Below are 71311 nucleotides of genomic sequence, written 5' to 3'. Positions count from 1 at the left end.
GAAGAATGAGACCAAAATAGTCAGTGACTCAGTGGCTAACAGCTGAGTCCGAGGAAGAACTGGATGTTTATGGTCATTAAAAGTTGACAGCTCCTGTTTTTGCTGAATCACATGACAGTTTAGAAGTTCTCATTATGGTTTTGCGTTCATCTGGTATGGGTGGCGTGATTATAGTTTTATATCTTCCAAATGTAGTTCATTCAACTTGAAGCCATCCATGTCTCTTGCACGAACTTTCTGAAAATAATTCAAAGGATTTTGGGCTTTATCATCAGTTTTGAATGTTACCGAGAACAATGATGAGTGGTTATATGCCTATTACGAGTCTCAAAATAACTACATGTTCGGTTCAGTTTATTTTTTGAGAAAAAAGTTATTTATTTTTGTTAGCTTGAGTGTTTTGAAAGAATAATAATTATGTTTAAATATACCCTTAATGATAGTTTGAAAAAACAATCTTGTATACTATATAATGATATATGTATTTTTTTTTTTACTTAAGTCCCGTGATTGTTCTTTCTCACATGTTGAAATTCTGATGCATTATCTGTTGCTTTGTTGTTCATCTCCATTTAGTATCCGTTTTAAGTTATATAAAAGATGGAACTTTTCTTAGTTCTGGTGTGTTATTGTCTGAGATTGTATGATGATCCGAGACATTCCTGCGTTTTCCATAAAAAACTTGGGTGTGATGATGTTGTCAGAGTCAGGTTTGATCTCCCGTCAAGCCATCTTATCCTCTTCCACAACTCAGGTAGATGCACCTCCATTTTTTAACGATAGTATCTTCCTGGTGGTAATTAAACCAGTCTTTAGTCAGTTGCATAGCGTGTTTGGTTTCACAATTTGAATGTTATATATATATATATATATATATATATATATATATATATATATATATAAGGAAAAAGTTATAACTTTCAGGTCCAAAACATGAATTTTTCCTTCTTAACGAATTTTCAAACATACTAGCATATGATTTGACCATTTGAGTAATTTCCTATAAGTTAAAGAGTAAGAAATAAGAATTCTTTAAAACAGATTAACTGTGATGGAGAAATCGTTTAGCCACAAAAACCAAGCATGGATGACAGTATCAACAACTGGTAAATGTAAACCACCCAAATGATCAGGAATCCCGAGTACATATACCGATATTACATCTAAACCAGTAATAAGTGGTTTTTTCTATGATTGTGTTAAAAGTTTTATTCAATCTACAAAGTACGCCAGGATATTTCACTGTTAAACTGAGAGTTCATGATACAGGTTAAGACATTGCAGTTCAAATTTTGTCTGAGTATCAGACATGTATTCATTCTCACTCAGCCATTGACCTGAGAAGAAGCAGTGGAGGTGCCAAAAGATTTCGTTCTCACCAAGAGGCAAGTGATTCTTGAAGGATTGGAGTGAGTGCTATGAAGACAACAGACTAAGAAGTCAGGCCTGTGAAGACCAAGATGTAGCCTGTCCTTTCCCAGCACCAATGCAGAAGCATCAAGCAGAACATGCCAGTAGTTCCTATGAGCCTCTGAGACCCAATGATTTGTCCCGTTCACGTCTGCTTCATAAGCAAATAAACCTTTCAGGCTGACCTTACACTTTCTCCTAAAATTTTGGCTAAGCTGAGACCCTCTTATCCTCAAATCCAGCCAAGTCTTGGGTGCCAGAATCACCTTGGACTCCTTAAAAGAAGCAAATTCCCTGATATAGTCTTTCTCTTCACCAAGAATTGTCATGTAGTAGTTTCCCTTAACGAAAGGGTAGCTTTCCCCCACCAACATCATTGCATCCTTGTAGCTTGGAGTGAAGAGAACCAGATATTCATCATCAGGCAACCCACAATGCTTCAAAACCTTGTTTTGGGCTTGGATTTCAGGGATTGAGATGAAACTTCCTGGAAAGGAGGACTTTTTGTTGAGAATATCTAGTAGTCTTGATGGCTCCAATTGAGTCTTATCCATTTCAGGGAGATTACTGCCAAACAAAGGTTCTCTAAAGGTCCCTCTTGGCGATTTCTTCCTGTCATCTGATAAGGGTTCTGAAGGCTCCTCATTGATAATAAAGCTAGACATGTCTATACCATTCCCATCCCCTTCAATTAGGCCGGCATATTCAGGGTACTTTGCCAAGACATACTGTTCAACATATTCCATTTCTTTCTGTGTTATTGGACCTGACCATCTAATGTCAATATCACGGATCGTTGATATGGCTTCTGCTATGATATGAGGAGGAATCACCACATGTGGTTTCTGTTTTGGTACCAATTAAGTCCATTGGTTAAGTTTCAATGGAACAGAAAAAAATCATGTGTCTATACAAGAAACAAGGAAACTGAGTTTGCTAGTTACCTTTATAACCAAACTGTTTGACTTGGTGTTCTCTGCTATTAGTTTGTGTATAGGTCCTAAAGGAACATTCTTAATGTCCTTGGCTTCATCTTCCACCATTTCTTGATATGTTACCTGATATAGGTATAGAATTATTCAAGCTTTGTCAGTAGAAATAAAACCAACAAGTAGCAAGAAGCATAAAATGAATAATATAGCCTTGAATTTTGATCACTTTACCCCAGATCCTCCCTCCTTGCCGTTTGTTCCCATAGCAATATTTGTCTTTAGTCTTCACTACTTCGATTTCTTCCCCTAGCAAAATTGGACCAACAAATACCCATAAACAGCCAGAATCCAATCTAATTGAAAACCTGCTTAAGGTAGGGAATCATGCTAATTAGAATGGGGGTACCATGGACAAAAAAGAAGAATTAGGGGGGAAAATATGAAGAAAACAAGCATATGTGAAAAGAGGACCTGGTCCAGCCAAACTTACTAAAATGACATTTCTTGTTGAAGAAGTGAATCCAATGATCAAATATTAAACAAATTAAAAGAAAATGATTAAGCCGACAAAGACAATAGCAACCCTCTAGGATAGTAGGTGATGATGAACTGGTGGCATCTTCTATTGCTATAAGCATGTTTGCTAAGTATTCTCCCGTATTGTAAATTTGTACCTATTATTGGTTTTCACACTAGGCCTTAAAATTTCAACCTTGCTTTGATTCCCAACTCCATTAATTGAGGTAAATGTTATGAGTGAGAGTTTTTAGGTGAGGCTTTCCAATGGCAACGGCATCACCATTTTTGTTTATTGGTTTTGGTACACTAACGTCACTCTGGGAATTTTATATTTTGGATGGAAAATGACCATTTGACAATAATGGGGGAATGTCAACAAAGCCATGGCCTCATCTCATGTGTGATTCCAAGGAAACTGTGTGACGGAATCTTTTTGCTAAGCGTTATATCAGAGTTACTGTTATAATTTTCCTTAATTACTGGGAAAGTTGGTTGATTAACTACTTGAAAGAGACTCTTTAGTAATTTTCAGCGACTGCTAAAGATGAAATCCCGGCAAAAAAACCTGAACGGAATTGACTGGGAAAGAAATTTGGTCTAAAACTCCATGCATGATGCAATGAACTTCAACATAAAACTAAGGGTCTTCCTAAATAGTTAGTTAAGAAATTAAAAGAAGAAAATATTTAGTGAGAAAATCACGAGAGAGAGTAAAAAAAAGTCATGACAGTGTAATTTTATATATTCTAATAATTCTTTTTTTTCTTTTCTTTTTAGTTCCTTAACCAATGTGCTGGTTACATTCTTGTCCAAATCTAATTCAGATTCCATAAATTTAATTCAACCGTAAATCCATTGTTACTATTTAAAGAGTTGTCTAAAACTGATACTTACACTGAAATTAGTATACCGTAAAAAATGTGTCACTTTGGTTCTTGTAAAAAATATTCACTTGTAGCATACCATATTTTAGTGGATTGGGGTAATTTTTCTACGGCATGTACATTCCCATAATGGTGATGTTGCATGCTTGCTATGAATGAAAAAACCATTTAACTTATAAGAAATATATAAAATCATATGAAAAAGTGTTGTTTTGGGCGATAAGACCACATTTTGGTAATAATCTATCTTGTATAATAAATTAGTCTTAAAAGTGAATTAATTTATAGCGCACTCTTTCACCAAAGCAAGGATTCTTAGTTGGAATATTTTCCTACTTTAAATTTTTATTTACATTTGTTCATGTCTGGGTCCAAAAGGCCCTTAAGCCGAGGTTCTAGAGTCGTCACAAAATCTTAGAATGTGTGTACTTAGGATGAGAAGAGAGAGATCATCCTTATTTATGGAATCTAACTGAGATCTAATATTAGATATCCAACTGTTCCACTATTTTGATTGGTTAGAGTAAACTTTGGTGATACAATCTTAGTTAGATAGTTCACATCTCACCAAGCATTGAGTATTTAAGTGAGTGCTTAAACGTATATGTATGAATTAACCTTGATGGGACTATGTCGGTTGCACAATCCAACATTTAATATACACAATTCACTGTTGGTTTTTCTCTTTATTAATTATGAATAAATTTACTAAGACAATTCTTGAGTTTTACAACATTTGGTGGCAAAATAACTTCTCGACGTGATATGGGTTACATACTATAACAAGTCAGCTTAAAAAACAGATTCAATTTGAGTTTCTAGAATGTGATTCAAATCCAATAAAAACCTCAAATTTTCAGATGCTTTTGTGAATTAAGAAAATATTAATTTGTTCCATTACAAAAAAATAATAATTTATTACTCCTCACAAAACAATATTTAGAACTTGAATCTTCTAAAAAAGAATGTTTATTCAAATATCCTATAGGATGTTTTAGTACTTGTAACTAAAATAACATGTTTCAAAATATAATTTTGTGAGAAGTAACGTATTGTTACTTTTACTTGAACCTTCCTTGGATAGATTGCGTATAAAATAGTAAACACATTCTACCTCCTGTCTTCTCTTCTTTTTTTTTTTTTTTTAAGAAACAAATGACTTGTTTCTTATAAAAATAATCAAAGGTGGTAGTAGTATTATATAAGACTACAATCTCATAGAAATGATTTTAGACTCTTCTCCAAAGGAAAGTCAACAATGTTATGATTTTTTTTTCTATACAAGTGTTATGATTTTCTGATATGAAAAACCAACGCTTCTATAATAGAGGTGCATAATAATCAATTGAAAATTGGAAGGAGAGATTATTAAAATATTCCCCGGTCTCGCGCTAAATGTTGCGCACACAATCCACAAATAAGGCTTTTTTTTTTCCGGCAAAGTAATATGTTATTGTTAGGGGTATGTTCGTCCTCCTCAGTAGTGTTTCTCACTCCATAATAGACCACTGACAATCTTTCTAAATTATTAAAAAACAGAAAAACTTCCACACCAATATATATATATATCGATTTTTACTAAGTCAGACAGAGGGGATTTGGCCGTTTATAATGCCAACTTCTATATTTAATAAAACTAAACAAACAAGCATAAACATAAAACAAATGAGTGAATGACTATGTGCAATTGCATAATTCAATGAATGGGAAATTTGAGATTCCAGATTGGAAATGACTTACCCGCTGCTGTAGGTAAACTGCTCAAATGTTTATTCCATGTTGGACTTTTTAGTTCTTTTCTTTTTTGAAGAAAATTTACCAATAAATTGTTTAGGATGTAGTATAGTTACTAATAATAAGAAATTTAAATAGTTTGCTGTCGGTTACTAGGCTCAAACGTTGGTGCTGTACCCAAAAAGAATTTAGAAAATGCCATAATTCTTGTTGGAGGACACAAATTACAAAATGTTCGGGCTATATTATATTAGTCTACAGTACTATATTTTAGGATTTTCCACGAAGCTTACCTTGAAAAGGACTATAAAGAGAATTTTGGCCATCATTTCTTTAGAAATTTTATTATATTAGCACCCTTTGTTTTCTACAAGATGCTATATATTTATTCCGTGTGTACCACCTTGAATTTGAGAATTAACATGATTTCTCACATCTTGGATTGATAACAACACAGACTTCAACTACTCGTTGTATTAAGTGCTCATATTAAGTATTTGTTCCCTAGACATAACAAGCTGTTTTATGATATGAAACTTTGTTATTCTCTTTTCTTCTTCTGCCTTCTTTTTAAGCAGAAGTCCAAAAGAGGTACGATGTACTACTCGGCTTATTGAAGCAAGTTTGCCACTTCATATTGACTAGTTGAGTTAGTTGAAACAAGATGTTCTTCATTTGATATGAACCCCTAGCCCATTTTCCCATGGAAACCTTAGCTAGTTGAGCATTCAGTTTGCAAGTGAAAAATCTAACACCAGAAAGGGGAAATGTAAAATAATAACCAATCATTGCTCACTATCACAAATCTCAAATCATAACATATGAAAGGACAAAGACTCTTGAGTCATATGGGGTGAAATTTAAAAGAGACCCACCAACAACCCGCCAGCCATATTAAAGCTTACTCAAGATCACCAAACAAGCATCCAAAAAGAAAATTTGACCACAAACCAAACTTAAGGACGCATGTCAGCGCCCAGACAAATGATTCAATTGAAAACATTTTTCCTAAATGCGACTCATGGAGCTAAATTTCTTGAGCTTAACCTTCAACCGCAACAATAAGGTAGCTGCCAGCAGCTGGATGAAAAGAAAGGTGACACACTGACACTTATAATAGAAGCAAAGGCATCCCTTCCTCCCTACTCAACAAGATGCAAAGCACCACATAAGATCAGTTATTTTCACCAAAAAATATCACAACACTATGAGAGGGATGTAATGTAATAGCAGTTTGCTCAAAGGAGAGAGTAAAGGAGCATTAAAAAAAAAAGATTAAGATGCCCCCAGATGTGCTTCATTTTCGTCCTCTCCTATCACCTCTTGTTCAATTTTCTCCTTCACTCAATCTCGGGCGCTAGAAAATCAACCTTGTGTTAAAAAATATTGGCAAGGAATGAAAGGGATGAATCTCACCAAAAAGAAACTCATCCCTATCCTTGTTTTGATCCTTTCAGTCATATCAATCCTCAGACTTCTGAGCCTCAATGTCAAGACTTTGCCTTTTTCGGCTAGGATATCTGTTTTGTCCCCAGCTCCTCAACACAATTGTTCTCAACCTTTGTCCACCTGCAACAAAACTGCATCACATGCACCTGAATCCTCAGATCAGCCTATAAATACTCCCAACATCACCACCACCCTGACTGAGAAAGAATTCAAAGTTCTTTCTGATCTCATTGCTCTTAAATCCCCATGCAACCTCCTCATATTTGGCTTTCAACCCCAGTACCTTATCCTCTCTTCCATGAATGCAGCTGGTAGCACCATCTTTCTCGACGAAGACCCTGATAAAATAAGCAAGGTAAGAAAAATCTCCAACAACACTCAAATATACAAACTTGAGTATAACATGCCAGCAAAAGCAGGTTACAAACTTCTCAAGAACGCAAGGCTGAACCCAGCGACATGTGTACCAAATCCTAGATTCCTTCAAAAATCAAAATGCAAGCTTGCATTGAAAAACTTGCCATCGCAAGTGTATGAGAAGAAATGGGATGTCATGGTGGTAGATGGTCCCAATGGGGATTCACCAGAGTCACCAGGAAGGATGGGGTCCATTTACACTGCTAGTGTACTAGCTAGATCTGGAAATACTTCAGATGTAGTAGTACATGATGTAGATCGTATGATAGAAAAATGGTTTTCATGGGAGTTCTTGTGTGATGGGAATTTGTTGTATTCTAAAGGGAAGTTATGGCATTTCAGAATCAAAGTTCACTCAAATTCCACAAGATTCTGCCCTGCTGAGGAAGGTAGTACTATAGGGAAATAGTATTAATTTTTTTTGTTATAAAGATGATATACAAACAGAAACAGAAACCACTAATCAATTAGCATTTTTCACCCTAAACGTGCCACTGGATAAACTATATTTCAGTTTCAATGCCCTGACTATCTAGAAGAGGCGAGCCTATACAATTACAGTGGCTCACATGATACAAAGTGTGAGGCAAAATTCTTTTCAGATGAAAAGAGATCACTTCCTCCAAGGTGACTGATAAGTGTTGGTAACTTGGCATATCTATTGCTTTTACAAAATAAGAATTATTATGAAAAAATACATGAATCATTTATCAACAAAACAGTGAAATTAGATTTAAGTAACTTGTTGGGAATATTGCAGTATTTTATATACTACTATAGACAGTGTTGCGCCCAGTGGAAAATATAAACGTGTTGCAAAGCAATGTCTATGTAAGATTGTCAATAGAACCCCAGACTGAAAATCACGCTGAAACACTCAGTTATTGCACAAAATTTTGTGCTGATCAGCCATAATAAAAGTTGCAGCAGCCACAATATGTCGCTTTAAGTAATGACATTTTGCACTAACATTTTCAGTAAGAATATAAGAGGTTCAGGTGGGACTCTGCATACTAATATGCAACACAGAGTCAAGGACCATAAGATAGAAAATGCATCATGTTCACCACCACACTCAACCTTCTTTGAGCTACCTATCCATGAGCGATTCAGAAAAAAGTTAAAAGTATTTTGCATATAAGCACAAATGCCATGTTGCCACTTAATACATAATTACGTATTCACTTAGCACCTTCAAAGCTTTATATTATAGGAATATATGGAAGCAAAAACAATAACCAAAAGAGAGGGGGGGAGGAGTAATGTTGGAAAATAGAGTGCGAGTAATGAAGTTCCATATTGGTCTAAACTCCAAAATGGGTTGAGAGGACCACAGGTAAAAGATTCACAGACTCCTTGTGTTAAAGTTTTGGCTGTGGTGTCAAACCCTCAATTAGATCTGTTGTTTAACCCATTAATAGATGTCTCCTATACTTTTGAGCTCCTTTTGACCTCCAAACAAGACCGTGTAAGATTTAGTCTGAAAAGGCGTATAGGATTATAAAACACTACAGATCATGCATCATGTATAAGCCACACCAAAAAAAATACATCATGTATAAGTAACTTTATCATCTATGACTGTGTTGATCTAGATTGGCTTGAGGAATTAAGCTTTCTCTCCTATTCTCAAAGTAGTAATGTGATTCTCAATAGATAAAACTCGTGGTTAGAAATGGAGGACATAGCCTCTATGCTCTCTATATATTATATAGACATCCAACTCTAACAAACTTCCCTCCTTACAATCTGATCTACACTAATAGCTACTACACCAGCCAAACAACGATGGAGTAGACTTACCATCATCACTGACCTGGTAAATTCATACAAACGCAACACTAAATCATATAATGTTGGAATAACACATTTGATAGATACAATACAAGAAAAGAGAAAAAAACCAGAAAATATCAAAGAAAGTAAAAACAGAGATATAAAAGTACAAGAATACATTTTTAAGATGAAAAGTATGATCATCAAGACATGCAATTATATAACTAAAAATTAGGCAAACCTTCAGATCCAATGATCTTGCAACCAAACCAATCATAAAGGTAACAAAATATCAAAATTTAACAAAAAGACCCACAGGAAAAGGACCATATGGAATTGCCCACAAATGACTGCAGAGACTTACATTCAGATTTTGATGATTAACAGTTAGTGTTATACCCACTATCACAAACACAAACAGAAAAAGACAAGCTAGGAACTTACCCCTTTATTAGTGGAGTAAAGGGTAAACATTACTTTATTGCCTTCAGTACAACGGAGAGAATGGCTTCTCATGGCAACTGAAAGCACACGGAAGATAAGTCCCAGTTTTAAGAAATCCCATTTGGAGGATAACTTTAAAGAATAAATGGAATTTACAATAGACAGGATATGCATGCATACATATCAGAAAATTCTTGTTATTACATCAAAGCATGCTTCCAAAGTGATGGACATTGATATCCAGTTATCTGTATAGTTTTGTATAAGGCTATTATAATAGGCAATGATACCAATGAAGGACAGGATTTTGCAGAATGGGAATAAACATTTAGGAATCCATGAATATTGCCATGGTTGAGAGTAAGTTGCAGAATTTTACTTGAAAAAAAGACTATAAACAGAATAGTATAACAAATTAATTAAGTCAATCTAAATGAAACTAGAATTAATTAAGTCAAATTTAAGATAAAATTCTGACATCATTTAGATAAAAAAAATCAAATAAAATAAATATTAGTTAAATAAAAAATTAAAATTATTCAAATTAAAATACTCAAATTTTTCGCAAGATCAAAATCTAGTGAATATATTAAGATAGATAATGAGTTTTTTTTTCACTGTCAAGAGTAATGTGATTAAGGATGAGAGTTTGTAACATTTCATTCCATTTTTCGTAAACTAATTTAAAAATGATTGTTATTTTAAAAAATGATAATTTTTTTTATAATCAAATAAGTAAGGAGAAATAACTTTATTAATTAAAATAATGGTTTGAGAGAAAATAAAAAAGAGTATTTTATTTAGGTCAGGATGCTTCTCTTTCTCTGAATTTCGTTTTCCCCTCTCCTCCTCCCAAAACTCTTTCTTTTTCTCGCATACTACCAAACTTATCTTAAAAAAATGATAATCTCGGATTCATTTACCGTTGGATCGTCATTAAATTTGAGTACCATGGTCGGAACTCATTTCCAAACATTCTCACCATTGGGAATTACGAAAAGATGTCGAAACTGAGAGAAAAATTCTTTTTATCGCAACTTTTTATTTTCCCGCAAAAATCCAAAATTGTCTCAGTAAAACTACAATCTTGGACTCGTTAACCGTTGGATTGTCGTGAAATTTTGATGTGTGGTTCGCGATTCAATTCCTCACACCTTCAACGTTGAGATTTGTGAAATAATATTCATGGAGAAAGAAAACTGAATCGCACGAAGACAATATAAAATGGAGACTTCAATCGCTTCTCCTTTTCTCTTACGTTTGGAAACCCTATCAGAGCAGTCGAAGGAAAAAATGGAGGAATCTCAGGAAACCGCTAGAGATGCCGCTATTGCTGTCACAATGCACACGTGAGCCCTAGAGATAAGGATGAGTTATTCACAATTGGGAATTAGTGAGAACATGTGTAGTGATCCTTAGAGTATCAATTGAAATGAGTTTTTGGGTGTTTCTCCAATTTTTTATTTTATCCTTATAACTATAACAGTGAATTATATATGTTTGATGAACCAATGATGTCCTAACGAGAAATTACTGTGAAATTAATGTGTTCTTGTGTTGAGTGTGAACCCTTAAAAAAATTGAGTTCTTTTTATTAGCGTGAATTATATTCTAAATAATATTATCCAATGACTTATTTTATACAAATTATTATCTTGTTCTAATTTTTCCACGACGATTAATAAATTAAAGGAAGTTTTAAGGTTAATGCCTAGTGATAATTTCTTTTGATGTAATATTAAATTAATTGTTATAAAAGCTCTTTTGATTAAAAACAATGTAGCTTGATTTACTATATATGTGTGTGTGTGTGTTTTGTGTCATGCAAATATGATTACTGTGTGATGTGTATATGAATTATGAGGTGTAATAAATTATTATAATAACATTATAATATTATTATGAAGATTGAGTAGTACAAAGTGGAATGTGTCAATTTGCTAGATACATGTAAACATGAGATAATTGATTATGACATTATGAGATATTAAATTGTGGGCATGATATTTGGTTGTGAATAAGTGTGTGTTTAACACTTATATGACAATAATTATGTTGTGAGTTGCGAATTATACAATAATCTGACCAGTGTTTATATTGAGAAAAGTGTTGATGCACAGTATTAAAGAGAAAATATAGGTTTTCTATTTAGGAACCAGTGTTAAATTGTAACGCAATGTGTTAAACGTGTTTGAAACACGAGTGTGAGATCGTGAGTATTGTATAATTCATGAACAGTGTTTATAAATGAAATATATGACGAATTATGGAATAACATGTTACTTTGAGATTATAGTATTGTTATTGAGATTGAGTATAAGTGCAAAGTTGAACATGTGTTAATTTGTGAGATACGTGTAAACATGTGATGGTAGATTGTGACATTATGAGATGTGAAATTGTGAATGAGTTTTGGTTGTGAATTAATGTGTGGTTAACACTTAATGTGACATTACTTGTGTTGTAAGTTGTGAATTGTACAATAACTCAACCAGTGTTATCTTGAGAAAAGTGTTGATGCGTAGTATTAAAGAGAAAGTGTAGGTTTCCTATTTAGGAACCAGTGTTAAATTGTAGCGCAATTGTGTTAAACGTGTTTAAACACGAGTGTGAGGTCGTGGGTATTGTATAATTCATGAGCAGCGTCTGCATGTAAAAAAAATTATTTTAGGAGTTGGACCTGAGTCAGGAGGGAGAGGCCCTGACGGACTCTTCGGAGCATAGGCCTTGGGGGTCACCCGGTTTGAGTGCTCCTTTAAGTCTGTGCCGATCCCACATGGTTGGAGCATTTTCGCAAAACAGCGTGACCCTGACTGGTCTCCTTATGATTTTACTTAGTGAGAGTGACCTGAGATACCCACTGTGTGGTGTGTCTTGTTATGTACTCCTAAGCGCCCCAATGTGGTTTTTCACTGACATAGTACTACATTGCATGTAGGCTTGAGTCTTAGCATAACTGTTGCATACGCTTGCTAATTGTTTATTATGAAATTGATGTGTTATTATATCTTGATCGGAGTGTGTGATTCATGTGTAATGTGATTAATGATTGAAAAGTGAATTCTAAATGACAAAGTGGTGGAATTACGTGAGTTATGTTTAAGTAAGTTGTATCTCATTTATATGATATGTATATCTAGTTGTCTTATTTCTCTATTAGTTAGGAATATTATAGCTCACTCCCCGTGTGTTGTTTGTGTTTGGATCCTGTGATAATCTTGAACTTTGTGTTCGGGGGAAGAGATGACTAGTGAATTGTTTTAAGGAACCTTGTGCTGAAAGACGTCGGGACACAATGCTTTAATAGAATGTAACATTAGGGCATAAGTTCTATATTAATTGCATGATGGTAGTCTATTTTATTTTATCTCGCTGATTTAACAAAACATTTTTTGTAAATTTTGACGGCCTTGTTTTGAACCGAATATATTTTTAATAAATTTTATTTGGTAATAATGAAGTAAATGTAAACTTTTTATCCACGTGAATTTGTTTACCAATATTTTTATATATTTTATTTATTTATATATATATGGGAGTAGAGGGTATCACTCTTTGTACAAGAGCAAAATATTTTTCACCCTGTGAGGCATCCTAAACAGTAAGCAGTGTAACGTAATTGTTCATCTTGTTCGATGGTGCTTGAGTCTCATCCTACACAGTGAGCTGGGTGGCATCCCCCGTGAAATTTGGAAAATAATTTTTCGGCCACTTGAATATCCTGCTTTTTGTTCCGTGATCACCTGAGCTTGTTTCACTATCTTCTGCAAATGATTGCACATTTGCTCCTCAAAGATAACGTAATAACCTTATACATGCTTGTTTGATTGAGTATTTGAAAAAATATACATAACAAAAGCATAAACCAAATATGATTTATTTAACAATTTATCAAATCCAAATATTATGAAATTAAATCCTCCCAAAAAACCTATCAATAATTTACAAACCTTCAAGGAGTTACAAGATTATTAGCTTGGTGGAGAATGTGGGTTTAAGGTTTGAAGGGAAAAGGGAAAAAGGGGGAGAGGTCATGACCTCAAATCCCCTTATTAATATTCTAACAAAACCTAACAACTAACATTTACTTATAATAAAAACTACACACCTTCAAAATTATAACCTTTCTACAACAAATAGTGCTATTAATACATTTTTTTTTTCCAAAACCAGTTCACCACCAACCAGAGTAATACCATGTGCTAAAATCTGTCCCCTTTATATGGCTTTACCTCTCGCTAAACTTAAGAGTTTTTTAGATAATGCAAGTATTTTTTTTAAGTCATGTACGTATTTTTGTTCGAACATTGAAATGTAGTTAATCGAATGCTTAGAGTATCGATATTTTTTATAATAAAAAAAACAAAAACAAATGGTATAAATGGTGTGTTTCTCATGTTGCTCAAACCCTTAAATGTAAAGTAACATAGCATTCCAATCTAGTTTGAACAATGTGTTTTTCATATCAAGAAAGCGGAATTGCTTGATGTCACATATTAGAACTTGTTTTGCTTGAACATAGAGTTAGAGAGGCTTGGGGAGCTTCAATCAAAGAGACACTTCAATATCATAGAAATGAAGGAACTCCATAGTTGTACGATGAGTAACAAGTGATAATCTATTAGCACTTTGACGCTCAAGTAACCTATGTTCAAATGGAAGAGTGTAAAAGCTCATAAGGAAAGCATACCTTGTAAGAGAGATCCATTAATCGATGTTAAATAACGTTTTGGAAGTAGAGTGAGTGAGTTATTTTCATCCTATTAAATGTTCCTTTTACACTACTCAAAGAAGGATGATCCTTGTAAAAAGAGGTTTAAAATCTTGGTTGTGTCCAAGATGCGCCAGCGGAAGAAAACTCATTAAAACTTGGTTCTCATCATTATGTTCAATAAAAGAATAAGAGGAACTCCAATAAAATAAAATAAAAAGTCATAAATCTTCAATAGTAAACTAAAAGATAGATTTTTGGGTCTCTTGAACGCGACTTTTTGGACTTGCTTTTGTAGTTGAAAGCATTTAAGAAGGATTACCAAACTTTTTTACATTCATTTGGGTTTTGTGGCTTCGGTTTTAGTGCATTTTTTCTACCAAATCCGTTTCATTTTCTTACCATTTATGTAATGTTTGGATAGAAGAAAAAGAAAATATAGATAACAATATTATTTTTTTCTTTCTACTGGAGAGAAAGTGAAAAGAAAATTGAGAAAAATGTTGACTTCTAAAAACAAAAATTCACTTTTTTTTTCTTTCCTTTTATCTTTCTTTCAACTATTATTTTAAACTTTTCTCTCTTCCCTTCCATTCAAGATACGATTGGAGAAAAAAGAAATCCGATTACAACATATTTTGAAAAGGATACATGAAATAGCTCTTGGCTATGTTTGCTTTGGGGATCAAGACCAACCTGATGCAACATTCCAAAATCCCTATAGGAATATGTAAAGACATTGAGGAGTGATAAAGAAATTTCATTTGGGAGAGTACAAATGATCATTGTAGAAATCATATGGTAAAATAGGAGATTCTTTGTCTTCCTAAAATGTTGGGTGGGTTAGGATTCAATCAATTAAGCACGACTAATGATACTTTTTGATGAATCTCAATTGGGGAATAACACTTAATAATCTCTCAGTGTAGGTGTTGAAAAGGAAAAATGCTTGAGGCGTGGACCTCTCTGAAAAGACTTCTAATAAGGCCGCAATATTCTATATGACAAAACGTGGCAATTTTTTTTTTTTTTTTTGGTTAAGCCAAAACGAATTTATTTATGACTTGTACACAACTTAGCACAAGATGTGCAAAAGATATATAAGAATGAGATGTAGGAAAAAAACGTGGTTAATCTTTGACTCTGTGTAGTTTACAATATAAAAGATTATGACTGAGAAATAGAAAATCAACTTTCTTATGGAAATACTCTAGCTAGCTAGGGTTGACGATAAAAACGTATTAGTAAATACAAATAGTGTAAAACTTTACATTGTTATGCACCAATCTAAAGGGTTGACTTGAGAATCTTTGGGACAAAAAAAAGTACAACTAAGTTTAAATTGTATCAGAAATTCAAAGTTTTTTTTAGGGTGAAAATTCAGAGTTAAATATATATAATTTGAATTAATAAACTTAAACATATATTATCAATTTATTTTTTTATCATCAAATATTAATTTTTAGTTTGTTAATTTTTTTTAATAAGAGGAATCAAACTTCCAACTTTTTTCTCTTTTTTTTTCTTAACCACCTGATTAATCTTATATTTTTAACTTATACGTTGTCAATCTATTAAAAAAAAAGTATTCTTATAATGTTTTTTAAAGTGTTATTTTAAAATTTAATAAATTTATTATATATAAAAATTTGTAATTGAATAATATTATAAGTAATTATATATCAGATTAATTAAACTAATTTGGGTTGAAACAAATTATGAAAGGAGATGAAGTCATGATACATGTCAAAGGGAAACTTACGTCTAATACTTCTTACTGCAACTCAAAATATCTCAGCTCATATCATATGTACCCTACATTGCCGAACTCAGATCATATACATCATATGTACCCTACTATATCTCATAATTAGTTAATGGGGAAAAACTTCAATTAAATTTTCGGTAAGTGGCAGTATGATTAATTAATAGGGAAAAATGTAGCTGATATTTTTAGTTGTTTCTCATCTTCTTCTGCCCCAAGCCCCTATTCTGCCCTCTCTATGATGGATATATATAGTGGTATTATGAAAGGAATAAATTAAGAGGCATTATATAAATGAACATATATATTATACTTGTAAAATCGATATCCCTACACGACAATATGTACGTGGCCGTAACAAGACCTTCAGTTTATCTCTTTCCTCCTGGATTTCGTAATTAAGCATCCCCAGAGAGCAAATACTTGCAAAGTCCAATAATGAAATTAAAGGGTGCTCCACAGTAATCTCACATGGTGTGACTCTACAAGGGTTTGAGTTTAACAGGATCCGAACTTTCCTATACTTTCCAAAACTAGCCACCTTTTTTACCTGATTGGCTAAATGATTTGATTGAACAATCTTGCTCATTCCATTCCATTTTTTCCTTTTCTTCTTCGCTGCCTAGATAGAGATGAAAAATGGTTCCCTCATTTTTGGAAATATTTTCCTCCTTTATGTCAGAGAGAGAACTTTTTATCATCTTCGCTGAACCTGAATCTGCACATGACAAGATGAACATTCATTATTATTTTTTATTGCTATGGTTTTTCCTCTCCTATCCAAAGTACTTAATTGACAAGCTTGGATTGTAGCAGACTTATTTGCTATAACCTAACAAATACCTAGGTAGCTAGATTTTTTCAACTTTCTAGTAGTTAAAGTAGTTCTTATTCTAATTAAAGCAAATTATTTGTTGTTAACTGTATTGAACTTAAATGTCATATATACGTGGCAAAATATATATACTACTCATCATCTTCATGGTGTTATTATATAAATGAATAATCTCTTCTATCTATTTTTTTTCTATCTTTTTCATCACATCATTTATTACATCTATCATCTATCATGTTCTATCTCAACTTTTTGTTCTTTTCTTTCACAATACCTCTCATGTTTCCACCTCAGTCCACCCCAAAATGGGGGTGGATGAATGTCACTACTCTAAAGAAAATTTACTAATCATAAGTACGGGTGTTGTGAACTGTACACTGCATATCCCTGCAATGTCGATGAAGATTTGCTTGTCCCAGATATCAACAATGAAATATTAAAAGAAGATATCTTCTCTATATATATGTGATGGTTCATGCATGTGTAAGCATCGTATATATATACATATGATTCTCCACAATCCAAGCAAAACAGTATCGCTTGACAATTATATGCGGACAACCTGAAAAGACAAATGTTAAGGTTTTGTCATGATGACTAGTTTGATGGATCGGAAAACATGTCCTACATATATCTTTATCGTGCTATCGACTTTCTGAACGAAATTGATTGATTGTTCTAGCATTTCTATGATTGTAACCAAATAAAATATATAAGACAATGTAACTGTGATTCAGCTGGACATATGTCGGAGTACGGTTTGATCATGATTCATGACCAAGGCGAGATGAATGTTTTATCTAAGTTTAATTTGGATTCACAAATTAAGCATTATTGTGTTTTCTGTGTTGATATTGAAAGACTATAATTATTTTGTTTGAGAAACCGTTTTGATAATATATATACATTATTTTCTGATGAGTTTGAATTTTCAAAAGAAGAAAAAATAATAATTGAAGCTGTTGAGCCAACTATCTGCAAACAAAGATCTGCTTCTGATGATAATACCTAATGGGTGATACGTTTCTAGGATGTAAAGAACAGTGGCATTAAAGCAAATGCTGATTTCAGTACCCTAGAGCAGAAAATAAGCCATTTTAATTTGTTAAATATTCCAACATCCACAAAGAAGCAGAACAAACAAACGTTGTAACTTAAGTCCCCATTTATTTATTCTTGTACATAATTTTTTCTCATCGATCACTCTTTGAACTTTCATATTTGGAAAATATCAAATAAAAATTTATTAAAATATATGTTTCTTTTATTATTTTAAAAATTTATATAAATAAATATATTATAAATAAATATTTTTTATCAACAAATATTAATTATTAATATTATTAGTTTTTTATAAACAAAAAATTCGAACCCACTATTTTTTTTTCTTTTTCCTTCGTCACTATAAATAAATAATGTAAAATTACCATTGTTGTTTTATCAAAAGGACACCGAGGCAGTAACTTACTTTTGAAGCATGTCGTGCAATAGTTAGTAACAAAGACCAGTAGTAGTTAGTAAGCCAATTGATGGGCACATAATATCTGGATTATTACTCAATATGATAAAATTAAATCATATGGAAATAAATCGAGGACTAGATACAAATTTGACTTATCATCAGGATTGCGACTCCATGCCTTCCCTAACGTTTCTCAAACGTACTTTTCGCAAAGTCTATGATTTGCGCCCACTGGATACTTTTTCAGTTCATAATAGAATCAAAGTGGCTACTGTATTATTGTGTCACACCCTTGTTGACCGTTTTCACTGTACGTATCTGAGTGTTATATTACTCAGAGGGTTGCTTTGCTTGACAATCGCAAACTACGAATTTTGACTCTCTTGGTTTACTTTCATTTCTTTACAAATTAAGTTGGAATTCTAATATTGAATTTGAGGATAAGTAGATTTTTTAGAAAAGGTTTTCTAGTACGTGGAGGCAACGGAATCCAGAGTATTTAAATGAAGTGTAACGTCTAATCTCCATTCCTAGGTTAAAGTGAAGGTTTTTATGTTATCCTACTATCCACTCTCCCCCATTCCAATATTCCGGAATCATAATAAGTTGAGCGTATGAAGACGTTATATCATGTATCTGAGGATCTCGATACGTGGACATTTTTAAAGTAATTGGATTGGATTTGAATCTGATAAAATCATTGGATCAGATTACAATTCGACCCAGAGAATACAATAGATAAATATATATATATATATATAGACCAAAATTAGTTGTCTTTCTTTGCTTACTTTCCTTTATCTAAACCTTTTTTTTTTGGTACAGAGAAAATTAAAAAGGGGGGTTGCCGACATATCAAGCTAATTCCAGTCTTGCAACATCTTCGAAAAGGAGCACTACTGTTCACTGTTCTGATATTGATGCTTTTAGTCAGTAATCCGATCCAAAATGAACAGGGACAGTGGGTGTTCGGTGTGTCTGTGATATTGTGCAAAAGTTAAGAAGTTGAATACAAGTGGATACAGCTATCTCGTCTTTGTGGTGATTGGTGCTATACTATGCTTTTTGTTCCGATTCATTTGTTCTATCGTCATCGAAGTTCTCAACTTGGGGTCTTGTCTCACCAAGTTTATCATCATTCCGTTATTCGCGATCAGTCTCTCACTACTGTGTATATATATATTACCACCTTAATTTTAACATAGCTATATGTTTAAATATTAATTTTGCTTAAAAGGCCAATATCAATACAATAGTACTGTACCATAGCGCAGATGAATAAGATAGAACAGACAGCCATCTAAATGATTTTGAGCCAAGATCGTCCTTGTTCTTAATTTTCTGCATTAATTCTACTATCCGCAGAAAATTCTGTACTAGTTATAACATCTCGAGATATGTAATAATAACGATGTAATGTAACTAACAAGTTTACGAAAAAATTGAAAACTACAGGTCCTGCACTAGTTACGATCACACTTGTTCTGTTGTTCAATTTCTGGACTCTGATTTATCCTTTTAACTCAAAAAGGTAAACAAGAACAGATTCATTCGCAGAAAAAAATTAAAGAAAACTGATTAATGATTCGGTATTATTAACTCTCCCATCCTCTCTCATGGGACCTTGCTCGGGTACCTGAGTATTAATTGTCCTGTCTGTTTGTTCATCGCCAAACATATAACAAAAACACATAAAGGAAATTAAATTAAAACATTTACACACGAGAGAGACACATGCTAATTAACCAATCCTAACTAACTAACTAATTTGTGATGAAGCAAAAACGGTTAATTAAAGGGGGTGTTATTCTGCTTGGTCGAGTTTGTTGGTTAGAAAACAGAGATAAAAAAAAAAAAAAACGGGAACAGAGAAATGTTTTACCATTGGAATGGTTTTTTTTTTATTTTGGTGGATGAATTGAATTCAAGCGGGCCTGAACCTTTGCCTACAGGAATGACAAGTGATCTCCATGCACGTGGAATCCACCTGCTGTCTGGTGGCACGCTCCTTGATTCTCTCGGCTCGCTCTACCTCTTCTCTCGCACGCTCCCACATTTGGCGCGCACGTGCGAACTCCGTCTGCGCCATCTCCATCTCGCGCCGGGTGAGCTCCCTCACCCGCTCCGCGTAGGCTTTCTCCATCGCGGCGAGGCGGATTTGCTCCGCGGCCTGCCACTTGAGTGCCTCCACGCCGTCGCACATCAGCACGGCCGCCGGCGGCCGCACGCTGATGGAGAGCTGCAGGTCGAGCGAGGGGGCACCGCCGCCGCCTCCGCCGCAGTCTGTGGTGGAGGAGGAGGAGACCGCCGAGCAGAGGCGGAGGAGGGAGGAGTTGGAGCGCGAAGATGGCAGAAGGTCGAGTTCTCTGTTGACTTCGTCTTCCATTGAAAGAGAGAAGAAGAAGGAGAAGGAAACTGTTTTGATCGGGTAGTAGTAGTGTAACGAAAACAGGGAGTTAGGACTACCGAATCCCCGTAGCGGGAGCTATATATAAACAACTTCGCCACTTTAAATTACCACTTTATCCTTATTAATTAAGTTTTTAGTCCTAAACTGCCGGAGATTTTGAATTTTTAATCCTTAAACTATTTTTAAAAAAAAAATAGTCTCTAAATAATTTATTATTATTAAAAATAGTTTATATGGTTAATCATCTCGATTAAATGGAGAACTATCAAATTAAATTAAATGGTCACAAATATCATCATAGATTATATATATATATGAGAAAAATTAATTATTGTTTTGCATTGTTAATTTCCTCTTAGAATATCATCATAGAATTTGTTTATTTTTTTCTTTCTAGTACGAACCAAGATTATTATCAGAAAGTAGTTAAATTTTAATATTTCCAGACACCAAAATGTGCTACTAAAAAAAATTTACTTTCTTAAAACAAAAATTGTTTACAAGGTGAAAGTTGAAATCTATCACCAACGTATAAAAGAGTTAAATATTTATTAATTATAATTATATCTGTTATCACATAAGAAATTTAAAATATTTTTTTATTTTTTAGAGACCACAAGTATTTTTTTATAGAAGTAATTATGTTCAATCAAACTTAAAATTAATATTTAAATTTTAACAAACTAATTAATTAATGTCAATCATGTGTTCAATGCTAATAAAATACTGTTGTAGTTTATGAAGAAAAAGAAAAGCTGTATGTAGCAAGTTAACTACGGTCAACATAACTAATATTCTATCTAGATTTGCTATAAGAATTATTTATTTTTATTTATTAAGGGATTAGTTAAATTTAAACTATTATATTTTTTTGTTAAAAAAATTAATCAAGGACATTGTTGGTAGGGTCATTTTGCCGTTAATGATAAAAAAAAAAAAAAAAAACTTATGAGTTTCATAATTGGGTTATATGGAATTTGGGATGCAATATGAATATATAGTGGCATTGTTTTAATTTTGACGCCCTTAATTATTTGTTTCTATTTTTATTAGTTGTTTTTTGATTGCACTCGGCTAAATTGTATTTTTCAAATATTTTGATTTAGTTGTGACTAGGGGAAAAAGTTATTTGATTAAAGGTAATTTAAAACGTTTTTAAGTATAAAAAAAAGTTGGTGAAGGAATAAATAATTGATTTTATATAATCTTATTACACGTGAAAAAGTGAGGGGGAAAAGTACACAAACATTTTACACCCAATAATTAATCTGATTTCTTTGACTTTGTTATGTTGTGGTGGTCTCTTTAGAACCGTAAATAGTAAGAATAAAAAATGCATGAGGACAAAAGAGTAATTTAGGTAAAAGGTAGGGATGCGGGTTTGGAAGGGTGGGAAAATCCGTTATGAGATTGAGGAAAAGGGAGGGAAAATAACGGATCACGTTATTGGGAAGAGAGGGACCCCGTGGGTTTGAGATTTCAGAATTCAAATGGTGAAAAGTTGGTGCTATCTTTTTAGTTTTTCTTAATATTGACTTTTTCTTTTACAGAGACGAGATGAGCAGGGACATGGAGAATATGAATGTGGGTGTGTAATAATTATGACCGCACGTGCGCGCTGGTGGAGAAGTGAAAAATGAAAACTCATAACTTAATACTGTACTATAGTAAAAGTTCATGTTGGAACATTATTAGGCAGGAAGCTTAGGAATTAAAACACAAAAGTATTTTTAACAAAGTTACCATAAAAGTATGGGTTAATTTAATTAGATATACCTTAATATCTTAAAAGAAAAAATATGTTATCTTAGATTAATTTATCTTCGTAGAAAACCAACAAGAACATAAAGATAAAAAGATTTAGTCAATAGGAAATCATGATGTCAACTCTAAATCTTTGAGGTTTTCTCTTATTTGAATTTTCCTCCAACTTAATTACTTGCTTCTTTTTTTTTTTAATTTGATTCTCAACATAATTTCTTCAAACAAATATGCAGTTAAATTTCTTTCATTTTTGTTTAGTTTCAATCGAAAATATATATATATATATATATATATATATATATATATATATATATATATATATATATTATATTGTTTGCAAAGTCAAACCGTGGATTCAATATATGTTATTCGACGATAATTTCACACTTCCAATTTTCTCCTATAAGTTTTTGACGCCGTTATGGGAAATTGCAATATCTTAGGTTGAATCTTGATTACTCGAGTAAAATTTGAAAAAAGTTATACTCAATATCTTGGTCACTTAAGTTAGTTTTATTCTTATAAATCTCTACTGTTTTAAACTAATTTAGCGTAATTTTGACAATTGTAATAAATTCCCTCACTTTTTTTGTACCGAATCAATTCCTTCACTTGAATTAATGAAATAGTGGTAATTTCATAATAAATCCCTTACTCTTGCTCACTCTATAGTACCTGCACAATTTGGTTCAATTGCTGAGTTACATAAAATGTATGTTAAAAATTGTCATCCTCAATAAATCCTTTTTTTTTTTTTTTACTTTCAATCATTTATTTAATTAACGAATTTATTGGGTTGTTGTTCTTAATTATTGTCTTGCACGATCATCAAAAGATAATAATTTAGGGGGAAATATTAACATTATTGCGTAATCATTGGATGCTACTAGTTTTGGAATAAGTGATTGTTATTTAAGAAGAAATTAAATTATAAGTTGATTTGGGTAACATGTCAATGATTGCATAGATGAAACTTGATACCTCAGGTTTCCATAGTGAATAGTTGCTTGTAGGAAATCGATCTTTGGAATATTTCTTCATTTTACTTTTATCCATCTTAATTTCTTTGATCGTATTTTAATCTAACACCATTTTTTTTATTCTTTAAAGAATTATCCTAAAAAACTAAGAATTAATTGACTTAATAAATATAAACAAGTCCTAGAGATGATACTTAAGGTTTTAAATATTCATTTTTATTGTTTTGTAGATAAGTGCATTTACTTTGCAAAACATAACAAAGTTTAATAAAAAATAATTGGTTAAAATTTATTATTTTACGAGTACGTAAATTGTAGAAAATGTGTAACTAATAGTAACACTTGGTTTCCCTCAGTATTGTAAATAAAAATTGAAAATTAAACCAAACAAAATATTTTTAAAAATAAAATAATTATTCAATTTTGTTCATTTTTTCCAAAGAGCTTTTTTTATTAGATCAAATAAATTCAATTATGAGCATGCATAAGTGAAAGAACTAATACGGTTGATCATGGTTATCAAACTCTCGAGTTAACTCGCTAACTCTTACGAGTTTACAAATTCACTTGTCCTCTGCGAGTTGACTCTCGAGTAAACTCTTTTTTAGTAGACTCTAGGCAAACTCTATAAACTCTGAGTAAACTCGATAAACTCTCAAGTTTACCACCAAGTCAATGAGTTAGCAAGTTAAAAAAATTAGACCAAAATGTAAGTCATTTTTTATTGTTTTCTTTTTGTATAGTATTCAACATACCTTCATTTAGTGTATTATTCTCAAATACAAAATTTTCACCTTTAATAATATCAAACCTTTATTCTCTAATAACAACAAACTCTCGATGAGAATCATCTACCACTACTATAACATCTGTAAGTTATTATCTAATAGTGTTGTATTATTACTAGGCTTGGTTAATTAAATATTTTGAATTTTATAATTTACTATTTTATTTTATTATATTGTTGAAATGTTTAATTAATATATTATTTATAGATATTATCTTTATACGAAATAAACTCTTACGAATTTACGAGTTGAGTCGCGAGTCAAGTCTATGAAACTCTCATGAGTCTGCATAAACTCTCGAGTTTGATAGCCTTGCGGTTGACCATTGTTTAAACAAAAAAAACTTGAATGAACATTCAAATCCAAATAGTTCATAAATAATTTAACTCATTTACATTCTTTCTTTAAAAGAGGTATAAAATAGATGTAAAATCTAAATATAAATAATAAACATATTATTTTATATATTATTAATCAAGAAAACAGATGTTCATCATGTATAGTGTACTCATGGCCAACTCAACCATAAAACATTGTAATACTCATATGATAAATAGAAAGAAGTTAAACCATAAATATATTGCTTTACAAAAGATAAGCCAATCAACTCCATTCATTTGTTCCTTTGATCCATGCCTCCTTCAATTATGATTTTACAACTCTGGCGGCGACGACTAGCAACTAACACGATGCTAGTAGGTTTTAAGGAGAAACTTTGTTGCGGCTTGTTAGAATGAGTGATAAAGTCACTGTGAGACCAAGTGACTTTAGCCTTTAGAGTTTTATAATTTTTATATTACTAAATTACTATTAAGTTTTAATATATAAAATATAATTAGTATCTTATTATGTTTGTTTTAGTACATGAAGGTTGGGTTGGGTTGAATTTTGATTGAGTTCAAAATTTTGAATCCATTATTCAATCCAATTATAATTAGATTCATAAAAATAAAATCAATTCAATGATCCAATCCAAATCCAAAAATTTTAATTAGGTAGAGTTGGATCGGACAAAGTATGCCTGATCCGCTTACTCCCCTGCTAAGTATCTCTACAAACATAGCCGTGAATCTTTAGCCATTGATAAAGTTCCTTTCTAAAGTGATGATTCCAAAATTCTAATTCCGGACATTCTAGATAGAATTCAGGTTGAGTTAGTTTTTTTTTTTTTTACAATCATAAATATATTCATGACAAATAATCTTGTTTAAGTTGGATAAAATTATTAAAAGTTATAAAACTTTCTTTTTTAGTATTTAATACAACTATTTATTCAAGATTGAAATTTAAGATCATTAGTCAAACTAAAACACCCGCGGAAAAAAAACACGAGGTATTTTGAGTTATATATATTTGTTCAACTTGATTAAGTTAAACTCTCTTATTTGGTTTAGTTCATGTAGACTTAATACTTAGTTAACTAGAAATTACCTTTTAATTAACATATCAAAATTAATATTTTAGAAGTTATTGAAAATATAAGCTTGGTCCTTTGCTTTCAGGTGGTGATCATCTTAATGAAAATTCGAAATGTTTGAGCAAGTGTTTAATTTATTTTTCGGAGAGAAGGAATACAAAGTATACTTTAAGACATCTAATGTTGTGACTTTTGTTAATTGTTTTTTCAGTAAATATTGTATAAAATAACTAAATTATAACATTTCATAAAATATGTTTCCCTTCCCCCACCCCCCCAAAAAAAAATCCAAGCAAAATTTTTTTAACAAAATCATTAAAATTATATTATGTTAAAAAAAATATATTTTTCATGTTTAAATTAATATATATTTTCCTCATCGAGTTTTATTGCACTGTGGGTTGTGTAAATTGTATTTTGGTTGAATGAAATTTTATAGCTTTATGGTATAGGGTTGGGGTGGGGAGCTAAAAAGGAAAGACACTTTCTACGTAATTATTCAGCAACCCACGCCCACGCTTTGGGCAGGTTGGCACGTGGGAGAGTGGCAAATAGCCTAATATTAGTAATATAGAGAGGGGCTAAACATGATTGATCATTGTGCTTCGCTGACTCTCACACTTAGGACCCTTCATCTGAGGGGTAGGGGTCCTACAATTTCTTTTTCATCTTCTAAATCTAAGCATCATGTGGGTGGGAAATCCACCACGATCCTTTTCTTTTTTCTAATGCCAACATGTAAACAAGGTACATGCATGCAGAGTAGTGATCAAATCTGTGTGGTCTAGTTAGCATGAGAAAAAGGTAATGTAACTTAATTGAGAAAACCTGGCCAATAAAAGTTGTTAAAGAATCTAATGCACAACAACAAAATGTGAAAAGATAGAATTACCTGTACTGCCACCCTGCAGAATCCTTACTAGTTTTATCATGTTGCTTATAATTTGTTGTCAAGTTAAAATCAAATTATTTTTAAAAATAAATGGCAATATGTAACATAGTGTTTAGTTGTGTGGAGAGAAAAGAGAGAGAAAGAGAGATAGAGAAACTTTATAATAAGCCTCTTGTTTATATTAAAGATTTTAAAGAGAGAAAACATGTGAGAATTAAATTTTTACCTTTTTATCTCCTATTAAATGTTAGAAAGATTTAAAGAGAAAAAAAATATGACTTAAAAATTTCTGGACTGTTTTAACAAGTATCATCAAGTTATTGAGTTATTATTTTGTTGATAAAGTTTAATATGATTGTTTGACTTGATCTGATAAAAAAAATATGATTGTTTGAGTGTAATAATAAATTATTTTTAGACATAGGATGTTAGCAATCAGTGACGGATTAGGACCTGAGTTAGAGAGAATAAATTATTTATAAAAAAATTAATAATTATTATTTTTAGACATAGGATGTTAACAATTAGTGACGGATTAGGACCTGAGTTAGAGAGAACAAATTATTTATAAAAAAAATTAATAATTATTATTATGAAAAAGAGGAAAAAATTAGAGACATGAGGTTCAAATATATAAAATTAGAAAAGACAAAATATATACCTTCAACATGTAACTTTTTAAAAGTGAGCCCTCAAGAAAGTGTGATCCGCCACTGTTAGCAATTACAAATGTTAATATTTATTTCATCTTATGACAGGCGATTATTAATAAGAAACATTTGTTTTATGTATTATATATATATATATATATATATATATATATATATATATATATATATATATATATATATATTACAGCTTAATATATTTCCTCAAATAAATAAGCGAGCGATTAAAGAATATAGTCAAAACTTAAAAGAAGTGATGTTTGAAATTATAAGAAAAATTACATAATTAATTTAAAATAATTTAAATATAAATTTTGAAAGCAAATGTTATAAAAAAACACCGTCACAAATTTAAAAGAAGATAAACAAAGATATTTAATTTCTCTTGTGAGTAATAATTATAATTTGAATCTAATTAGTACGTACTGACAATGTAGTTATTTTTTTATACCATTTTCAATGAATTGATGTGTTTGATAAAATTATTAATTTCTATAATAATTATTCTAAAAAAATATCTAAATTATTTTTTAATTAATTGAAAATGTAATTTTTTTAACATTAATAATGTATACAAATTAAACGAATCTAATTTAATGCATACGAATAATGTTTTAAATAAAAAAAAGGAGTAAACTTTTAAAAAAACTATTGGATCTAAACTAAAAAATAATTGTTGAAAATTTAATTCATATTTAGCATGTATTATTTATTTATTTATCTGTGTGGAAGCCAAAAATTACAACTAGAAAACATACTAAAGGTTCCAAGATTTATAACATAATTATTAAGAATTAAAATAAATATATTGATAGTTGGTTCTTAATTTACCTAATTTTGACAATTTTTTTGAAATCTTTACAACAATCAACCATAAACATGAGTAATGTTCTTGTGATTCTTCCACAATCAAAACATCTTTAATGAAAACATTTCTAATTATTCAAATGGAGATAAAATAAACCATTGTGTCACTTAATATATTAGGGAACAAAAAGATCTCTTACTTATCAACGACACTAAAATTCTCATTACGTCAAAGTGAACCAATAAAGATATTCACTTGTTATAAGTATAACGAAATTTGTTACAATAATAATATGTAACGAAAAATATACTCTAAAACATGCATAAAATAAGAATTTAAAATTTTTAATGATTTGAAATATTTCAAATATTATAAATAAATGAGTTTTTATATGAATAAATAATTTTATTCTTAAATATTTACATGTACAAAGTTTAATTAATAATAAATTAAATCTTCAACTCTCCTTTGTCTAATTTTTTTTCTTGGTATCTAAAAACATCAATTTTAATGAAATACTAATCCTAATGAATAAAACAAGTTCTAAAAGAGTTCACAAAGTAATGTTCTTAGCTGATGCAATAAGCGAAAAAATTCAACTATAATATCCGTAAAATTAAATTAAAAATAATAGATACATACTTGTAAAACAACCACAAATTATTTGCACAATGAAATAACACTCCAACAAATAAACATAAAAACTTCATTGTATTCAATTCTTTAACAAACAAATATTACATATACAACTCAATGATTTCTATAATCATTAAATTCAACTTTTTTATTTTTAGAACAAATATAAATCTCAAATTCTTAAAAGGATATATGAATTCATATTCATATGTCTTACTACTTTTCTCATTATAAATGAAAGTATCCATAATCTATTCCTCATCCAAGATGAAGGTATTTATGTAAATCTCGTCCTCATCACAAACGAAGGTATCTATTATAGATCTCATCCTCTTCTCTGAAGACATCTCATGTTAATTTCTCAAAATAGAGTGTACATCATCATCCATTCCTAGAAAGTTATGAAATAAATAAATAAAAGTGTATTATACTACTGACAACATTATATAAAAGAAAGCTGGAGTAAAAAGGGGTGGAGGCCAGATGAAAATTTACAAAGAAATAAATATAACATAATAGTGCTCTTTGTGAGGAATTTATCTTTTCTGTTTTTTTATTTCTTAGCTTACGGGACCAAAAAAGAACATTTTTCAATTTCTACTTTAGGAGCTACCGCTCCTGTTTTTTTTTTAGTATATAAATTTCTTGGTATTTTTCTTCAATTTTTTTTAAATATATATATAATAAAAATTGAAGAAAAATACCAAAAAATTTATATACTATTATGCTGCATCAACACAATAAAATAAAATAACTCTTTTTCCTATTCATTCTGTATCAACACATTATGAGAGTTATTTGCTAAAGCTTTACGAGCAGATTTTTTGTTGTAATTAGCTCAATTGTAAATGTAAAAAAAGACGATTAACAGAAATCATGGGTGATCAGCTATTGCAGCATTTCATGCGACTCGAATTGGTACCACCAATAAGCAATTTCCTTTAAGCTTTCCGATTAAAACGCACGAATCAAAGTTATTGGCGACATACAAAAATGACAAATATATATATTCTACATTGGCACTGCCAATTAGATGGGCGGCATGCTTCCAGCATTTTAATATGGGTGTGTCTCGCAGGAGAAACTAGCGAGATCAGTGCACGTCAGCAGCATGTCTCGCCTGTGCCACTGGCGACACCCTCCAGCTCAGCGTACTTCTTGATTTCAAATATATATTATCATAATCATAATCATAATCATTTTAATTAAAATAAATTCTTATACTAATAATTTTTAAACCAAAACTAATAACAGTTATTATATTAAAATTAGGATATTACGTTAAGTTAATATAACATCTTTTTAAATATTTTAACAAAACATGTGGACTCACATAATTAGATTACTTAAAATGTAGCTACTAAATATAAATAATTAATATAATTATCATTATAATATGAACTCACATTAGATAAAAAAATATAAATTTCCAATTGTAATTGCGTATAAAACTAAATTAAATCTATGTTTCATATAATGAAATATTCTTGATAATGAAGTTGGAAAAAAAAAGTGTTACCATTTTATTTAGTTAAAAGGGAAGAAAAAGTATTGGTTACATTCGTATGTTGTCTTTTTTTTTATTTATTGAAGTAGGGAATTTTATTTAGTTATACAACAATTGTTTTTGTGTGCTTGCCGCGTGCCAAATCACTATATTTAGCTTCGTTAAGTATAATAAATTAATAATATAAGATCAGGAATATAGGATGCTTGGTTTAGGAAAAATAATATGTTTAATGAAGAAGAATAAGGTACGACTCTTGTGCATTTACTGAAATAGAAGCAGAAAAAAAAATTACATTTTAGATGTAGAGTCAATTTAAATTGCAATCACTAAGAAGTTGCAAAAAGCTTTTATGTTCATACGAAATGGTAGGAAGCTTTTTATGTAATGGATCTAAAAAACAATTTGTTGAGAGTGGGATGTATCCCACGCCATTTCGAAGCAGAACTTTAATTTGGCACCTTAACCAACTCGACCATCTCAACTTCATGTTCATGGAGAAAGAAAGAAAAATTAAATAAAAAAATAATTAATACAAATTGAGAAAAATAAACACCTAAATAATTTGTTGAGAGTGGGATTTGAACCCACGCCCTTTCGGACCAGAACCTTAATCTGGCGCCTTAGACCAACTCGGCCATCTCAACATGATGTCAGAAATTCCCTACGTATTTTAAATAAATCAATAGAGATTAAGTCTAAAAACTTAACCATGACCTTAGTCACGGATGTGTAGGCGTTTTGGTGGTATGATCGCGGCAAAGCTTACGGTACGATCCATGAATTTGGATGTATCAGAACACTAGTCAAACCCACACCTCAAGTAATTAATTTGCTATCACTAATTCAAACTATTCGTAAATGTTTGACTTAATGTTGTTTTTCTTCATTATATTTTGTAATTATTTTATTTTGATATATTAAGTTTTAAAAGTTTTATTTTGTGTTTTTTAAATATTATTTTTATCCTTTTTTCAATTTTGTGTTAAAAATGTTAGTGTTTGGTTAATTTTTAAATTTTAAAATGATTTAATGTCATTTTTAGTTCATTATGATTTCACAGTTATTTTGCTCTTTTGCTCTAGTATATTATATTTTAAAAGTTTCATTTTATTCTTTTATATTTTTAAAATGTATCATTTCGATATTTTTTCAATTTTTTTGTTAGAAATTTTGGATTCTTCAGTGTTTTACATTTTAGAATAATTAAGTTAATATAATGACAACTAAAGTCCATTATTATCTTTTTTATTTAAAAAATTAAAAGTCACTAAGTAAATAATGAAGAGATGAATCTAAAACCCCAAAAATAACTTTCACTCCCATATTATTATTAGTATTATTCTCTTCATCTAGCTTATTATTTAATAACAATAATAATTTAATTCATTAATTATTCTCAATCATAATGGATAAGAGTCTCTTCTCCTTCCGTCGCTTCGCCTCTAGCCAGTGACTCAAAAAGATTGATGTTTCACCTGTTCGTCTATGTTGCAACCTCGCCTCTAGCCAGTGACTCAAAAAGATTGATGTTTCACCTGTTCGTCTATGTTGCAACCTCCTTACGTAACCATAATTTTGGATGATTCTCATGAGATGATTATGTGTTGATGTTGTTCGACCTGTGTAATGTTGTATTCTTTACTTTTTTAGATCTGGAAGAGATTGGAAGACATGATAATTTTTTAGTTGTTTATTTTAAAAAATCTGTGAAATTAATTATTTTAAAAAGTCTAATATTATTTTTAGTTCATTATATTTTGTGTTTGATTCGCTTTCATACGTTAAGTTTTATTATCATTTTTTATGCTTTTGAAATGTATCATTTTGATTTTTTTAAATTTAAAAGTTAATAGAATACTACTAATGTTTCTTATGAAATATTGATAAAGGACCAAAATGATATATTTCAAAAATATAAAAAATAATGAAACTTTTAAAACTTAATTTATAAAAAATAACTATAAAATATAATGAACTAAAAGCAACATTAAACCTAAATGTTTTTATTACATTTTCTCCTTAAAAAAATTCTTAAATTTTTTTTTATTGAGGAGATATTAAACTTTTATTCAACACCCGACTAATTTGTATATGTACGTATATATTAAAAAGTTCAGATACAACACATACATATTTTATTATCAAACCCAGATGTGATAAAGTTTATCAAACTATTAACTATGTTACAATGAATATGCGGTTTTATTTATTTATAACCAATAAAGCGTATTTTTACACCGTTCCTTAATATTCAGAGTCACAAGTTGTTACTCTTTGGGAACGCAGACAAAGGGAATAGGAAAGTTTCTTACAAAGAAACAAAAAGAAGAGGTACAACGGGATCTTTTTCCTATCCGTTCTTGTGAAAAGTTGAAAACCATATTAAGGACACTCTTATGCTACAACTGGCAAAGTGCACCTAAAGAATTCTGCTTGAACATAAAGGACTTTGGGGTTCACGAAATTGGGTCCCAAGGAACCAATATGTTACACAAGGCTTAGTTGGAGGCCATGATAAATGAATCATTGTGCTAAAGTGGCCTCCATCACTCCCTCAAATGGTGCTTATGCGGTTTAGGCTCCTAAAGTTGATAATGGAGTTAGATTCAATGCAATGCTGCTGGGGCAGATTCCATATGCATATTATATTCAACCTCGAAACCTCCCAAACTTTCACATGCATCAATATATCATGCATCATGCCCACCCAACCCTTTGTAAAACCTTTCCGAAAGTAATATTTCCTTGTCCTATTGGCACTATCATATCTTGAACTTGTTGGCCTCTTTGCCTTTATGGTGCCCTCTAATTGATGATTAAATAGTTTGTAGCTTTCATACTTAAAAAGTTCATTCTATTATGTTTTGCCATCATTATCTATACTCCATATGCTCACTTGTACAAATTGCTTTCGGGAGCTGGCATGATTTGCATCTCTAGCTTCGATGATGATTAGCTCACAAAGTTCCGAGTTTGTTTGTTATGAGTTTTGTTTTAAATTTTAAAATATGGATAAAACAGTAGTATTTTTCTAACTTACTTTTTTTAGTGTCCTTTTTTGTGGAAAATATAACCAGTTGATGTTCAAATCTAGTGAAATCTTTTAATAATTGGAAAAGTAGCGTAAAAAGCCTCTCAATAAAGTTTGTAAAGACTGAAGAGGATATAGCTAGGTATAATAAAACACCCATGTCTCTGGTTGTAGTTTCTAAATAATAATGAATTGATGTTATATGTTTTCTTTTTCAAATTTACAAGTTTTTTTTTTTTTGTAAGAAAAGGACATAGGCACACGTTGTGGGATACCTCCCATTATTGTTTTTTTTTCCTTTTCTGAATAGGTGATGTGTATGGCCAATGAATTCTATTTATTGTGACTGGATATGCATCCTTGAGATGCATAGAGTGAGCCTCAATAAAAAGTGGACATTGGTAGGTGAAAATAAATCTAATGCAATATAGAATCCTAAGAGAGTGAGGTAGGAAATATGATTCACAAAAGATATGATTGTCTCTCCTTTCAACCATGTATCTTCATTTATAATAGTTAAATTTAAAATTTTAGTTGAAGAATTTAAGTCTAATATTATTGGAATCCTCAACTTATTGGTATTGGATCCATGTTTAGGACCGTGTTATATGGTTCCTTTTATACACCTATTTAATTATTGTGTACTTAACTTTGACGCCAATCAACTATAACATGATTTTGGAAAGCCGTTCCAAACAGGCCATAAGATAGAGCTTGCCATTTAACAAGGCCAACGAATCTTCTAAAGAAAAAAGGAAGCTTATACTATTTAAAATTGAATTTAAGTAAAGTGCATCGAAAATTAAATTAGCCTTCTGTAACATAATTTAATTACACACTAGATAATATAAATTGTATTTTTTTTTATCATAACTAAAAGCTAATCAAATCCTTTCTAACATAAGCTAACAAAGATGAATCAGTTGGTAAAAAATATACTTATATCTCATAAGAACGTAAATTTGATTTTTAATTTCAATGTGAAGACATAATTAGTGGACAATTTATAAGTATTTTTGTAAGTGTTTTTTGAGTTTTAAAACTTGTCCTGATCCGGATGAACTTAAAAGATCAAACTCACCTAAAATTTTCAAATCACACACACAAAAAGACCATTTCTAACATGTACTACTAAAACATAAGTTGACCTAAATTATCAGAAAACACAACTATATATATATATAAGTTCCTACTTCTACAATCTTTATTTTTGGGGGTACAATTGTAAATTAACTATCAAGTTTGATAATTAGTTGAACCTAAAAATGTAATAAAAAAAAACTAATGATAACATTGAACTCCACAACAAATGTGAACAATATCTCTTCATATTGAAACTTTAAAGTGATATTGAAACAATTAATTACCACACTTCTCAACAAATGTGCAACTCTTACTTTTCTATTTTTTTTATTGATATTGAATGAATATTAAATTCTTTTCAATCCTCCATACATGTGTAACTCTTCATTCTCATTTTGCATTAATAATAAATTGAAGATGAAAATATCAAGAGACTCTTTAAAGATAGAGAAGGTTTTGCTATTTAGTAATTCCATTATTTGTATTGTCATTTCTTGGTAACCTTCAGGTTTATTATTTTGTAGTAATGATCTTTTGTACTTTCCAATTTTAAGAGTCATAATTTGTATCATGGTGAATGAAAAAATGATAGCATAATAACTTATAAAATAAGCATTGAACAACCTTATTTCACTATTAAAAAAAAGTTTTTTTATGACACACCTTCAACGACGATCGAGAGAAAATCATCTTAGTATATAAAGCGGTGACATTTTCATAAATATAATGCTTCTGGAATGAAGTTGAAATGAACTCTATGATGAAGATTACTTTTAAGACTGTCATAGAAATCACTATATAAAAAATCAGTGGCATTTTTTGAATTAAGTGGAAGTTAATTTAAGACAATTTTGTGCTAAAACCGTCTTAGAAACCATGAAGACAAAGACGGTTTTTGAAATCTGTCTTTAAGTTTTAATATATATCTAATTTTGACACTGTTCTCTCACACTTATTCTCGTTCAGAAATCCCTCACTTGCATCCACTGTGTTATGTAACAATACCTTAGTTATCCATCACTCTTACAACACCATGGCCTCAGTCTCGCGTCGTGGCCTCACTCTTGTCCCCTGGCCTCACGCTTGTGCCCTCAACTCTGTTGCGACCTACAACTCTGCGTCACTGTCTTCGTTCGGTGAGCTTCCCTTTTTCTTTGCTTATGTGCTCATGAAATACTATTTTTGTGTATAACCTAAGAATATCACTACAATCTCAAGTGGCCAAACACTAACATATGGATAGTCTAATTCTTATGAAATATGAATTGTCTTTAATTTTAGGTATTTTTAATGTTTTAAGTATTTTTATATGTTTAGTCTAATTTTTTATTCTCATACAACTCATTTTTGTGTGGATTCATGGTAAAGAATATATGCTAAATTCAAATATTTAATTAAAATCTAATGTATGTTTGATAAGGAAAAAAAATAATTAAATGAGTACTTAATTTTATTCTATTTGATATTTATTTTATTGAAAAAACAATTGAATACATGATGATATTCAAATAAACCATCTTAGAAAATAAATTATTCTAAGATGATTTTTTGTTTAAAACCGTCTTAGAATGTAATTATTCTAAAATGATTTTTAGTTAAAAACAGTCTTAAAAAGTAATAATTCTAAGATGATTCTTAACTAAAAATCGTCTTAGAAAGGTATTATTTTAAAACCATCTTAGAATGATTCCCTTTTAAGACAATTTTTACTTTAGAACTGTCTTAGAAGAGTACAATTCTAAAATGATTTTTAGTTTAAAACCACCATAAAATGATGATTTTTAATGAAATTGTCGTCAAAAGTTTTGACTTTTGACGATGTTGACTTCAAAGACGATTCAAAATCATTTTTGAATGTATCTTAAAATCGTCATTGTATGTTATTTTTCCAGTAATATTTGTTGCCACGAAGGATGAAATATGATATAAGGTACAACTTTGCATTTCACCATATGATTCTCGGGCCTAATAAAATTGTTTTTCTTGCCAAGACACGTATATATTAGAAATTGATTGTGTGTCATTATTTTTTATCTTTTAGGAACATTATCATGCCAAGGGAGATGAGATTGAATATCCGTTGGGTGTTTCCTCCAATGAAATGTTGCAAGTTTAACGCATGAAATTGTGAGAGATTTGGTAAGTTGAAAATTACTTCAAAATAAAAAGAGAAAAAAGTAATTGAATAGAGCAAAGCAATAATTATTTAATTTTCTTTGTAATTTTTACTTTTTTATATATATTTCCCTTTTATATTTAATTATTATTTGTTTGTGTTAATGTATATAACATTTATCTTGAGTTGAAAAAATATCATGTTTGTTTGGTAGAAAAATATTTATATTTATTTAGTTATAAAAAAGTAACACGTTAATTATTTCTCTCCCGTGGATTCTTGAATTTGTAGTTGATTTTAATGTTTACAATTGAAGGTTTTAAATATCTAGCAAAAAAAATATATTAAAGGTTTTAGATTTTACACTTTTATCATTGCTTCTCTTTGTAATTTGTATTTATAATATTTTTTTAAAAGTTTCATAATAATCTATTATATATAATCTATCCACAATCTATAATCTAAAATATATATAAAAAAGTTGTTACTTTTACCATCTACATCTTTATGCTAAAATTTCACCCATTAGCAAAATTATTTTTTATGAAATTTAATTCGCTTTTTTAAATTAGTCAATATTTACTAATTTTTTAAACCATAATTTAATTAAACATTTCAAAAACTTATTTAGACGTTTATGAGAATAATTTTCATAGAATTTAATTATTTTAATTAAATTAATCATAATTAACCATGATTTACTAACTGTTTTAGTCAATAATTATTTCAAACCTTAATTTTTACTGTTGATATTCTCAAATCCTTTTAATCATTCTTTTCAATCTCTCTCTTCTCTTTTAGTTTTTTGGTCATGCATGTCTTTCTCAATTATGAAAAAGAAAAAGAACTTATAGAGACGTGTGAATTCAGGTAACAACATTAATAATAAAAACATTAAAAAAATTACACCTAACTTTTATAATACTTAAATTAATGAACATATTGATTGAATTAATTTTTAGTATATTAACTTTTTAATTGATTTTAAACTTATGTTTTCAATTTAATTGTTATCAAATATAAATTATATGAAAAAACAACAAACTAGTTACATTATTACATACTACCGTAAACCGAATTCCCTCGCAAAATTTCCCGCGCTCTTTCCCGCTCCCAACTCTTGTATTTATTTATTTTTCATTTGAACCCAGAAACTTCAACTTGCCCCAAATCCAATCCCTTTGCTGTTCATAGTTGGGAGCTCCATGAACTCTCGCGAGGCTACTTTAGCGGCCACGGCAACGGTGATTGGCGCCTTGGCCTCCGCAATCGGTTTCCGCTTCTTCTACCGTTCTCAAACGCACGCCAAATCCTCTCTAAACGGCACCGTTTTCTCTCCCCGCGACCCTTTCGACCCCTCCAAGCGCAAAGGGTAAATTTTTAGTTCTCGTGTTGAAAAAAATGGATAAATGTGACTTTTTTTTTTTTGTCTTTAATTTACATTTTATAATTTTTACAGATACTTATCGTGGGATGACTATTTTATGGCAATTGCGTTTTTGTCAGCTGAGAGGTCCAAAGACCCTAATAGGCAGGTAATGTTTATTTCATTTTTGTAAATGCCATTGCTTTTGGAATTTGGTTTGCTTGCTTGGGTTGGTTTTTAAATTAAAAGTTTGTGCATCTGGTGTTGTTAACATTTCAGGTTGGGGCTTGTTTGGTGAGTCAAGATGGTGTAATTCTTGGTAAGTTCATTAGGTTCTCATATCCCAATTATTCACTCTTTTTTTTTTCTCTCTCTGAAACGCAGGTTTCTTACTTTGCTTTTTCTTCTGTCAGGAATTGGTTATAATGGATTTCCAAGAGGTTGTTCTGATGACAAGCTACCCTGGGCAAAGGTTGGTATTTAAGAGAATGACTTTTTCTTTTCTTTTTGGAGTATTCATTAAACATTCTCATTCAGAAATCTCTTCGTGTTTCAGAAATCCAGGACTGGGAATCCTTTGGAGACAAAGTACCCGTAAGTGTTTTCCTTTGTCCATTCACTTTTGTTGATTGAAACCTTAAATCCATAGGCTTGTTTTAAATAGACAGATTCTTTTATTGCTCAAGTTATTGTATTTTTCATCAAATGTGATCTTGTTGACTGTGTTTTTCTTTTTGTTGGTCTACTTTAGTTATGTTTGTCATGCAGAAGTAAATGCTATTCTCAACACTAATCATGCCTCTGCTGCTGGACAAGTGAGTTCCACTGCACTCTCTAGTTAAACATATCATTTAAGTGTCTTACTTAATTGAAAATACTGACTTATGGTTTATTTATCATTTTCCTTTCGTAATTTCCAATTGGACTATATATTGGCACACACAGTGAGCATGTCACACCACCCGCAACAGTTGGCACACAAAAGAATTTTCTTAAAGATTCCTTGAGTTATAAACAAACAGTATTTTTTTAACCACCTGATACTAAGATATTCCACTTAACAACTTTTTTTTTAATCTTGTCTGATCAATGCAGCGGCTATATGTGACCATGTTTCCGTGCAATGAATGTGCTAAGATCATAATCCAGGTTGGTAACCTTGTTCTGCTTGACGTATAATATGTTGTGATGAATCATTCTGCAGATCAGATCTGCATTTTATATCAAAGAATATAACTTTTATGAGAAAGTGCTTTGCTTCATTATTATGTTGATGACATAATAAATAAATTTATGATTTTGTATTAGCTGATAATCATATTCAATACTAGTCTGATTTATATAAATTTGGAAGATTCTTTGGCACTATCACCACTAGACTACTAATACATATTGCGGGGCATCTTTATCTTGCTATTCAATCTTTAGAAAGGCATTATATATTAAATTCTTTTTGCAGTCAGGAGTTTCTGAAGTGATTTATTTTGTGGAGAAGAGACTAGAAAATTCAGATACTGCATATATTGCCTCTCACAAGCTACTTTCATTGGCTGGTGTAAAGGTAACATTTTCATAAACTTTTGGACGTAAATAAATTGTTGTCTCAGTTCAATTGGCTTAGGGATACCTACTGATAATGATTCAATATAATTAACTTCTGTATTTAATAGTTCCTTATATTTGTGTTTAATATCTCTAGCCAATCTGTAGAAGATATTATGAGCATAACTTTAATGTGAAGAATTTCCTTATATGCAGGTCAGGAAACATCAACCACTGATGAATGAAATTCATCTGAAGTTTGAGGAGCACTAGATTTTGAAGCTTGGCTTAAATTTTCACTTTGTAAGGAAATTCTTCACATTTAAGTTATGCTCATAATATATTACAAAGTGAAAAGAAGACAGATAGAAGGTTTTGACCAAGTCAATAGTAACCACACCACTGCTATAGTGCAGGCTGAAAAGAAGTGGAACATGATCATGTTCAGCATCAGTAAAAGAATTCTTTATTTGTAGAAGTAGTTGTTTAGGCCTTGTGTGTAGGATACTATAAATACACTTCATGGACGAGCGAAGATAGTTTTTCAGTATATTTAGTTGTTTATGTAACCTTGTGCAAGTGAGTCCACTCCAAACGATGATACGAACACACTTGTTGAACGCAGATTTAGTTTATTTTTCAAGTATTTTTTTAATATAATTTTTTTCTCTAAATGATTGACTTAACACTTCTCTTCATGAAATACTAATTATGACCAAATATTAATTATTCTTTTAATTTATTTTGACTAGAAATTGTTTCTTTTTTATTATGCACACTTTGATTTATAATTATGTGTATTAGTTCATACTATGCATAATTTTTTTATATTAGAAAATCATATGAATTTGAATGATTTAATTTCATCACTAGATAGTCTTCATATCAACTGGTTTGATTTAGGTATCTGTGTGAGATATTTGAATTGTAGAGTTTCAAGTCAAAATTATGTGCATGCGAATTAAATTTTTATAATTAAGGTTTAGGTGATTTAAATATAAAGTGAAATATTATATTTTATTAGATGAATTTTAGTTGAATGAATGTTTTGAAAATTGTTTTTGTTTTAACTTTTGAGATAACTTATTTATTATAGGTAATGACAATTTCCACTATAAAAAAAGAAAAGATTTAGTGGAGAAATAACACATGAAGAAAGAGTGTGTGAGGAGAGAGATTGTGAAATAAAGTCACTTTGTTGAGATTTCTTGTAATCATTAAGTGGAATATTTGGATTTGTAGAGTGATACATTATTTAGGGTGAGTTATAATTTTGTAATTATTCAGGGTGAGTTACAATTTTTGTGGACTTAGGTAAAAGGTATCGAATCACGTTGTATTTGTTATTATTTTTCTTACAATATAATCTTTGTTGTATTTTCATTATCCTTGTGAATGTAGATAATTTTATTTGTAGGATCAATTTGAATAATGTGTCTAGCAATCTCCTGAGAAAACAAAGACTCCAACTTAATATTCAACTGCGTCACCTCATGAACTATGAGATCCGCTGCATAGGGATTATCATACTCGTGTACCTCTAGAGGAGCTAGGACCATCCCTTTGCCATCTTTTTGCATCCATCTGTCTCTGTAGACATGAATCTGGCTCCCATTGCTCTCCCTCCAAATTGCACCATCCATCATCAAATCTCTAGAGGACATGATACTAGACCATATGTAACTCAGTCTATGTCCACGGGAGGCCTCCAAAGGACCCTTATGAGGGTAGTATTTGGCCTTAAGTAGAGGAGCCACGAGAGAGTCCTCAAAGTTAATAAGGTGCCACCACTTCCTAGCTAACAGCTCCTTATTGAACGCCGCTGCTACTCTGAAACCTAGACCTCCTTTCTTGCTTCTTGTTAGTTTGTTTCATCTAAGCCAGCGAATTTTCCTCTCATCAACTGACCCACCCAAGAAGAATCTAGCCATCATCTTATCAATATCATCACACAAGGACTGTGGAAGCTTGAAGCACCCCATTATGCAAGAGGGAATAGATTGCACTATTAATGAGGATTTCCCTTCCACCTTGCCACAAAACCTTCTCCTTCCACCCTTTCACTTTCTTCCACACTCTCGTTTACAAACTGGAAGACCTGTGATTTTGATATGCCAATGATTGTGGGTAGGCCAAGGTACCTGTCATGACTCAACCACCTTTACATCAAGAAGCCTTGTGAGCTCATCAATTATGGAACTAGGAACATTTTGAAATGTTAACTGTTTCAAAAACTAAATTTTGAAATGTTATTTATTTTAATACATTTTGGTAATTAATTTCCAGAATATTGTAAAACCCCGGAAACTAAATGACGAAAGTTTATAAATTTCTAAATATAGGTTGCAGCAATTCATTTTTGCAAAGAGTATTTTTGTAAAAAAAATTACAAAATATAGAGAGCAAAGAGAAAAAAAAGGGGGTAAAAATAGAATTTTTGTTTACTCACATGTCTGATACAAGGTTTTGATTCCCTCACATGTACTTTTTCTTCTGAACTAAGAAAAAAAAATTCTTGTATCTTGGATTAAAAAGTAAATCTAACTAATTTCATCTATGATATCATTCTTAAAATATTCTTCATTTAATTGTAACTCTATTTTTAGAAACTTTACTTTATTCATAATACCAAATTCCAAATGAAGGAGAAATAACCTTATTTTTTATTTGAAATTGATAAAATTAAATTATTTTAACTAATTTTCTTAATTAGTAGGAAAGTAATTATTTTTGCTTATATATGATTTTAGAGAGCACATAAAAGGAACGAGTACACAATAAACAGAAATACAAGTACATAAACCCAATAATTTATGCATCATCCGCAAGAGAAGTAGCAATACAATTTTTTTAAACAATCGTAATAAAAGAATCATTTCCAGATCCAGATAGCAACTTCTACAAGGGGTTATTGGTAATTTGAGGATCCTTTGACAGTGCAAAAGTCACTGGAAATCTGAAAGGCTTTAGCAAAATCCTTGACAGTAACCAAGCTATAAGGCTCACGTAAGGGTGCCATTGATCTTTTCCTGGATGCCACCTATTGCACATTTAAAAGAACAAAACTTAAACCATATCTATAAAAGAAAAAGAAAAAGGAAATTTTTGAATGGAAGGCCAAGTTAATCACACTCATAGATGTGTACACAACTAGTAGTAAGCAAGTAGTCCATTTGGTTAAATTCATATGGAATTTTATTTGGTAAAAGTATTGCAAAGCTTTTGTTTGCTTGAACAAATAAGTTCAAAGCCCTTAACAAAGGTGATAAAAAAGTAGTGTCGTTATGAACCCCGAACCTGACCCACCAACAAAAGCAAGATGGTGTATTATTTTTACCTTTAGCAGAAATTAATTAGTAGTCTATAATCATAATCCTCTGCTACAGCTCTGCTCCCCTAGTCTGCCACGCCCCCTTCATCATCACTTGCCTTTATTCATCTACATAAGTTCAAAAATTGATCACTGCAGGATCGAACAAGTTGAGATTAAACTGATTTAAAAATCAATCTAAAAGCTAAAAAATAAAATAAAAAAGCTAAAAAACCAATCATAAAATAAATGTTTCAAGACTAATAACATTTCAAATTTTCTTTCAATTTTCCATGAACCATTTCTAGGTATCCACTATCATCTTTTGATTTAGTGATTGCCTCAAGAATTGTTCTTGTCAGTGTCAAAACATCAAAATCATCATAAACACAGACCCAAGCTTTGATAACAAAATCAGCCTCCTCCATCCTTGTATCATTGTATACATGTTGGGCGAGCGTTGTGTTACCCACCCCACTCATGCCCACAATAGAAATTATTGATAGCTGCTTATAGTTGCCAGTTTCATATGTGAGCCAATTAATGATCATTTCTTTGTCATCATCTCTGACATAAATAACACTTTCAACCACCAAAGAAGTTGATGGCAATTTCTGTGACACTTGACTGCTTGATCCTACTCTTAACATCGGTACCTTTTAATATACAGCTTTTCAAAGTGGGCAATCTTTCCCCAGTCTTCGCCTTCTGGTCTCTGGCAACGCTGTTTGAGCAATGGACAACCCGAAATTCCAAGAGTTCAAATGGATTTGGGCAGACCCTCCTCTGGTAAGCATTGGAGGCTGGGGCAGTTTTCAAGCCTCAATTCCTTGAGAGAGGAAAGTTGGCAGAGACCCTTGTAGTCCAGTTTTTTAAGATCTGGGCAATCACGTATTTCTAGAAATGTAAGAGACAGTAGCAGAAATCCTTCATCTGGAAAAGACTCCACATCCACTTTTCGAATATACAACCTTTTTAGAGAGGTGTTGGCTCCCAAGGTCCCTTTCGGTGAGGTGATAAGTTTGAAACTAGAGAGTTGCACGTTATTTAGGTTTGATGGAAAACCTCCATCTGAGAACATCTTCACTTGTGGACAATCCTCTTTAGATAGGTGAAAAATAGATGGAAGGAGGATATGCATGCGTTTAGGCAATAATTTCAAATTCTCTAATACCCGAATACTAAATATCTTTAGCCACAGTGCCAATAATCCTTCATTGGGAAATGATTCAAATTGAGGGTACCCGCTAATTTCCAGTTCCTTGAGATGATTATGAGTGTGCTCCTCTGAAATCATTTGTAGGTTATGAACCCAGAACAGTCGAAGAATACAAAGTTTTGGGAAGAAATCTAACGGAAAAATCATTAGAGTCACAGGCATCAGTGATCACTACTTCTTGGAGGAAATCGTAGCAACGACTCATGGGAATATTCGAATATGGGCAAGAAATGATGTTCAACTCTTCAAGAGAAATATCAGATATGATGTGCCCAATCCTTTCGAGCCTCCCACAGTTATGAACACTTAGTTCCTTTGAGTGAAGAAGTTGCTCTGACAGACCTTTCAGCTTCGGACATTCTACTATAGTAAGATATTAAAGACATAGAAAAACAGCTTTACATTCCCATTCTTCCCATTCCTTCATAGAACTGAATATCAATGTTTCTAAGGATGCAAATGGTAAAGATATACTACCATAAAATTCAGCACCAATACTCACTATCCCATCAAACCCTCTAATAGCCAGGTGCTTGAGAAATGGCAAAAGCCCGACAGAAGGCAAAAGAAGGCAATATTTACAGTCCTCCAACCGTAAGGAAACCAAATTCAATAATGAATTATCAAATAACCAACTTGAAAATTGTGTACCATCGTAATTCCTGATTGACAAATCCACCAAAAGTCTGGAAGGTTGTAAATTCTCAAGTACTTCCTTTTCTTTCCTTGGATCATCAGGGATGTGGTTTTGTAGAAATTCATGGAGGTGAGAAAGAAAGAGAGAAAACTAAACTACTGTGAAGCTGTTATTGTATTTCTGAATTAGTTAGTTACAACAGAATTACACAGTAGGATATATACAGAAGATTCTAACTACAAAAGTAGTTAGCTTAACTAACTAACTCTTATGCTGAGCCAGCAATGACTCAGCTGTATCTACTATATACTATTAGGTTTGAATTCCATTTTAACTCTGGCCTCAAAAGGTGTGTTTTATTTTTCAAATCTACTGCTAATGCATCCGATGGATTCACAATATTCTACAGCTCCTTAATAGATAGCTTTCCATGAATATTGAGTCCTCCTCACAAAACCTACTTAGTACTTGAAGATTCTTCAGTTCTCCCAAATGCATTGGCATCTTTTTCACTTTAGTACCTTCAATTTCAAGGCAGCACAAATTGGTGAGTTTATGCAGATTCGAGGGCAGCTCTTCCAAATTGTGACAAAAGTTCAGCTTTAGTATGAGCAAGTTATGGAGAGAACATATTGAATCAGGTAGTTTTTGTGTGCCAGTACTTGAAAGGTCTAAAGAATATGTTTAAGATTGCATAATGAGTCAGGAACATCTCTAAGGTCAGAACAATGAGAGAAAGATAAGACACGTAAGAAGTAAGAAATTAAACTCCCAAAACCGTCAAAATATCTAACCTCTTCGGTTGAAAATGAAAAAATGACGGGTTGTTTTGGGTATACATTTTCCTTTATCAACTTCCAACCTGAAATAGATCTCCCCAGAAACATATTTTTCCAAATCGATAAGAAGGTTATGCATGACAAAACATGTTTTGAATCTGCTTGACTGTTGAAAGAAAGACCTCGATAATAGAACATCAAAGTACTGTTCACCAACTTCTCCTGGACTCTTGCTCTGTCTAGGGCATTGTATAAAATTCTCAGTCATCCACAACTCAATTAAACCATCCTTGTCAAACTCGTAATCTTTGGGAAATAAGGCACAAAAAGTAAAGCATCTCTTGAGATGACAAGGAAGGTGGTGATAGCTCAAAAATAGAGCAGGGATAATTTCACAATCTTCTTCTTTGGTTAAGTCCCATATGCTGCTTATCAATACATTTTCCATTCCGAAATAGATGACTTTGTATGTAAAAGACTTCCGATTGTTTTCAATGCCAAAGGCAATCCTTTGCAATTTTCAACTATCGTTGTAGCAATCTCCTTCAAATCAGCATTCAACTGGGGTGATAATCTTGGCAAAAATTTGCCAACAACGATTTTCTTGTAATTGCTTTAGGCGATGCACTTTACATGACCGCACAGTGGAAGCAACTTTTTCACTGCGAGTTGTGACAAGAATTCTACTTCCTGGAGCCCCATAGTTGAGAGGTGTTTGAACAGCTTCCCATTCTTCTCGTCTTTCATTCTAAACATCATCCAAAACAAGAAGAAATCTCTTTCCTGACAATTCCCTTTTCAATCTTCTATGAACCATTTCAAGGTTTCCACTATCATCTTTTGATTCATTGATTGCCTCAAGAATTGTTTTGGTCACTGTCAAAACATCAAAATCATCCGAAATTCAAACCCAAGCCTTTATATCAAAATTAGCCTCCTCCATCCTTGAGTCATTGTACACATGTTCAGCAAGTGTGGTCTTACCTACCCCACCCATGCCCACAATAGAAAAAATTGATAGCTGGTTATGACTGTCAATTTCAGATGTCAGCCATTTAAAGATTGTTTCTTTGTCATCATCTCTGCCATGAATAACATTTTCAACCACCAAAGATGTTGATGGCAATTTCTGTGACACTTTATTACCTGATCCAACACCAGAATAAGTAGCCTCTTTCAAACCTTGAGCACCTTTTTGGTTTGTAAGATAAATCTAGTTTGTCAAGGATTTGTTTCATCCTTGAGTCAATTTTCCTGTTAAATGAACTGAAAGTAGCATTGAAGAAATTTGATACCTAGTAAGCGAAGGTTTGAGACTCAGATTGATCCTCCACTTCACATTTGGCGAGTTCATAGTCTATTTCATCCAAGAGATCCTCTGCATCAAACACAGCATCTTTGACCTTAAAAAGCCATGCTTTCACACGTGGATCTCTGAACTGCTTTTGATCTGCATCATCAGCCAGAGCATCAATGGACAGCAGCTTCATGTTCAACTTGCCGAGCAGCATCTCATCGAGTTTTCTTGCACAAAAGAAGTCAAGAACTTGACGAGAAGCAAGCCTGTCAACCGCAACCTGAAGGAAAGCAGAAAGAAGAGCACCACCAACCAATCAGGGCCATGGCAGGAACAGGAAAGGGAGTGGATCAACGGAATTATGGAAATGAGTAATTTGAAGTGCTGGTAATGAGAATGATTTAGTGCAGGGTTACTATAGTGATGAAATGACTAATAAGCTATTTTATGAATGATGGCTTCACTTTAAGGTTAGTGAACATCATTTTCTTGGATATGGTCAGTCAACCAATAACTGTTGAGTCTGACCCACAAGTCAATGAATGACTTGCTAGGATTAAGCTGAGGAAAGCTCTTTGTCTGTGTCGTGTCTTTATTTTATTAGGCTAGCTTTAGCTTCTAGTAATTCATCAAATTGTGTTACAATTCTCTGGTGTGTCAAAGGAATAAAATTTCAAGATAATTAATTCTAAGGGGGAATATGAGGCACTCGTACCTTCCTTGAAGTGGGATTATTTTGAAAAAAATTACAATAAATTTATTTAAACAAAATTTAGAAGCCCATGCTATTGTGCCTCTGGGAGGAGGAGAGGACGAATGAATATTTGCATTGCAACCACACTATTCATGATTCACCACTGCCATCGCCCAGGCAGAAACTTTCCCAGGACAAAACGGTTGTCTTTATTCAGCCACGTGGTACAATGTAAAACATCATACTAAATTAGCTTAAGGCTCTGTTTGGGGTAGTTTTTAGGTTTGAGTTTCGAAATTTTCCAGCAACTCTTTCCTTTAAATTCTGTTGCTGAGAAAGGTTCTTATCACAGTCATTACTGGATAATAGTTTTATCGATTCTGAATATTGCAGAAGAGTTCATTTATCTCGTGTTTCTCCGCAACTTATAAGCAACAATGAAGGCAGTTAGAACACTTTGTGGCCCTTCATTATTGCTTTGTGCACTCATGCTGCAAAGTGAAATTAAACCCCATCTATAGTCTCAACATTGGACCAATGCAAATATAGTGCAAATTAACCATGCCCATATGCTAAACGGTCTTAACGTAGTAGGGCATAAGGTCAAGTAAACCGTATCTTGAGGACCCTTTCTAACTACAATTGCCTCTGTTGATATATATCACATTTTCCCGATGGTGATAGGCAAATTTGGCCCTTTTACGATCGTTCCAATTGCAGATATCGTGGCTGCAATCCAGAACATTACAAGATGAACGGTGCAGAGAGCTATTCAAGCTTCGGTAAATAAAGTAAATTCAGCTCTATCAATAAAGTTCGCAAAAAAGTCGTATCTTTGTATTTTTCTTTTTGTTGAGAATAACATTGTGTTGTTAAGTTTATTTTTAGGCTTAAAAGTATGTTTTTTGTCTTTAAAATTTGAATCATTTTACTTTTGGTCCAATCATTTTACTTTTGATCCCTCAAATTTAAAGGTATTTCTTTTAGTTCCTAAATTTCGCATAACAATCTGTTTAATGTGAATCAAATATAAAATAAGAAATTCATAATTTGTATCGATTGGTCTTAATTGATTTTCTATTTTCTATTTTAAATACGATCTTTTGACAATTAAAAACCCAAGAATCAAGTGAATAACAAATTAAAAACTCATTAATTACTTTAAAATTTGCTTTATTTTTTTATTGATTTTATTCTAACAGTTTTAAACAGTAAGAAATTATATTTTAAAATTTAAAATAGAAAATCAATTTCTAACTGTTTTGACATCACAAATTAATCTCTTATTTTCTCTTTGGCTCATCCTATGGAAAGGAACTAAAAAGAACATTATCCAAAATTAAGGGACTAAACATATTTCAGTGTTATCATTGAATATAAAATCAAACGCTTCACCAATATGCTGATTTGGTTTTATATAGGAAGTATGATGAACTGAGCAACTCCTGTGCTTCAATACATGTAAGAACCACTTTCTGAAAAGGGCAAGACATGATTCAAACTAAAACTTTTAAGCCTTTTGTTTTGATTATTTTTTTTTCTATATATTTTTAATAAAAAACGTATGATTAATATAAATTTATAATTGAAATTAATTTTGAGACTGTAATTATGGTCAATAATTTGAAATTAGTTTTCCTCAATTTTAAAACAAACTGATACTCAGTTAAACTGGCTTACTTGAACAATGATGTCAGTTTGAACTTTGAAATTCAAAAGTTTTTCTTTTCTGAAAATAAGAAGAAAAAAACTTGGCTGACACTATGGAGAATTAATGGCTTCAAGTTGCCTACGAAGATCTTCCAGGTCGTCATTGTCAACTACGGGAGCGTCAAGAGTTGCCTTATGAAACTCGTCAGCAGTAGGAAGTTCATGTGTGAGACCTTCCGGCAGAACATCTGAAGTAGATTTTGGAAAAAGGTTAATATAAATATTAATTGAAAATGAGCTACGGAAATAAAACAGATCTTGAACCCTTCAGATAGAAAATCTATATGATTTCCCAGTTTCCTAATTAATATTGTCAATAGCAATTTACCATTACTTTAGAGGAACCAAAATGTTATAAGGGGATAGAAATTTTTGTTTTCGCAGTAAAGGAGGAACAGAGAAAGCAACTTTTGTGTCAAAACATTTCCAAGAAGGAGCCGGATGAGAAAGAAAACCTCCCACAGCCAAGAGAAGAATTTCCCCTGTGCTCCAACAAACTAGGAAACCAACAAATGCATCTTTGGCCCAGTTTGATTAAGCTTGAATTATGCAAATAGAGTGAATCATTCTTTTACAAGTTAAAATCAACATAGGTACTTCAACTTTTCATTTAACTTCTGAAAAAGTTGAGATTCATAATTTTAAAATGAGAGAAATTATATTCATTTTATCTTTTTAATTTATTTTATTTTCATCTACTATAAACACTTGTTAAAAAAAACTTATCCAAGCTGCCCAAGTCCATAAAAATTGAAGCCTTGCAAATTTAAGTGCCAACATTTTTTACCTCTTGAATTGTCTAGTAATAAAACAACCCCATAGAAAAACACTCAGCACTTTATTCACTTATAATAGGAAAGGATAAATTCTCCGAGCTTATGATTTACAAATTTAAACTTTCAGAATATAAATTAAGATAATACCTGAACTTCTGGTATCCGGACCAACCAGCTCAACATCATCAACAACACTGGAAATTAAGCAAAAGAACATCACTAAATGTGAAGGCTAAAATTTCAAGAAAGGAATGAGGTTTGATACTATTAGGTCCTTAGCATAAATGATTGCAACAAGTAAATCAGGGATTAAATCAATTTCAATTGATAAGTGTTTTGTATCTTCTGTTACACACATGAAAATGATCAAGAACAAGATCATTAAACACCTTATATTCCATTCATTATCTTCGTGAAGTGGCACTTCCTCAGTTGATGGTGCTTCAGCTTCCATTTTTGCTTTGGCTGCAGCATCCCTTGCTGGTTTTGCAAACAGGTACTCTTCCTGCATAACATGTAGTTTCATAGTTGGAAGGAGCAATGAGTTTGTTGATGACCTCAAAATTGTGCAACTAGGGAATGGTTGTAATTTGTAAACAACTTTCCTGCCACTATTTTAAAAAATTCCAAACATAAACAACTTACCTGTCTTTCCAAACAAGCTACATTTGAACATTGAGGGTTTGGCTTCATTTGCATAGTTGGGAAAAAATCCTTAAGAGAATTATATCCCTAGAGATAAACAGACCAAAGTCTGAGGACATAAGCATACAATAAATGTATTTTATGAAACAGAGACTGTCTTTCATTGAAGTAGCCTCACCAGATTCCTCTGAGGAATAAACTCAGTTTGTTTATTTGATTTTTAAAATATGATGAACCATTTGCAACAACTCAGGAAAGGAGAACAAAGGAAGCACCAATCCAGCACTTACCAAATACGGAGAAACTTGTCCAAAGCCTAGCAATAATTTTAGTGTGTTTTGGACTAGAAGACCAGCAACAACCCCCTGGGAAATCAAATAAGATTTTGTAACGTTAGATAACAATAAACTCACATTCAAAACAATGAACAGAAAATAAATAAGCCATTAGAAAGTGTCAAGATGTTTATTGAAATTTTATAAAGAAATATAATTTACATTTTAAGTCTGCAAGCCCTAAGATTCACTATACTGAAAAGAAAAAATGTAACCTCGCAAAGTATTTGAATTTTAAACTATAAAGAAGAAAAGCAGCCAATGTAAGATACAGCGACTCATAGTTTACCATAGTGGTGGGTAAAGATGCAGCACAAACCCCTTCACGCTTGAGCGTGCGTTCATCTACCCCAGATGCAACAACCTAAAAGGAAAACATAAATGTATGCTTCACATGTTGTACATACTGCATAAAAATTTCACATTTACTGTAAAGTGGATGTAATAACACACATCAATAGATTAGTGACATAGTGATTCGTCCGAAGTTTTTATATCTTGGGATTAAATAGCATAGTGATTTATATCACATGGCTGAGTTTCAGAGATCTTGTATAACACCAGGTTCAATCAAGTTTAATCCCTAAAGGCCATTTATCATCAATTGTGAATCATACACAAATTCATATAAGAGCCATACCAGAGGAGGTGCACACGCAAAACAGGCAGTTTCACCAGGAATAAGTAATTGAATATGGCCAGAAACAGCATCCTCAGAAACACCTGACTCCATCCAGGTTTGGCTCAATTCATTACAAGCCTGCAGTGCTTACAGAAATCAATCAGACATGAGAATTCCCAGGGAAAATAAAAAAGAAGAAAAGTAATTTTTTATTTGAAATTATATTATATACCTGGTTAACAGCCATTCTTGCTTCATAATTATCCACGCAACTTAATACCAGATCCACACCACTCCCTTGTTTATTTGGGCGAAATGACTTATTTTTCAAACTTGACATAAAGGTTTCAAAACCAGTGACGGTGGTGATATTCAGTGTATAGCTCTGCATCAAAAGGAAAAAGGAAATATGTCAGCAGGGAAAGAGTATTAACTACCAATCAACAAATTGGTTATAAAGATTCATACTTATAATCACATAGATATATGAAAAGAACTCGTGGCTATATACAATGCAAAATACTTGCCTCAAGTGCAACATCAGGGTTTATGTCTGAAAGAGTCTGTACAGCTGCATCCGTCTTTGTCATACCAACCTGGAAAGTTAAAACATTATATTGCGCAATTATGGTATGGATACAGGGAAGTTCTTGAAACTTTAGGATGTAAAATATAATTTAATAATTTAACATATAGCTTTGTCTGTACGAAATTCCGACTCTTACAGTTAGCTATTAGCATCAAATTTCACATTTTTACTGTCAACCAAGAGAACTTATGTTAAAAATCATTCATTTGATTAGCCCTTTCAGTTTCAAAGCGTAATGAGTGGAAATAATAAACATACAAAAAATTAATTCAAAACAAGAAAATGAAGATTTGGATACTCACCTGATCTGGACGAAAGAACAACCTATTCATGTTTGCTAGCTCCACTTTGTCATAATCATACAACAAAAGTCTACCTATACCACATCTAGTTAGCATCTCAGCTGCAACACTTCCTACACCACCTACTCCCTGTGATTGTGCAAGAATTGACCAAAAACCAGCAATTTCAACCAGCACCAAGAAGAAATATATTGAGAGGAACTTTAAGATAAATTTAAAATAGTCAGGATCGCGGATTGCCTATTTATCCTTTAAAAAATGATTCATCCATTGTCTATGTTCATGACCAAAAGGCTTATCCTTTTAGTAAACAAATTCAGCAAGGCCACAGAAACTCTTGGCATAAATCGACTATTCTCTCAGTGAGTATGAAGTGGATTAAAGTTTATATCCAAGTATAGCTAGCTAGTGATTCTCATTGAATACCACACCTAACAGTCCTTTCAGTACAAATACAACATGGAATTATTTCCAAACATACTCAAACAAGATTGCCAAAGACACTCTAATTATATGTCCCAATAGCAACAGATTAGGTTCTCCTCCATATCAATAATATTTTCACTATCAATCATGTCATATTGGAAAGATATTGTACTAATGGATAAAAAATACACCAACAAGCTTATTATTATCTTGGTTCAGAAATTGGATGAAATATATTCCTAATTTCATTTTATAAAGCATATCACCATAATAATTAATAAGCAATAATAACGTCACTATAAGTAGTATCCCAAAGTTAAGGTGATTCCTAGAGGAACTAACAAGAGACCTTAACTAAAATATGAATCCCAAGTGAAGGGTGACGATTAATGTTTTGTCCTCATGTAATTCAACATGCCCTTGGGTCTTTGAAATTTACTAATTTATGCCATTGATAATACAAATAAATGATTATTAAATATTTAAATAACTAAAAGAAAAAAGCATGCATGTCTCAAATATTATGCTACAGCAACAAAGAGTGGTAAAGGAGATTAATACAGACAACTATGGCAACGGAGAAATCGCGTATTCTTTCATAGTTGTCCACAATACCCATTCTCTGAAGTGCCATAAGCCGACTATAAGGATTGCTATCTACAACCTCAGCACTCATATCCTGGCAACACAATAATAAGAGGAGCAATAAATCAATAAAACTTAACCCTAGAAATTCATCAAATAAATTACAGTAGAAATGTTCCAGATCAATAGGCAATTCAATTACCTCAACTTTAGAGCGTCGAACAGGTGCTGCCTCTGCAAGCTTCGCAAGGTCCCCAACACGCAATTGAATCTTCAAAAACATAAAAGCGAAAATATCATATATATCAATCGGATCTAACAATGTACCATAACAGAATCAAATAAACGAATGAAATTGTTCGTGAGCAAAACAACTCGGAATCTTCGGCTTCATTGAGGGGATCGGAGTATAAAGTGAGGATTGAAAAGAAGAAATACCTTGCGGAGCAAATCATGGTGAGATGGATCGGGAAGCGATTGGCTCAGAGATTGAAGATCGGCGTGCAGCTCTTTGAGTTCGACCTCCATATCGCTCCCGAATTAACAGCTTTTTTTCAAACGACCGTTTCTGTGGATAGTTGGAAAATTGGAACTTGCAGAAACGCTGAATTGATGCTTTTAAAGCAATGTTTTGATGCTTGCTTGCACTGAAGTCAGAGCTGCCTGCAGTTATTGCGTCCACCGGATCACTCCACGAGGGTCAGCAAAGGTTCTAAGTTCAAGCCTCCCCGTGGCCGCCGTTACATTTATTTGTTTAGTGCACTAACGATTTCTCCCCTGTAAGATTTATCAAATCAAACATTTTTTTTTCATGAGTAATAATTATTTGTGTAATTTTGTTTTTTTTTACTGAAAATAAAAATTCAAAAAATTTAGAGAAAACAAATATTAAATCTTAACTATATCTTTGTATTACAAATAAATTATAAATTAAAATATTGCAAAAGCTGAAATAATTTTACCTCAACTTCTTCATTTCATCAATAATTTTTTAATTTTTTTATTCATTGTTTACTCTCTTAATTTTTTTGTTCCCGAGTCAAATCATGAGTTTCTTCTGATCCTTAGAATCAGAGATTAATCTGGCTCTTAATTTATAATTATTACTAATTCAAGAGATTTTTTTTTGGAAATTAAACATAAATTTTATCACTAAATAAATCATTTCTCACATATAAACACCACAAGAAATTACTTGAATATGTGCATCATGTGGTTTGATTACTCACTCAATTAATTAAATATTGTGCATTTCACACACTATATTCCTTCCTAGTCAACAATTTTCTCTTTAAATTATCTTAAGTTTTAATGCTTTTTTTTAAAAAGTTATCAATAGTTAAAATTAATATTATATTATAATATATAATTTTATATCATAAATCTAAAATATAATTTATATGTTAAAAATATTCATAAAATTCAATTATAATATAATTTATATATATAAAATATTTATTTATTATAAATTCTAGCTATATAAAATTAGCATGATAAATTAAAATACCACTTAAAAGTTATATATATACTAGTTAACGTGTAATGATCCATTCAATTGGGATTAATTAGTTTTTTTATCCAGCAAATGCAAAGACTATAATTATATGGGTACAAATATTTTGTTTTCATGATATACATGACGTTTAAGAATATAATTAAGTTCACTTTGACGGAATTTAAGTTTAAGTTTGACTTAAAAAATATTATTTAAATTTGATTCATTTATTCAAACAAATTAAATTTAAAGCTAAAGACTTGATTAAATTTTTTCAAGCATTTGACATGACTCTTTAACCGTTTATGATCTTGTGGCTTAAAAATGATTTTTGTTTTTAATATTTTAAACGTGAGTCATTTTTTTTTAGTCCTTTAAATTTAAAGTTATTTTTTTAGTTCTTGAAATTCATAAAATACTTTTTTTGTTTTTTTACAATGTGTGAGTCAGGCATAAAAGAGAAACTCACAAATTTTGATATTTTTTACCATCACGATTTAATTTTTTACTTTATATCTTAAAATACGATTTTCTGATAGTTTAAAACTGTAAAAATTAAGTCAATAAGAAAATCAAAGTAATTTTTAAAGCGATTAATGGATTTTTAATTTTTTAATGACTTTATTATGATATTTTTTAATAACCAGAAGTATACTTTAAAATATAAAATAAAAAATTAAATTTTGGTGATAAACAATTGTCATAAATTATGAATTTTTTATTTTATGTTTGATTATATTTTTGTGCAGAAGGATTAAAAAGAATATTTTGAGAATTTTAAAGTCTAAAAAAGTAACTTTAAATTTGAAGGACTAAAAACATAGTTAACCATGGTTTTTTTTATTGAATTTCTCTTTAAATAAAAAATTATTTATTAATTTAGTATTTAATAAATATTTTCACGCCAAAAAAATTGTAAATATTATTGAAAATTAAAGATAAATTCTTTAAAGGTGAAAATGTTGTGTTGCTTTAAATAAAATGTGATGACCAAGATCAAGTTGAATCATAGTCTTCTTTAGTTTATATGGTTTTGACAAGTTTCTTCTTAATGAAATCACAAGCTATAATATGTGTTAGTTTATTTTTGCTTTACGTGTGTGTTTCATGTATAAAGGGTAGATGCCTTATAGTTTGATAACCTAATGTTTCAAAAATTGTGAAAACTGTAACAAAGAATAAAATAATAGATTGTATTTGTTTGTCATGTATATGAGAATTGTCTCACTTGAGTTGAGTAGATAATTGACGAGTGCTTAAGATAATTGATTATCTCATAAAGAAGAAATTTCTATGTGTGTAAATAATTTATTATAATTAAATATAATTAATTATTTTAATTTGTTTCGTGCCAGTAGATCTTAAGATTTAATCAATCGATGATCAAATCAAAATAATCAATTTTTTTAGTTTTGACTTAAAAATAATAAACTTTGTGACCAAGTTCTTAGAATAGGAGTCAGTCCATTTTTTGGTTACACAAAGTTGATCTAAAATTGAGAAAAAAATGTCTAAATCATCAAATACCACCCATTTTACAATTACTCTGAGAGAAAAGTGGGCCTAAACTTGGTATTTTGCTATGGATCTCTCATGGAGCTTTGAGGACTCAACCTAGAAGAAATGGCTAAGTGTTCTTAATTGTCTAAATTATTTAATATTAGATGATATCATTCTCATACTCAATTTTACATGTTGTTAAAGTTCTTTGAGTGAGCCACTCAAAGGTTCTAGAAGTGGGTTTCTACAAGGGTATGTGAGAGGTCTTGTGGGTTTCAAGAATTTGTGCATTTGTATGTTGCATTTGCATATGAATAAGTGGTTATAAACTATACTGGATAAACATTTGAACACGATGAGAAGATCCCTATACAGACACTTGATACAACATACCCTATGAAGTCGAGCATCCTTTCGGACATTGCCCACATATTCCATACAGTACGTCTCGGTCTTCGACATATACAGGTGGAGAGTACCAAAGTATAGTCAACCATGACGGAAGTCCCGAAAGAGATGATGTTTTTTCTATTTTGGCTGAACCTCGTCTGTGTTAAGTTGCCGTAATTGCTTTCAGCATCTTCTTATTTTTTTTATTTTTAAATTTTATTTCAATAGTGTTACTATATACGAGTTTAGTTTTATTGTTTCAAAATTTAAATTCTACAAATCTATTTGTATATCTCAAAATAAAATTTTCAAAAGTTTATTTGTCATATATTTTCAACTAAACTTTTGAAAATTTATTTGTATATTTCAAAAGTTTATTTATGATACATCTCATAAACAAACGTTTAAAAATCTATTTGTTATTTTAAATTTGAATTTTAGAAAGTCAATTTGTTACATATTTTAGAAATAAAATTTTGAAAATCTATTTGCAAGCTTTCGGAAGTTCATTTTGATTAATTAATAATTTAATATACATAATCAAAATAGAAATTGAATATTTGAGTTGCATATATTTTTAAATCACTCGTGAAATAAGAATAGAATTTTCATAATATCTTTTGAATTTTTTAACATTAGTTTTTTTGGTATAGACATTTTTTAAAATTATTTAAATCTGGAAGATAATATTCACATTTTCTTAATGAATTTAAGAATTTTAATCATCGCTACTATATCACATTAGCTTTCTTGTAACATGAAATACGATATTCATTCAAACAACCAGATATAACTATAATGGATATTCTATTATTCAGTTTTATTATTATAAAAAACTATCTTCATCCAAATTAAAGTTTTAAAGATTGAAATTTCATAAAATAATTCTTAAAAAAAAAGGCAAATGAGAAATGAAAAGTGTAATGCTCGAAAATCTCATTGAATGAATGCAAGAGTGTCAAATAAAAACAATGGGGGCCATGTAATTAATTGGCAGTGACATTAGCAAAATACAAGGTGAAACTATTTTTTTTTTTATCAGCAAGGTGAAGCTAATTCTACTTAAGCAAGCTAACAGTGTCTTGAATCTTGCTGCAAAAAAAAAAAATCAGGTAAATTTGTTTCATCTAAATTTATCAAATTTTTTTATACAAACCTATGACTGGAGTGGGTTTGTATTAACAACAGAACAGAATACTAAAGTACAAACAGAAAATTTTGACAAAATTTGGTTAAAATTTGCTTGAAATGTTGGTAACTTGGTAAATCAAAACACTAAATTTGTTATCATAGGGGAAAAACGAGTTTGATATTTTTCTAAATAAAAATCATGACAAACATTTGCTTGTTAAATAGTTTTAAACAAAAATCAAATTAACAATAAGTCATTTGTCCAAGTGCTCTTGGGCTCGGTCAGCTTAAGCAAGATCTCGAGTTTGAAAGTGGATAGAAAAAATATGGTTGAGAAGGAAGATCCCATTAAAGATGTCCGTCAGATTTTCTAACAAAAATTAATCAACAATAAAAACTAATGAATACTTCACACTAATATTATCATTGATAAAAAAAACAAAAATCAAATTTAGTTGAAAGTATCATGTCTACATAAATTCTATTTCCCATACACAGACTTATTATTTTTTTACCACTTAATAATCGAAGGTAAGAAGATATTACAGCAACAGTATATTGCAAAAATTGTCCAGCAACAGTATCTTTGGTTTTGTAATTAACAGATAAAGACGTGGTTTATTTGTCTATGTTCTCAAACTTTCTATTAGGATGATGATGGGCTTCCTCCTAGAGACAAATGAAATGATTTAACCTTGTTGTCGAAGCACTATTACCGATCATATTTGGAATGGTGATGGTGAGTGTTCACATTGTATCCTTAGCTCCTCAAGGTTTGAATCTTTAGGACACAACAAAATTCATTGTGAATGTCCTACTATGGCTATGATGGCGAGGAACTAAGGATTTATCACAATTGATGTTCTTTGAGAAGAGAATAAAATGTCTTAATAAAGGAACTCTAATATTATTTATTCAATTAATTTCTTTATATTTATTCTTGAATGAAATACAGGTAAGACTAAACCTTTCAATTTTGGAGGATATTAGGGATGATATTGATTTATGTTTCAAGCTTGCTAAGGAGGAATATGTTATCATTCTTCCAGGTATAATCATAAATTTTGCTGCACTTGACATATTATTTTGCATCTTTAGGATCAATTCCTCTCGTGACATAACTTTTAATGTAAAATTTGTGGCTGAAATTAATTTACTCACACATCTTAGTTATGTTCAATAATTCAAAATAAATTATCAAGATCAATTAATCAACTTTAAAACAAAAAGGATGATCCTATGTTGATGTTCATCTATCAATAAATTTTCCTCCTTGCAATTAAAGCTCCAATAGGGAGAAAAGGAAATTCTAAAAACAAAGAATGTTGACCTATGAACATTTATGGTTGAGCTTCTTCTTTTCCTTCATTCAGTGCATGTCTTTTTTGTTCTTCATGTTTGAGGTTTCTAATTGCTTTTAACTCCTTTTTATATTCATTTTTTCTCTAGCAACCTATTGGTGTTATTGGGTGGTCCTTCTAGATTTTTTGGTGAGGCCTTTCATCATTTTTCACTCTTCTTCTCTCTTGAATATTTTTGAAAATTTGAAGCCTTTAAAATGATTTAGTTAAAAAAAATGATTAGAGATATAAAGCATGTAAGAAACTTTGAAACCTTCTCCCAGGTAATGTTTTTAACTAGTTTGTTATGAGAGTATGTACGAGTTCAGCATTAACTTGGAAAAAAAACTTTATTTTGCTAATCTTGTGATGAAGTCATGTTTTTAATTTTATCTTAGTAGAAGAGGTTTATGCCTAATTGTGTTGTTCAATAGTTAAATGCATTGTGTTTTGCTACTATTACAGGTGAAAGTAGGAGATAGATTAGAAATGATTACCAAGAGATTGGAGTTGATTGTGTCTTTGTGGATCACCCTTGATTCCTTGAAAAGGTTGGAATATCCCTTATTTTTTTTCTACTATATACTCATTGTCTTGCTTTCAGATACTGGTTAGTGTAACTGAACTTCAAGGTATGGGGAAAAACTAGACAAAAACTTTATGGACCAACTACAGGAAATGATTACGAAAACAAACAACTGCATTTTAGCCTCTTTTGCCAGGTTTTAAAAGAACAAAAAAAAAACAACTATATTGGCTAACATATATGTTTCAACTTGGGAGGAGGGGGCAAGGGATTTAATAGTTGTACTAGCTACATAAATTATTAGACATAATATCATTTCCATGGTGGTATGACACATTTTAATTGATATAAGAAATGCATGTAGTTTGTCACTGGAAATACTCTCTTTGTAGCATATTCACTAGTAATAATAGGCCGTTCTGAGTACAAGAATGCTACTTGTATTTGAGTTATATAATGAATACTGTAACATGTGCTCTTTATAATTACTCATATCCATCTAATGTTTACTTTTTTTTTCCTTATTTTTTCTCTTTGAATTAATCTCCAGGATTCTTTGGAAGTCCCAAGGATTCTCAGTCTTAATTCCAGTAAATATTTCTCTAAACCATATGGTAAGGACTAAGGTCATAAATGTAGTTTTTCAAAGGTAACATCAGATCTTTCATACATCATGTCCATTGATCACAATGCTAGCAACTATTTCAGATGATGCTTAAATTGAAGAGCAGACATGTTCCAAGAAAATGAAAAAGAGTAAGCTACTAGGTATTTTTTATTCTTTTGTTGATGCTAATTACTCAAATTATATGTAAGTATTTAGCTAACAAAATGAATGAACTGTAACAATTAAACATTAAGTTTACTTATATATAATATCATGGATAAAGTGTAATTTTTTTGACTATTTTTTTTTCTTCGGTAAGGGATTTGGTGTTGCTAGATAGCAACAAGGACTTGAGCTACTTCTTTAACTTTTGGTAGGAATTCATGTAGAACTATAACTCAAGTAAAGAATATTATCATCTAATTCAAATATAGAAATTTATTTTTTCTGGTTGTCAAATATATTTTTTTCTATAAATATATATTGTTTACTATAGTTTACAATAACAATTTAACTATATTTAAAATTAATTTTAAATTTAAATTAGATGCACCCCAACTAAAGTCAATTTATTCATCTCACATTCTCATTTTTCAAACATTCAAAAAAAATATTTTACTTTGATTTTCAATACTAAAAAAAAAATGCAATGGAACGAAGCGTAACAACCCCCCCTAAGTAAGCATTGTAGTAGTTATATTAAATCTCTTTGGCTACTAGACGCGTGTCAAACGGTAATTCAATGTTGAGCGGCTGAGCCATTTTTTTTCTTCACTCTATCTGCTGTTGAGTTTTGTTGTCATAGTGCAATGCATACGGGTGATCACTTCCTAGTGTATATCTGCTGCTGAGTTTTGTTGTCCATGACTGAACGTGCAATGCTTGCGGGCCACTTCCTAGTATATACTGAATCAAAACAAGATACTACTACACATTGATTCAATCCAACTCATTTCTTATCTCCTTTTCTCTTTGGTAGAATTTTCAATAAACTTAGTCCAACACTAAAATATAAAAATCCAAATCAGAAAACCAAAAAAAAACCCTCCTTCCACACATAGGCGTCCACGTATCCAAAGTTTATTATCTTATCCGCGAGATAAGGCAACGGTGATCCTCTCAATCCTTCGTATCACATTCACAGCCTCTCTTGGTTGATGACACCAAGAGACAGCACAAAGACCCTTCGTTTCAATCCCACAACACACTCATTCCTCATTCTTCCACTCCCGCACAAAAATGGCGTCTTTGCAGCACCCCACAGCTTCCCTCCAATCCAAACACGTCCTAATCCCCCGAAACACTCTTACCCAGAAACCCATCCTCAACCTCTCCTCCCTCCCGGGCACCACCTTCACCCCCCTCAAGCTCAAATTCTTCAGCGGCGGCGCCGTCCGCCGCTCCACCGGCGCCTCGGGAGCCAGAATGTCAGCCACCGCAGCCTCCAGCTACGCGGCTGCCCTGGCCGACGTGGCTGCCGCGAACAACACGCTCGACGCGACAACCGCGGACATCGAGAAAATCGACGAGATATTCTCGGAGGCGCAGGTGTCGGACTACTTCGCCAACCCCACCTTGGCCGTGGAGAAGAAGCGGAAGCTGATAGATGAGATTGCGGAATCTTCGGGGTTCCAGCCCCACACGAGAAACTTCCTCTACATCCTCGTGGACGCGCAGAGGATCGACCTCATCAACGAGATCGCAAAAGAGTTCGAATTGGTTTACAATTCCTTGACCGACACGGAGCTGGCGGTGGTGACGTCGGTGGTGAAGCTGGAGTCGCAGCACCTGGCGCAGATCGCGAAGCAGGTTCAGAAGCTCACTGGGACGAAGAACGTGAGGATTAAGACGCTACTTGACCCTAGTTTGGTCGCGGGTTTCACTGTCAGGTATTCCGGCTCCAAATTGATTGACATGAGTGTGAGAAAGCAGCTTGAGGATATTGCTGCTCAGCTTGAGTTGGGTGATATCTCTCTCGCCGTATGAGCTTTCCTTCCCTCTCTACCTTGCGTTGCTGCGTTTTCTATTCGGTTTCCTTTCACTATTATTTTTGGGGCTAAGTATAATGTGTATGGAATATGAATGAATGAATTCGAAAACTGTGTACAACCTTATATAATAGCTTGCTCGCGTTTAATATTGGTTTGAGCTTTTTCTTTCTTCTTCCTTTTCTTGATGGCAATGAGACACCAACTATGAGCGATCACACTTTAATTTCAAAATTTTAAGAGTTACTTTAATTTCAAAATTTTAAGAGTTACGTTATGAGTCTTTTCCTCACTTATATGGTACTTACTTTTTTTACTTCTATTTGATATAAGATTTTATCTCATACTTGTAGTCCAAGAAAATGTAGATCTTGAAGCTTTAACACTAGGTGAACATGATTATTTATATTCACTTCTAGATTTCTAGAAAACTTTTACAATTTAATAAAAACCTTTATTGCAAAGATAAAAAAAGGGTACACACCACTCCAAATACTCATAAATGCAGCATCAACATAAATCTCACTTAATGTGCTATTTTGACTGCAATGGGACTCCTGACATGGTGCTTGTGATCAGTCCACGTCAACCACCCGAAAACATAATCAGTGGTGTTCTTAGTTTGCGGCTTCAAGGTCAAGGTAACTCTCAACTCCTTTCTTTCACCCTTTTTCTTGAACCTCAGTTTCCTAGGCTCGACCGTAACTACAACTTGTGGTGGTGCCTTGATGTGCACTCTATACGTTCTTGGAGACCCAACATTGGTAACAGTTCGAGTAACATTCAGAGAATGTCCAGGGTCTAACTGAGGAATTGTGATTGCTGGATAATTGAAATCTGCTAAACTGAACGACTTTGGACAGGTGTAAGGCTTGCCGTAGAACAAGCTGGGAACTGTTGTAGCCTCGACCACACAAAAAGTTCAAATAGCCAGTAATATTGAGGTCATATACAAGTTCAGGGTCTGCAATGTTGGAGTACAAGTGTGAGGTGAAATCTCTCATTGAATAAAAGTGAAAAAGTTGAATCCCATAGAAGTAGAGAGAAGACCCATAAATCCAAGTGTTAAAATTTTGAGTTAAAATGTAATATCAAATTTTCTTAAGAGGAAGGCAAATGGAGGTTCAAAATCAATCCAACAGCGCCTAATAACTTCCACACCCTTGTCAGTTCCACCACCAAAACAGACCAACATTTTTCTCTTTGCCTTCTCAGGAACAAGAGTTCCATAGTCGCAATAAGCGCTGCAAGAATGGACTAATTATAAGAGAACATCCCCAATATAAAGTTAATTTAGAAGGCCAAGTTGGTATGCATATTCTTAAGCTTCCACAATAGATGCATCATTAGCTTTGGCATCAATAGAACTAACCAATGGGTACATCTTATTAGATGGTAAGTGATGCTCCGAAAGACTAGCTCCCTAACAATAACAGAACGAACAGGAGTGTAGGTTAGTGCCTTATGTCACATGATCCTCTTCAGCATCCTGATAAAAGATTTCTGCTTGTACTTGATATTGGAAATTTTGACTTGAAAACGAAAAAAGATAACAAACTAAAGTGACATATTTTCATATAACAAGACAAGGTTCTATAATAAATAGTTTACCTTGATAATTTTCTTGTCGCCAAGTGTAACATAACCAGCGAAGTCTCTATCAATTGTGCTTGCTGCAACTGTGAGCATCCAAGGTTCGTTGTTGGATACAGTTCCAGGAGAAGGTCCTGAATTTCCTCCAGAAGCCACTACTGTTATGTCGTTGGCAACTGCATGGAAGGACCCTATTGAAGTAGCATCTTAGAAACATTCCGATGCAATATCTGAACCCAACGACACCTAAATCGCGTTAATGCCGTTACTTATGGCAGCCTAAAAAGTAGCCAAAATGTCTGCATCTAAACATCCACCACCGAACGTAGCTGGCCAACATGCCTTAGGCTGCATGTTGTAGACTACAGAGCTAACCTAGGATTCGAGGTCTAGGACCTCCATAGCAGAGAAGAAGGTAAGGATAAAACTGTTTTATTGCCTCTATAAGAATTACATATCCTCATATATGTAGATATTCCAGTGCACATTCTAGATACATATTCTAACAGAATTTGACATTATATGCCTTGGAGGAAAATAAACATTGCGCTAATCATGGAGACAGCCTCTAACGGCACAGGGGAATTCCTGGATTCTGCTTCTAGAAGAGGATTGCCAGCTCAGCGTCATTTGGTTACATAATCCTCAAGGTACCGTGGTTTACTAATTACCCTTTTTGTCCTTCTGTGTTCTTCTTCTTCTTTTGCTTCTGCCTCAAGCTTTGTTGCATCATGCTCTGTGTTTTCATTCATAACACTGCAACTCGAGCTTTTGGTGATCCAGCACTTGCAATTCCATTGCCGAAGCCAAATACACTAGCTCCAGGAACAAAGTTACCACCTGCGGTTGATAAAGTATGTGAACCAGCTACGTTCATAGTCACGTACACTAAGCTCTGAGGCATTCAGTTTTGTACCTGCATTTGCCTCATAACCTTTGTAGAAATATCTTGCTCCAATAAGCTTCCTACATATAGTAAAAACGTCAATTTAATTCAAATATCAAAGACCTTTAAAACTTAATGAATTTTCTCATGATGCAAGTTAATTCAAATGCCTACCGAAACATCTATTTATAACTGAAGCTGATACTAATTGAACTAATATTAACACGTAAAGAATGATTACCTACCTAAAGGAATTTTCATATATTAGTACCTATGCCCATTAGACTAAGGGTGTGTTTGGATTTCTGGTAAGAGGGTTCCAAAGATACGTTTGAGAATAAAATCAGTTTGGAGTCGTGTTTGGTTATCCTTTAGAAATATGTTTAAGAGTAAATATTTGTCTCAAAACTCAATTTCAGAGAAGTAGGACTTGAGATACTTTTGTAAACTCTGTCTACAAACTTAGTTCAAGCATGTAATAATAAGGCCGTAGTTTTTTTGTATGAGATGGGATATCTTAAGAGTAACAAAAAAATCAACCTGTTGCAGTGAAATTTATCTTCTGCTTGACAGATTCCACGCCACCGTTTTGGGATGGGTCCTCACCCTTCATCACTAAAATTCTTGGATTCAGACCAAACACCTACCACAAATCGCAGAGCGAGTTGACACTGAGCATAAAAATTGATTCAAATAAGCTAGCAATAGATGGAAGAACATTCAGAGCCTCATCAACTATATTACATTGAGTACTAATAGCTAAAAAAATATTTTAGTTTAATAGTCAATTTATTAGATAAAAGGTGTAATCGATCCAAAGACAAAAAAAAATAATCAGACGGAGGGAAATAAATATTGCGTAAACAAAAGGAAAAATGCATGATTAGGGTTGATGACTTCACATGCTTCATTAACTACATTATATTCCTGGACAATTTTTGCAATATACTGTTGCTGTAATATCTTCTTACCTTCGATTATTAAGTGGTCAAAAAATAATAAGTCTGTGTATGGGAAATAGAATTTATGTAGACATGATACTTTCAACTAAATTTGATTTTTGTTTTTTTTTATCAATGATAATATTAGTGTGAAGTATTCATTAGTTTTTATTGTTGATTAATTTTTGTCAGAAAACCTGACGGGCATCTTTAATGGGATCTTTCCTCTCAACCATGTTTTTTCTATCCACTTTCGAACCCGAGATCTTGCTTAAACTGACCGAGCCCAAGAGAACTTGGACAAATGACTTATTGTTAATTTGATTTTTGTTTAAAACTATCTAGCAAGCAAATGTTTGTCATGATTTTTATTTAGAAAAATATCAAACTCGTTTTTCCCCTATGATAACAAATTTAGTGTTTTGATTTACCAAGTTACCAACATTTCAAGCAAATTTTAACCAAATTTTGTCAAAATTTTCTGTTTGTACTTTAGTATTCTGTTCTGTTGTTAATACAAACCCACTCCAGTCATAGGTTTGTATAAAAAAATTTGATAAATTTAGATGAAACAAATTTACCTGATTTTTTTTTTTTTGCAGCAAGATTCAAGACACTGTTAGCTTGCTTAAGTAGAATTAGCTTCACCTTGCTGATAAAAAAAAAAAAATAGTTTCACCTTGTATTTTGCTAATGTCACTGCCAATTAATTACATGGCCCCCATTGTTTTTATTTGACACTCTTGCATTCATTCAATGAGATTTTCGAGCATTACACTTTTCATTTCTCATTTGCTGTTTTTTTTTAAGAATTATTTTATGAAATTTCAATCTTTAAAACTTTAATTTGGATGAAGATAGTTTTTTATAATAATAAAACTGAATAATAGAATATCCATTATAGTTATATCTGGTTGTTTGAATGAATATCGTATTTCATGTTACAAGAAAGCTAATGTGATATAGTTGCGATGATTAAAATTCTAAAATTCATTAAGAAAATGTGAATATTATCTTCCAGATTTAAATAATTTTAAAAAATGTCTATACCAAAAAAACTAATGTTAAAAAATTCAAAAGATATTATGAAAATTCTATTCTTATTTCACGAGTGATTTAAAAATATATGCAACTCAAATATTCAATTTCTATTTTGATTATGTATATTAAATTATTAATTAATCAAAATGAACTTCCCAAAGCTTGCAAATAGATTTTCAAAATTTTATTTCTAAAATATGTAACAAATTGACTTTCTAAAATTCAAATTTAAAAATACAAATAGATTTTTAAACGTTTGTTTATGAGATGTATCATAAATAAACTTTTGAAATATACAAATAAATTTTCAAAAGTTTAGTTGAAAATATATGACAAATAAACTTTTGAAAATTTTATTTTGAGATATACAAATAGATTTGTAGAATTTAAATTTTGAAACAATAAAACTAAACTCGTATATAGTAACACTATTGAAATAAAATTTAAAATTTAAAAATAAAAATAAATAAGAAGATGCAGAAAGCAATTAGGGCAACTTAACACAAACGAGGTACAGCCAAAATAGAAAAAACATCATCTCTTTCGGGACTTCCGTCATCGTTGACTATACTTTGGTAACTCTGCATTCTGCAATAATAAGTTAAGACCCACAAATTTCTTACTCGCTGTATTGCCGAAGCATGTGATAGTTGAGTGATAAACACAACTGTGAAGAAAAGTCAAATTGGAATGATTCTTTCTTATGCATATTGATACCTTATTTATTCAATCTCTTGTGAATTTGACTAATAGTAGCATATGAAGATGAAGATAGAAGAACGTGTTAACATGAATCTGGTTCTGGTAGTGGCCTGGTTGGTCCAGTTGAACATTGTTTATGGCTTTGCTCACATTCATGGTTTTGGAGAGCAACCACTCTCCAGGATTGCCATCCACAAGGCTGTTGTTTCACTCCACAGTAGCGCTTCCATCACAGCCACCCCTTCTCTTCTTGGCACAAAGGTAGCAAACATAACATAACATGTTCCTTAAACTTTCCTAATTTAACCAGAGGAGTGCTAACAACACACTCTTTTGTATACACTCATACACTCGTTAAATAAGAAGTAATACCCACCAAATTTTGTGATTTTCAATATATATCCGTCAATAGTGAAACAGGTGTTTAAAAGAGTCTGTTAGAGGAGAAATTATTACATGGTCTCAGACTACCACCAGAATGCTATAGTCTCGATCAATCTCCACGTTATATGTAATTGAGTATTTCAATTTATGAAAGAGTTAACAAGACATGATTAAGTGTTAGGTAGAGATTGACCGGAACTATAGAACCATTTAATAATTTTTCGCGTCAAAGAGTTTGTTACACTCTATGTTGGACCATGCCATAGTTCTTACAAATTAAATAATTGGATTTGTTTTTTGCGAACGGTTAGTCTTGATAGTTTGGTTGAATGTAAAACTTTCAACCATTGAATTGTGCTTTGATGTGTATGATTTCAGGGTGAGGATACACAATGGGTGACAGTAGATATTGATTACCCTGACCCATCTGCAGATGATTGGGTTGGAGTTTTCTCTCCTGCAAAGTTCAAGTAATAATTACACATCTCTTTCTCAAAATGGACATATATTGAATATTGCAAAGTTAGAACTCAACTCTGTACCTAGCAGTAATCTTCAATAACTGAAATTTTCAAATCTAGTTGTTTCCAAAGCCTGCATCTAATTATTGCTAAAAGAACTAAGTGAAAGTCTTTTTTATAAATGGCAGTGCATCAACCTGTCCACCTGTGAATGATCCAAAAGAAGTGATTCCATACATATGCTCAGCCCCAATTAAGGTATGTGTCATAAATCTCTGATTGAATTAAAGGGCAGGTTGGATTATTTTTCTAAGTGATGCATTACTCATGTAACTTGTTTGAAACTTTGTACCAGTACAAGTTTATGAATTACTCCAACTCATACTATACGAAGACAGGAAAAGCTTCTTTGAAGTTCCAGTTGATCAATCAACGTGCAGATTTCTCCTTTGCGCTATTTTCAGGCGGACTGTTAAATGTGCTTCCAGACTCTTTCTGCTGTTCTTATATTTAGTATCTCCTTCTCATGCTAACTAAAGCATGCTCATGTTAATTGACTCTCACCTTATATGTAGCATTGCAGCCACTATTTTACACTAATGCACTTAATAGGGAAACCAGCCTATCTTCATTCAGACTTTGTATATAATTTGTGGGCTGACTTATGGTCTTCTGATTGAACACTACAGCCTAAGCTTGTGGCAGTTTCCAATTTCATATCATTTGTCAATCCTAAAGTGCCTCTATATCCAAGACTTGCTCAGGGAAAGTCTTGGGATGAAGTAAGTTTATCTTCATGCTTTGAGGTTCTTGATATTTTTCCCACCCAAGTAATAAGATTCATTACTTCTATTTCTCCTATAATGGCTTTTCTTCAGCAATGCAGTTGCTATATATGAAGCATCAAGTTAACAAGTATCCTATATAGAATTAATAGATTTTGAGCACAACCCTCCAATGATGATAGTGTTCTAACAAGATATCATTAGATTTTATAAGTTTGACACGATACCATTAGATTTTATTAGTTTGACATTATGTCATTATTAGATTTTATAAGTTTGACTTGATACTTCGGAACTAGGAATTGATGCTATTTTGTTTTAACACTCTGAAACCACTATTAGGACTACAGAAGTGATTTTAGGATTTTTCGGCCTGTCTTATGCAGATGACAGTTACTTGGACTAGTGGATATGACATAAATGAAGCTACACCCTTTGTTGAGTGGGGTCCTAAGGGCAAAACGCAAGTGCAATCTCCTGCTGGAACATTGACATTCGGTCGTAACAGCATGTGTGGTATGGTTTATTTGGTCATAATGCCATCTCACAACAATGGGTTTTTATTGCATACAGGGTCTGATCCAGTTAATATTTTTTAGAAAACCTGAATGTTAAATTGAATCTCTGCTTAGCATTCTGTAAATTGTATGAACCCTGACTAGGAATCATCATAAGCATTAATTACTTTAAAACTGAATAAACTGGAATCACTTGGTTTATTTACATCTTCCCCTTCTATAATGTTCCCCATAATGTGTCATCAGAATATATCAAGGAGAACAAACTTCATTTCTTGAAAATTATACCAGAGTAGCATCTTATGAAATGGAGGGTGGGAGGGTACAAAATAACGAACTGAAAATCTAAGTTTTAGTAGAAGTAGCTTTCAGTAACCAGAAGTCCATAACCAGTAATGGCTTTCCTGTTTAAATTGCCATCAAATCTCGTTTTCATCTTTTCTATAGAATTTGCAACATTTCATTGCAAGTTATTGCATTCTTTTGCAGCTGGAAGTAAGTAAATGTTGGAAACTCTTATTGCTGCTTTTTTATTCTTTTGAAAAATTGGGAGTAGGCTTTTCTATAGCAGCATAATGTGGTTCTTTTGTTACTCTCCCTTGCAGGTTCACCTGCACGAACTGTTGGTTGGCGTGACCCTGGTTTCATACACACAAGTTTTCTCAAAAACCTTTGGCCAAATTTAGTGTATGCATTCAAATATTCATTTCTGTTTATAACACAATGCGGATCTGGCAAAGTTTGTTCTATATTTTTTATTAAAAATATTTTTCAGGTATACATATCAATTAGGGCATCTATTGTCTAATGGTTCTTATATTTGGAGCAAGAAATATTCATTCAAGTCATCACCATATCCTGGACAGGACTCATTGCAACGTGTTATCATATTTGGTGACATGGGGAAGGTAATGTTAATTTTCAAAATAAAATTCATATGAAGAAAGAAGACCCTCTGAAACTGTCTTTGGGAGGAAGAACCTAGTATGCAAAAACTAAGCATGGTCTGTAAAATTCTTATTGTACACGTTAGACTACATAGCTGCAAAAGTACAATACAAACCGAGCACAATTGTTGATAATTTGGAATAATAGTCAGGTTAAAAATGATGAAGTCGCAAGATGACTGTTGAGCATGATTATTGATAAAAGCACTTACTTTTCTTTCATTTTGTTTCAGGCCGAACGTGATGGTTCAAATGAGTATAATGCCTATCAACCTGGTTCACTTAACACCACTGACCAGCTCATCAAGGATTTAGAAAATATTGACATTGTTTTCCACATAGGAGATATTACTTATGCAAATGGATACCTCTCGCAGTGGGACCAATTCACAGCTCAAGTGGAACCAATTGCATCAACAGTGCCATATATGATTGCCAGGTTTGTCCTATTGTCCTCACCTTATGTTGCCATGTAAATTAGATTCATGTATTACATATATATTGAACAATAATTGTCTAATAATCATGCAGTGGTAATCATGAACGTGATTGGCCCAACACAGGATCCTTTTATAGCACTACAGATTCAGGTGGTGAATGCGGAGTTTTGGCGCAGAACATGTTTTTTGTTCCAGCTGAAAACAGAGCAAACTTTTGGTAAACTCAGATTCATGAAAAATTTAAATTTGACCATTTAATTATATGTATGTTTGGATTACATCAAATTTGAGGGATAATCTTTTTTCCCCCATCAAAAGATCTGTTAAAATTATACTGATTACCCATTTCAAACACAATATG

The 71311-nt window shown here is 31.9% G+C and overlaps 8 protein-coding genes, 1 long non-coding RNA gene and 1 other non-coding gene across 14 annotated transcripts in view; 4 read left to right on the top strand and 6 right to left on the bottom strand.

Moving 5' to 3' along the window:
- Positions 1–1049: 1049 nt before the first annotated feature.
- Positions 1050–3124, bottom strand: LOC100793062 (uncharacterized). 3 transcript variants are annotated; one of them, XM_041015914.1, is made up of 4 exons: positions 2833–3124; positions 2574–2648; positions 2355–2468; positions 1050–2255 (listed from the first exon to the last, which is right to left on the bottom strand). In XM_041015914.1, exons 2-4 carry the CDS (start codon positions 2604–2606, stop codon positions 1326–1328), a joined length of 1077 nt encoding a protein of 358 aa, XP_040871848.1. In that variant the 5' UTR covers positions 2607–2648; positions 2833–3124; the 3' UTR covers positions 1050–1325. The 3 variants fall into 3 exon arrangements, with proteins under 3 accessions (XP_040871848.1, XP_040871847.1, XP_025984428.1); XM_041015913.1 differs by having other exon boundaries at positions 2574–2707; positions 2814–3122; XM_026128643.2 differs by having other exon boundaries at positions 2574–2707; positions 2833–3122.
- Positions 3125–6875: 3751 nt separating this feature from the next.
- On the top strand, positions 6876–7754 carry LOC100792528 (glucuronoxylan 4-O-methyltransferase 2). The gene has a single exon (XM_003525487.1). It carries the CDS (start codon positions 6876–6878, stop codon positions 7752–7754), a length of 879 nt encoding a protein of 292 aa, XP_003525535.1.
- Positions 7755–20017: 12263 nt separating this feature from the next.
- LOC100775486 (zinc finger protein SHOOT GRAVITROPISM 5) lies at positions 20018–20796 on the bottom strand. The gene has a single exon (XM_014775473.2). The coding sequence runs from the start codon at positions 20722–20724 to the stop codon at positions 20263–20265; it is 462 nt and encodes a 153-aa protein (XP_014630959.1). The 5' UTR covers positions 20725–20796; the 3' UTR covers positions 20018–20262.
- Positions 20797–30774: 9978 nt separating this feature from the next.
- TRNAL-AAG (transfer RNA leucine (anticodon AAG)) lies at positions 30775–30855 on the bottom strand. The gene has a single exon. It is a non-coding gene; the product is annotated as a tRNA-Leu (tRNA).
- Positions 30856–37586: 6731 nt separating this feature from the next.
- LOC100792003 (deoxycytidylate deaminase) lies at positions 37587–39711 on the top strand. Its single transcript, XM_014775472.3, has 9 exons — positions 37587–37813; positions 37901–37976; positions 38087–38126; positions 38221–38279; positions 38364–38401; positions 38559–38622; positions 38903–38956; positions 39267–39368; positions 39566–39711. Exons 1-9 carry the CDS (start codon positions 37647–37649, stop codon positions 39620–39622), a joined length of 657 nt encoding a protein of 218 aa, XP_014630958.1. The 5' UTR covers positions 37587–37646; the 3' UTR covers positions 39623–39711.
- A 2378-nt stretch (positions 39712–42089) lies between these two features.
- On the bottom strand, positions 42090–47073 carry LOC100791476 (uncharacterized). The gene is made up of 3 exons (XR_005891739.1): positions 43316–47073; positions 42687–42788; positions 42090–42389 (listed from the first exon to the last, which is right to left on the bottom strand). It is a non-coding gene; the product is annotated as an uncharacterized lncRNA (long non-coding RNA).
- A 1821-nt stretch (positions 47074–48894) lies between these two features.
- LOC100816132 (ubiquitin-like modifier-activating enzyme 5) lies at positions 48895–54041 on the bottom strand. The gene is made up of 13 exons (XM_003525666.5): positions 53714–54041; positions 53478–53546; positions 53256–53369; positions 52265–52393; positions 51901–51969; positions 51606–51758; positions 51392–51511; positions 51041–51115; positions 50707–50781; positions 50417–50503; positions 50161–50276; positions 49919–49965; positions 48895–49183 (listed from the first exon to the last, which is right to left on the bottom strand). The coding sequence occupies exons 1-13, from the start codon at positions 53801–53803 to the stop codon at positions 49047–49049; spliced, it is 1281 nt and encodes a 426-aa protein (XP_003525714.2). The 5' UTR covers positions 53804–54041; the 3' UTR covers positions 48895–49046.
- Positions 54042–60824: 6783 nt separating this feature from the next.
- Positions 60825–62401, top strand: LOC100815063 (ATP synthase delta chain, chloroplastic). The gene has a single exon (XM_003525665.5). The coding sequence runs from the start codon at positions 61504–61506 to the stop codon at positions 62248–62250; it is 747 nt and encodes a 248-aa protein (XP_003525713.1). The 5' UTR covers positions 60825–61503; the 3' UTR covers positions 62251–62401.
- Positions 62402–62762: 361 nt separating this feature from the next.
- On the bottom strand, positions 62763–63256 carry LOC106798704 (subtilisin-like protease SBT5.3). The gene is given in 2 exon segments (XM_026128601.2): positions 62763–63139; positions 63141–63256. Coding segments are annotated over 2 exon segments (477 nt in total). The 3' UTR covers positions 62763–62778.
- A 3953-nt stretch (positions 63257–67209) lies between these two features.
- The window catches only part of LOC100814531 (probable inactive purple acid phosphatase 27-like), a 5719-nt gene continuing 1617 nt past the window's right edge, over positions 67210–71311 (top strand). Inside the window, exons 1-10 of one of the 3 annotated variants that reach the window (XM_006579394.4) lie at positions 67210–67676; positions 68178–68269; positions 68449–68518; positions 68616–68738; positions 68950–69042; positions 69432–69561; positions 70169–70250; positions 70339–70471; positions 70744–70949; positions 71042–71167. In XM_006579394.4, the coding sequence (XP_006579457.1) occupies positions 67473–67676; positions 68178–68269; positions 68449–68518; positions 68616–68738; positions 68950–69042; positions 69432–69561; positions 70169–70250; positions 70339–70471; positions 70744–70949; positions 71042–71167 (1259 nt within the window). In that variant the 5' untranslated portion in view covers positions 67210–67472. Of the gene's footprint in view, positions 67677–68177; positions 68322–68448; positions 68519–68615; positions 68739–68949; positions 69043–69431; positions 69562–70168; positions 70251–70338; positions 70472–70743; positions 70950–71041; positions 71168–71311 lie in introns of those variants that run through there. The other 2 variants (NM_001254383.1, XM_041015235.1) reach the window with 2 other exon arrangements.

This window comes from Glycine max, chromosome 5, assembly GCF_000004515.6.
Source record: "Glycine max cultivar Williams 82 chromosome 5, Glycine_max_v4.0, whole genome shotgun sequence".
Classification (NCBI taxonomy): Eukaryota; Viridiplantae; Streptophyta; class Magnoliopsida; order Fabales; family Fabaceae; genus Glycine; species Glycine max.
The sequence above is the reverse complement of the archived record's forward strand: the minus strand, read 5'-3'. Positions and strand labels throughout refer to the sequence as shown.

Bases quoted from the DNA above. Each gene is read 5' to 3' on its own strand.
- LOC100815063 (XM_003525665.5), top strand. From the start codon at position 61,504: ATGGCGTCTTTGCAGCACCCCACAGCTTCCCTCCAATCCAAACACGTC.
- LOC100816132 (XM_003525666.5), bottom strand. From the start codon at position 53,803: ATGGAGGTCGAACTCAAAGAGCTGCACGCCGATCTTCAATCTCTGAGC. The intron at 53,547-53,713 runs GTATTTCTTCTT...ATGTTTTTGAAG, and splicing joins ACCATGATTTGCTCCGCAAG to ATTCAATTGCGTGTTGGGGA. The intron at 50,504-50,706 runs GTAAGTGCTGGA...GTTTATCTCTAG, and splicing joins GACAAGTTTCTCCGTATTTG to GGATATAATTCTCTTAAGGA.
- LOC100775486 (XM_014775473.2), bottom strand. From the start codon at position 20,724: ATGGAAGACGAAGTCAACAGAGAACTCGACCTTCTGCCATCTTCGCGC.
- LOC100792528 (XM_003525487.1), top strand. From the start codon at position 6,876: ATGAAAGGGATGAATCTCACCAAAAAGAAACTCATCCCTATCCTTGTT.
- LOC100793062 (XM_041015914.1), bottom strand. From the start codon at position 2,606: ATGGGAACAAACGGCAAGGAGGGAGGATCTGGG. The intron at 2,469-2,573 runs GTAAAGTGATCA...TACCTATATCAG, and splicing joins GCAAGGAGGGAGGATCTGGG to GTAACATATCAAGAAATGGT. The intron at 2,256-2,354 runs GTAACTAGCAAA...GTACCAAAACAG, and splicing joins CAAACAGTTTGGTTATAAAG to AAACCACATGTGGTGATTCC.
- LOC100792003 (XM_014775472.3), top strand. From the start codon at position 37,647: ATGAACTCTCGCGAGGCTACTTTAGCGGCCACGGCAACGGTGATTGGC. The intron at 37,814-37,900 runs GTAAATTTTTAG...TAATTTTTACAG, and splicing joins GACCCCTCCAAGCGCAAAGG to ATACTTATCGTGGGATGACT. The intron at 37,977-38,086 runs GTAATGTTTATT...TTAACATTTCAG, and splicing joins CCAAAGACCCTAATAGGCAG to GTTGGGGCTTGTTTGGTGAG.